The sequence below is a fragment of the Micrasema longulum genome, unplaced genomic scaffold (genome assembly GCF_059751315.1).
Source record: "Micrasema longulum isolate JH-2025_06_02 unplaced genomic scaffold, ASM5975131v1 h1tg000197l, whole genome shotgun sequence".
Taxonomy (NCBI): domain Eukaryota; kingdom Metazoa; phylum Arthropoda; class Insecta; order Trichoptera; family Brachycentridae; genus Micrasema; species Micrasema longulum.
The window spans coordinates 569,763-641,851 of NW_028277402.1; the positions used below are offsets into that span (position 1 = coordinate 569,763).

Below are 72,089 nucleotides of genomic sequence, written 5' to 3' on the forward strand. Positions count from 1 at the left end.
TATACAGTGTTTGACAGTTGCCAGCTTAAAAACACCTAATCAAAAACTAAGAACTGCACTGTGTTTTGAGTGTTGATCACAAATAGGGAAGTAAAATTACATAAATTTACACAAAAGGCGCGGTGAAATACCCGAAGTTTTACAGTAATTTTATTGAGGAACCTAGACAATTTTAATTTGTTTTTTTACTTAGTTTATCTAGCATAAACGCAGATTTTAGCTTTATTCAAACAAATATGTAAGGGGAAGTGTAGAAACTGTTTACTGACATTAAGATGATGTCGATGCTGTAAGGTTTCAAAACGTCATAACATTTCAATTTAAAAAAAATACAAATAGAATGACCTTGACCGCCCTACACTTGTAATAAATATCGACAACCACTTGACGTATCTAAATCTGATTTTCGTTGTCTTATAACGTGTCCTAAAACAAAGCTACTGGTATTAGTTATAGCTTCGAAAAATAAAAATTAGTACGTCATATTCGTTTTTCATTGAAAAATACCATGTTTTACCAAAATCTGGTAAAATTACCAGGGTAATTATACCGCCTTACATCTTTAATCACAAAACATTGTGCGCGTACTACATGTGTTTTTAGCAACCGCAGAGTGCAGGTAATAAAGTTGGCTAAAGGGTTTGAAATATAAAATAATTATATCCTACAGTATAATTAAATTCATGGAAAATAATGTGTTGGTATAACTAACTTACATTGCGCACGCATTTCATACAAAATAATATATGAATGATTTTACTTGAGAAAAATTGGGAGGTTTTTCTTCTTAAGCAAAACCTCCTAATACTGTGCGTTACCCAAACCGTGTGTATGTGTACACAACAGTGCGATACCAATTATGTAGGCGATGTACGCTAAAAATACAATGACTAAACTTTATCCTGCTAATGAAGAGTTTATTCAACGTGCATGTATTACCATTTGAATCAGCAGGTATGTATAAAACTCAAGTTGAAATACAAGATATGCTTGTACATAAACAAAATGCATGGATTAACTGTAGTTTCCATTATTACTCATCACTGGTTAAAATTAATTTTATACACTTATGTCCATATTAGGGTGTCCCTGACTATAAGGGCAATTTTTTTTTACAGATTGAGACACGCATACCCTCTTATTTTGTTCCATTTGACCATAATAACTGAAATAATAAATATTATTGAAATCGGATAGCGATAATCCGTGCCGACTTGATGTCAAACTTTGAATATAAAAGTTTGTATGGAAACCATAGGGGAATATTTTAACTTAATATTTATTTTGTAAATAAAACAATGGTACTTTGATTATTGTATCATATTTATTATGTATTATACATATTAATTATTTAAAGGACATTATTAATTAAATTTTCTTTTTAAGGTTTGTTTTTTACAGTCGGGATATACTTTTCTGTGTTCTTGTACGCAACGTAATAAATATTGTTTTTGTTCCTCGTCCACTGTGATTAAGCCATGAAAGTCTTGCATCAACTTAACAGCTCTTTCAGCCGTATCATTAACTGCTTTCAGTGACTGCACCTTCATTTTAGCGTGTTGAAACGAAGCATTAGCAAGCCACGAAGTAGGACACTCCATGAGAAAACTGTCATCAATATTGAGTCGCCTGAAAAAGGATCTGCTGTTCATGGAAACAAAGTCATCGATGTTTTTTTCGAGGCCCGCTAAGTTCTTCTCTCGATGGAATGTAGCGTTTATTGTGGACCGATGGATTTTCTTTGGCCAAATTAGCAACTATTTTTACCTTACTTTCTTGGCTAATATCATCGTCAAATAGAGACAAGATAGACACTTCGTCTGCTAAATACCACAAATGCTGGCAAAACTTCTGTATAGCCGCTTTTGATATAGTTTTGTCGACCATTTCGTATGCCTTCACAGCCTTCAAAAAGCACAAGTCCTGGTAGGGCGCTTTTACCGCTAAAGTGCATTGCAGCCAAGGCTTGACATAGGATGTCGCGATAAACAGGCAGACGTCTAATAGAGCTGTTTTGTCCTTATTTGACATTTTGAATTGAGAGCTAAACAACGATATTTTTAATGAATAAATAGCTCTCGCCATCCATCTTGCTTGGTGCTTGGCGCCTGGAGGCCGAATTTTAAATTCATGAACTTTATCTCCGCCAAGAAATATTATGCAGAGCTCTATTAACTCTCGATAGTCATCTCTTACAATTTCTTTACTCAATTCAGTTCTGTAATACTCTAAAAGTTTATCAATTTTAGAATCGTTCAGACGTAATAGTTTCTTTGTGGCTTTGTATCTTCTCTACATTGATGTTTTTCCAGTTTGATCGAAAATTTTTGAATAAAGGGATATCGGGACTTGTAGTGACTTGGCTGATTTTGGCCTCGAACACAGCTTTTAGTACCAATTCCTAGATGTGATGGCGGCAAGCAAAAATCAACATTTCTCTGTTCAATTTCTGTTCGAGAAGCACACATGCACCATTAATTCGGTCTGTGTTAGAAGCAGTAGTATCACAACAGAGGATCTGTGCTTTATCTTCAAGATTCCAGTCAACAATATCATTCCAAACTGCTTGTGCCTGTTGGCTTCCCGATGAGTTTTCTAATTTTGGCACAGCAATAAGTTGTTCTTTATTATCGTATGAAATAACGATTGGTAGACGTTCCTCTTTAGATTTTCGTACATTTAAAGCCGGCAACAGTTTTCCATCCCAGTGGACAGTTACAGTATCTGGTACATCGTTTTGAAAATGAAGTTTTATAGCTTCTGCGCGCTGTTTTCGCTTTTCTGTACGAATTCTTTGGATGGAGGACTTGCTTATAGGAAATTCGTCAGTGTTGTGGCCAAGTGCTTCAATAGTTGCTTCAATAATAAAAACAGAATCTCTCATACTTAACTGCCACCTGTCTAATGCCGCCACCAGTTTCGGAGTAACAAAATTTTTCTTCACAGAAGTTTTAATAGTATCGGGCTGTTTCCTCTCAATTGCAATGGACAAATCTTCTTGTAAGTCCGTTACTTCAGAATCAGAATATGAAGTTTCTTGTAATGTCTCATGAGAAGACGTAGAGGGTGTTATGGATGCCAGCCGCTTTTGCTCCTGGATATTTCTAAGACTCGCCTTTTCCTCCTTTTCTGTCAATTTTTTGTCCACTCCAGCTAAATGACCGGGTCTTCCTGGCTCTCTCTGCTTTTGTAAGAAAATCTTATCTTCATTTATCTTTATTAATTGGAGCGCATCGGCATGTGCAATATCAAACCAATTTTTTGTATTTGTAACAAACTCTTGTCGACGCTGCTCAAACTCATCTTGAGTTTTGTTGGCATCTTTTTGCAAATTTCTCCAATCTTCGTATAAGGCTAAGGTTTCTTAACACAGTTAGGTAAAGATTTAGTCGGTATACGTGCCTTTTCCCAATAAATAATGCACTCACGGATAGTAAGATTTGCACTTTCATTGACGCTTAAATTGACTTTGCGAATATTATAAAATAAAACCGCCAGCACTTGTCCATTAGGGGGAAGTTTAGAACCTGTAATTTGATGTTTTATATCCCCAACTAAAAATATTTCCTTTTTAGAACTGCATAACTCCACAGACATGTTGACACAACGAAAACAATGCGTTCACTAATAAAAACAAACACGATATAAAGCACATTAACACTAAGTTCGCGCGCGCCGTACTATGTAAGTTCTGACAAGTTTCGATGCAAGTCGGCACGGGTTTCCGTGATTCAATTTACGTGAAATTTTATTTATAAGTGTTTTGACATCATTCAAACAAAATTAGAGGGTATGCATTGAAAAAATAAAACTTTAATTTTTCTGGGACACCCAGTCCATATGCAAAGATAACTTGTGAGATTGTCAGATTTTTATAGCAGTTGTTACTTTCGTGATGCTTATTGAGGTGTGAGGAAGCCTCAATGGGGGATATCAAAATATTTTATATGCAGAGTACACTCTATGACACCTCATATGCACAGTCTAACCATGATCTATCAAAGTTTTAGGTAACTGGTCTAGGCTCCTCACCTCATGCAATTTGATTACAAATAAAACATTAAATATTTATGAAATCGAACCCGTAACTATGGTTTGTGAAGCCAGTGTCTTAGCAATTCGACTATGAAGGCCACATAAAATTCAAATTTCCCTTTTCAGGATTTTACAGATACATTATTGGCATTATATTATATTGTTACATTGTATCACATCTAAAAAATGTTGGGTACCCTTAGTAAAATTATTCTAGATTAATTCAATTTTGTTGATGAGATAAACACAAAAATGGAGTTTAGTTATTAGACACATTACATAAAAATGAAAGTAAGCAGTTTTGTACACATATCAAAAATAGAAATATGTACATAATATGTATTATGCATACTTGACACACCTTAACAAAATAAAGACAGTGAAAAAAATAGACTTCTCTTTTTGTTAAAATTTCTTCACAAATTTAAAGGCAGTAGCAATTAATTTACATTCTTTTTTGACCAAGAAATGGCCTCACGCTCCGACACAATAGCCATCATTTCATTGATTATTGAATTTTCCCTTTCGTGATTGACATCTAGAAAAAATAAAAGATTTATTAGACAAACAATAATTATAAATTAAATATTCATAAGGGAGACCCTGACTCCTGTTTATTGTAGACTAGTCGTGGGAAAATAAATTTAAAAATCGTTCCAAATTACTAACGCACATATTCACATTTTTTTAAACATTCAGTTTCACTTTCGACCGATATTTATTTACCAGGAATTTTTTTTTATATTTAAAGATCCAGGATTTATCCTGATAATATTATATTTATACATTTTACATTTAATTTCAATGTTTGTTTTTTATCGACTCTTTACAGATAAAAATCAGCAAATTTGTTTACAATTATTAATAAGATATTATTTTTATTACGTAATTCATCTACATATTACATATTTTTAATATGTAGTAATTAAAATGTCCATATTTTAAAAACTAAAATCATTATACCACTTTGTTCACTTGTTTTTTAAAAATTTTAATCATTACTATGTAGTTTTGTGAATATCAGTTGTTGATCAGATCATCAACAGTTGTATCTGAGAAATAAAAAATATGGGATTTTTTACAAAAGGAATCCCATATAACATCTAATTTCTATTGAAAAAATTGGTAGAAAATAGATAAATAGAGATTTTAAAGTTATAATGCATTTGCATGTTTAAAGAGGTACTCAATTACTTGTGGTCACCAATTCCAAGAAAACTTAAACAATTTAGGATATGGCAATCAATACAAATTATTATGGGGTTTTCTAAAACCAATAAATATTTATTGAATATAGTTAAAAATATCTACAGCATAATAATAGAGCAATGGACAATAATAGAACAAAGCACCCAGGTGTGAAAAAATTGTGTTGAATTCGAATATTTCAGCTCAATAAATTGACATTTTGGAGTTTTGTGCTGTAGTTCACTGCTGTAATGAGAAACTTCAGCCCTACGGGAAATTGGATACAAAAAATATTTTTTTACGCGTGGTAAAAATTAGAGCATTAAATTGTACGGTAAAATTTCTAGAAAATGTATGAAAAATTTTTTTTTTAATAAAAATGAACTGCTTTGAATGACGTCACTGGTTCATATGAACCATCCAATGATATGAGAGCTTTGAAGGATATCCGGTTTGGTCACCGTAAACGAACCAATCGGAAGACCTGTCATAGAACAACCTCTGACGTCACACGTGGAGTTATTTCAGAAATACAAAACTTTAAAAAATCATAGCGCTGATCATACGATATATAAAAATAATTTGGCTTAGTTTAATATTCTATTAACAAATAAAAAAAGACACTGAACTTCCTCATTAGCCCCTTTATTTTGTTGCTGAAATAAAATTATTCTAAAAGAAAAATTGAAATTTTTATTTTGAAGAATTTGGCAAAATTTTTCACCTATTTTTACTGGTCCGCAAGTTTAAAAGGGTGGGGAAACGCTGGTTTAGGCGATATAATGAGCCAACAAAGCTTTGTACAAAAAAAACAAGGTTTTGAGATATGGAAGATTTAAGTTAAAAAATAGGGTTATACAATACTTGTACTATCGAATCAAACTTTGATTGTTTTCAGCGATTCTATGATCTTTATGATTTTTTTTTACAGACTAAGAAGAAAAAAAGAAAAGGTTTTGAAACTTAATATAAAGCTTGAATTTTAGTTCCCTTAATAAAAATGTTTTGGTAAAAAAATAATGAGGGTTTCAGAGTGAGTGCTTTGAGCTTATTTTTATTTTATATTTTAAAAAATCGAACAATTAAAATTTTGTTTACCTGTAATATCATTGAGTAAGTCACGCAGTTGTAATCGTAACTCCTCATGGCGTTTTTCCAGAGCTTTCTCACGCGCACTCAAGGAATGGGAAGTACTTTGATTAGCGGAAGATTCCTGATTTTTATTTTGACGCACACAATGCGATTTTTCTTTCTTTAAAGAATCAACGGGGAAATCTTCAACTTGATGTGCAGCATTATCGCAAACTTTCGAATGAATAGAATTTAATGATTTACATCTGCAAATGATTATAGATTTTAGTGTTTATGCAATGGCTGGTATAAATAAGTATATAGCAATTAGAATCACTTTAATTTTAGTTGACACACAAATGTTATGTTAACTAATTTAAGTAAATAAATCAAATAAAAATAAATGGTAATATCAATTTATAAAAAATAATTACCTCTTCTTTGTAAAGATAATTTCATTACTTTTTGGTGCACTTGTAGAGGGAATGGATACATCCGGGTCCCCTAAAATTTTGAATAGAACATAAAACATTTGAGATAGTTGGACTTAACTCAATGAATTACATAGGTGCACAGTTTGATAAATTGATATGGTAAATCAGATGTGAATGGCTAGTTCTTACCAAACGAGTTGGGGGATACAGTGTAATCTTGCGGTAGAGGGGGTATCGGCGGAGCGTTTCCATAATAAGAACTGGATTCATCCAAATTTGGTGCATCCTGAAAATATTTTAACTATTAAAACAAACACACCATCTAAGAACGTAATGCTTATAAACCTCATTTTTCAAAGTTTATTTTTAATCAATTGAAAAAGAGGCTTCTATTTATTTTGAAGGCAGTTTCACACCAAGCTAAAAACACTAAATTGAGATTGAAGCATTTTACAGTAGCAGAAACATTACATCGTTAAGATATTAATATTTTAAGATACAAGTATTCTTTTCCACTAGACTATTTGTAAATTATGTGCCTAAATCGGTCATTAAAAATTGAAGAAACAAACATTTTGTTCTTTTCAGAGGTATTAGAGCATACAACATTAAATTCATATTATAGTGCCTCCAATTGAATGCGAAGTATTTTTCCGCAGCTCAAAAACCCTTCCGCAGCTCAAAAACATTAGTCACTGTACATGGGTTTATACTAACTTGAAAATGTTAAAGACAAGAATTTTCAAATATAAAAACTCTATCATATAAAAAATATATTACAATAGGGAAACATCACGATTTTTTAAAACAATTTTAAGTTAATAAGGGTCTATAGTAAAAAACTTTTTTGTACATAAGTATAAAAAAGTATACCAATAATAGTAGCATAAAAATATTTTTTTAATTGATAATTTTAAATTCCCACAAAAACAGTCCATTGCATTGACCATGCCCCTAATACGTCACGATTCGGTTAAATTTAAATAGGATATCGTCACGAATCTTGACTTCACAATCGTTTATGCCAAAAATGTTGCGTTTTGGTAGACGTATTTTTAGCAATTGGATTTTGAAAGTTTTGTAGGTATCAAAACATTTTTCCACAATATCCATATTAATTTGAAAATACAATTAATTTTTCTAAATCCATTTCACATATTTTTATTGGTATTCGTAATATGTGATATTTCCCTATCGATCTTTATACTCGCATCATTGCTCAAGTTCTAACACGTGAATGCAAGGAAAAAACCATTTTGAACTTTATGTATGATGTGAAAATCAATGAAAAATTCGTAATATTTTAAAAACATTTTTAATATTTTAAAAACATTTTTAATATTTAAAAAAAAAATTTAATACTTTAACTAATTGTAGCTAAAAACTTTTTTATTAAAATAATGTCTAAATGAGTCACGTAATGACATCAAAATTCACTAATTCTCGTGCCTACTTTTTTTGTTTAATATATTCATAATGTTTTTGAAAATTATATTTAAAATGTTTTTATGAAAAAATGATTACTTTATAATAAACTTAATTAAATTGCTATTTTAAATTCCAAACAAGCTTTTCTAATACCTATACCATAATAGTAAAGTCATGCAAGTTGCATAAAAACATTTTAAATTGTAATTATGCAAAAAGTTTGAAATAACTATTTGAATTAAAATGGGAAACTTAATTTCATGCAAAAAAAAAGAAAAATATTACAATATAGAGAATTTTCCCATCTGTATAAGAGTAAAAAGAGTATTTTTCAGTTTAAAATACTTACTCTCATCACAAAACTTTTCTTTAATTACGGAAACTATACATAAAAGAGTTAGGCAATAACATTCAATTTATGGATAATTTTTTGAATGGGTAAAACGAATGTCACCTATTTTTTTTTTAATCTGACGACATTGATAATATTTATCTGATAATCATAAATTATTTATGAATTTGGGAAAATTTTCTAAATATTATTGCTAATAACAATAAATAATTAATAAAACGGATCACAAAGCAACATTCAAAACCATAAAATCTTTAAAGTCTTACTGGCGAATTTGAACGATCCAAATTAAAGCAGGACTGAAAATAAATAAATAAAAATAAAATTATGAAAAAGAACAGAATGCTCAATATCTTTTTAAAGAAAATACGGATTACAGTTCTAGATAAAATTTGCATGGAAATAAATGATGGCAGATTTGTATTTTGAAGGACTACATGCAAATAAATGTTATTATACAATTTCGCACATGCAGTTATGTCGATGTGTTGAGAATGTTTATTTTTCCAAACTATGGTGTTTTTTTTTAAGTACACTGGATTTTGGTAGACTTAAAATTTTAATTTATAAATCACTTTGATTTTCAGTGCCGTTCATTCTGAAAAAAATGCTAACGGAAAGAAAAGCCTAAAATAATTTTGTCAGTATCCACATAAACGGCACTGAAAAAATCTCAGCTGAGATAATTCTTTTAGGCTGTTATTTCCGTTAGCATTTATTTCAGATGATTTGAAGATATACAAGGTGAAGCAAAAGTCATCACCCTATCAGAAGATGCCATGATTTTCGCAAATGAAGGCAAATGTCAGTTCTGCTTTGACATTTGTGAAGTAAACAGATACAAAATACACGTCAACAAGACATGAATCGCTATACTCCTCAAGAACGCGAATTGTTTCGATATTTTTGCTGAAAAATTTGTCAGTGGTGTTGGTGCAAAGTGAATTTAGGTACAGATTTCCCGGTCGCCAGACACCAACTGGGCAAACACTTTTTTTTGGGCGTTTAGCTCGCCTAGAAGAGTAAGGAACATCACGAGATGCTGCCAGGTCTGGCCGGCCCCGGAGCAGCCGTTCTGCTGAGAATATTGCGGTTGTGGCTGAAGATGACCCAGAGGACCCCAGAGTATCGACCAGACGACGTGCCACGCAATTGGGCATCAATCGACGGTCTTTACAGAGAATTTTAGTGAAAGACTTGAAAATGTTCCTTTAAAAATTACAGCCAAGGAATATCGGGTGACAACTTTTGCGCCACCTTGTACATAAGTGTTAATTTATTATAGATGTTAATATTGAATTTAATTATAAAGAAACAATATAAGAACTTGGTCCTAAATTATAGTAATCTGCAGATTTTTAATTGGTGTTACACAATATACAGCTGACTTGTCATGGGATCAACTTATGACAGCTCAAGAGTTTACTTGTTTATTACCAACTCAACTAATGTACATGGTAATTATAACTGTGATTACATACATACTAACTCAAGTAGAATAAGGATGCTTACATGCTTATTATAATACTATTTAGGACATCATATGCATGTATTTACACTATTGTGAATTTATGGTTGCTAGTGCAAATTAAAATATTGATAATAAAAATGCGCTTATGGAGTTTATAAAAAAATATTAACAAGAATATGAACAAAACTTTAAGCAATGATGAAGTTTGTTAAAAAACTAAGCCAAAATTAAAAAAAAAAAATGTATTGTTTATCAGGGCTATGATTTTTTGGAGTTTTGAAATTATTTCGCCGTGACATCACAAGTTGTCGTCGGTGAGTTGTGCTGATATTTAAAAATAGAACCCCGTAGCATCAAAATACACTAAATGTTGAAAAAACAGATACCCGGAAATAGGAAATCTACCACAACACATAACAGCGCTGAACTTGTTGATTCACAAGACGCTGCAATTGTTGATTCGCAATAACCTGCGACAGTTTAAAGTAGTTTAAATAAACTTTGCCAAACAATTAAATGTTGCAAATTTTACCGCGTGTAAGAAAATATTTTATATATCCAATTTCCTGTAGCACTGAACTTCTTCTCCGAAATAAAATACTTATATATACAAAATTCACATTCTACGATAAATATTAACCAATTTCAAATCGATAAATTCTGATGAGCGAGTTTTATTTGTCAATAATGAAAATTTAGAAAAAAAGTAGCAGCCAATTTCGCATTACTTTGGGATCAGAGAAGTCTTAAAAAATATTTTTGATATAAATAATACGCCAAATAATATTATTTCACATTCCAGATAAATTACATATGTATTTTAATGACTTTAAAGCGAATATATAATAAATATACACTTTCACATTTTTTATGATGCATTTTAGAAATAAAAGATACTTACATTAGATTTGTTCCGTACTTTCTGAGTGAGTTGGAATTTAGTCTTCTTATCTTGGGTAGGGGATATATCACTAGTTCGTGCTAATGGATCTCGTCTCCTGCTAAAGAAGTCCGAAACTGTCTTTATAATGCTTTTCCTCCTATCACTGTCTCTTCCTTTATGTTTTTTTCCATTATCAACAGTGAAAAAGTTGGGATCCGATGTGCAGAAATTGTTGAAAGAGCTAGCCTGCTGACAAGATTCTTTAGAGTTTCTTAGAGATTCTACATGCTGGACAAGCTTTCCCGAGAAGTCACTCAAGGACAGCTGCCTGAAGCCGGGAACTATGCCAGTAGGCTGGTTACAGTTGGATAACTCCAGAGCATCGGGCTCCGATAACATTCGCTGCCGAACAGTGAAGGCGTTTCTAGACGGTCGTTGCTCTTTTTCTTGGAGTACCGATTGATGTATATCCGGTAAAGAAAAGGTTTCATTACTTAAATACTTAATATTATAACATTGCGATTCGTTAGGATTTGTTTTCAAAGGCGCCAAAAGTTTAGAACTACTATTATTAGTATCTTGAGAAGCAACATTTAACAGTACAGGAATATTATCCGGGATCACAATACTATTGCTATTGTTTTCACTACACCTAGAACTTCGAGACTTCCTGTCTCGCCTGTCGGTACGTTTTGATATTTTGTCCATGACAAGTTGGTGAATGAGATCTTTCTGCTTTTCTTTTTCCTTAATTATTTCCTCTAGCTTTCTAGATGTGGCCGGTGAATTGCACATTTTTTTGTTATAGTCTTTAGAGCTAGATATATTATCATCGACATTTATCATATTGTTAAATGCATCTTCAAAACTATTCCCAGATTCACCAAAACTACTTTTATTTTCCTTAAAGCTATTTTCGTTCTCCTTAAAATTGTTATCAACTTCTTTTGAATTATTTATAATTTCTCTAAAATTAGTTTGAGTTTCTACAAAATCTGACATGGCATCTTTCTTATAAGAATTAACATTACTGTCTGGCTCTGCAGAGGTCAATATAACATTATCATTTTTTTCTTCAATAGAATTCAGTGATTCTTTCATGTCTGAAGACATCAGTATACCAGCCCCCTGTTCAATGTAATCTAATGATCTATCATAATTTATTTGAGGGACACAGTGTTTATTGACTGCTTCTGTATATTTGATTTTGGTTGTCTCGGTATTGTATTGATCCATATCAACATCCACAAATTCAATAAATCCCGTGTTTACTACTTCCGTAGTGTGGGGTGTGAGAGAATCTTCATTTTCAACTGCACTTTCTTCTGACCCTGTGTCCATAAAATCAATATCCGAATGATCACGATCAAGAACACTAGCTGCCTTATATTTGACTTGAACATTTTTACCACAAATATGTTCATTTCTGTTATAGTCATCTAATGTATAGTGTGGATTTCGTTTTGATTTTTTTAGCTTGAGAGTATCCGAAGAACCCTCTACAGCCCAATCAAGCGGTTCATTGTCCGCAAAGAAAGCTGTTATGTCATTAGCAGAGTCAGAACTTGACAAATCCTGCCCAGTGCTGAGTTTACTATCTGATGGCTGTGGAGTAGGCAAAGGATCAGGTGGGTCCTTATGAACAGCAGTTAGAGGAATATCTTCATCAGAATCCTGTGGCCCAATGTACTGACCATCTACAATCATCAGACTGTCTAGCTGCATAACTTCTCCGCATGGCTTCATGATTTCTACTCGAGGTACAGATATACTGTTTCTAGTATTATGATTTTCTGACACATCGCCACTAGAAGACCCAAGGCTAAGTGAATCAGAATCAACATCTGTTTCTGACGGTTCTTCATTTTTTGTTATATTTTTCCATGGAATTTTGGGAACTTCTATTTTAAACACCGGGCTTGTGGGCACTTTAACAGAGTTATGTTTAGGACTCTGATCAGCATTTACAATATTATTAGAATTTAAGGAAGTTTGCACAATGTCAGGCATAGATTGACTAGGATGTGGTGAAAGCTCTACATTGTTATTATGCTTTGGATCACCATCAATAGATTGGTTAGAGTTGATTGGTGAAACGGAAGTAGGATTGCTAGGTGAAAGAAGTCCACTGGCATTGCGTCGCATAGAATAATTCTGCGCAACTTTATCTAAAAAGGCTTGCATAGATGGACTGATTTCAGGTGCTGGATTGAGTAACTTTTGGCATTCAGAAATATTACTATGAAATTCTCGAAATTTGGAATTCAATTCAGACGCTGAATCAGATTTTTGAAGAGCTGTATTGACTTGCGGGCCCAGGAGATACTTTTTCTTTAATTCTAAGGCTCGTTTTGTGGCTATGCCAGTTGTACTTTGAGTTCTACTGAGATAATAATCACCAGGACGAGGAACCATAATTGGAAGATTAATGGAAGGTAAAATTGGTTTAATTTCTACGGTTTTTTTCTCAGCTTCAAAAAGTTGTCTAACGGGTATCTTCTTTACGACATCCAAATTCTTTCTTTCGTTTAATTGTTTCTTTTTATTATCCTGGTATTGAACTCTCGGTTTACTATTTCTCTTTTTGAAATCAGAAAATGAGATAGTTGGCACTTCAATAGTAGGTGTGACATCCATAGGTCCAAATTCACTGTCCGTCGAAACTTCAGTTGCGGAATTAGCAGCTCCGGAATTTTTAGAATTTGATTCGGAAACAACCTGAAAATATAAAAAAAATGTTTTATTAAATTTATCTTGTATCTTGAAAAAAATAGTTTATTATTTAGTTTCTGGCTGACGTTAAAAATTTGATTACCGCTACAATCACCAAAGAATATTTGCTAAATTACAAATGTAGCAGTTAATCTTTTTACATACTTTTTAAAAAAATGTAACAATCTCATCAGGAACCAAACCCTTAACTTTCGAGAAGTAAATGTTGTGGCCAATGGAGTACCATTTAATATTTTAGATAACAAGTTTAATTAAGAGAAAACGTCAACTATTCAGGAGAGTCAACTAAAGACGTGTAAATTTGTATAATTGTAAATACATGTTTACAATTGAAGATTATACTTACTAAGCTTCATGACATATGAAAGTTATGTAAACACTTTTGAATAGGTGTAATGAATCTCATCCACATCAATAAAGATTTCAGTTGTTTTATTTTACAAAAGCCAACAGATGGAAGGAAGAATTGAGGAAATACAGATGTTTAACATAGTCAGAATAGCATATGTTACAGTGTGTAAAGTGTACAACCAATAGCGGATCATAAGCCGCCCTGTAAACGCCTAGACTTCCATATTCCTTCTCAAAAATATTTTCCCGCTCTAAATAAATTTCTCTGTTGCAATAAATTTCTACTTTTAAATGTCTTAAATTGACTGTCCTAAAAAGTTGACAATTATGTAAGTGATGTTATAAGTGATGTTATAATATAAAATTCTATCTTGGGAAGAAACTCGGAAGATTTATCAATATTTTTTTAGAATATAATGATATTTAATGATTCCTCATGAAAATTTTATGGAAATTAACAATGTCATAACATGTTATTATGTGTTACGAATGATATGTCTGGAGTCCATCTTGAGAGAAACGATAACTTTTTTCCGTGTTTTGTGGTTTTGTCTATTCCTGGGTCTGTGGTTAACTCTATGGTTGCTTTGTCCGTTTCCGTCGCGTTGTTCATCCTCCCAGTCACCAGAGAGAGATTTTTGTCATTTTTCCATGTAGTAACATCGTTAGAACGATCGTGCGCGGATTTTGATTATATTCCTGGGCAAAAAAGCGGATTTTAATGGCATTTTGTTTCCATGGAAAAAAGACCACAAAACATGGAAAAAAGTCATTGTTTCTCTCAATATGGACTCCAGACATCTATAGAAACGTAAGATTTTTTAGGTAAAACTCCACTTAATCCTGTTAAGAAAACACAGAAAAACAAAGCCAGTAAGTTGAAGTTCACTTCCAGTAAAGCAATCATTATACAATTTTAAGCTAATCATAGAGCACCTTTAAGATTAAATTTGGCTTACAAAAAATATCAGACATACTGGTTATGTCAAGAACAAAACTTCTACAGAAATACTATGGAATTCATCAAAGACAGTGGATCTACAAGTTGAAACCAAAGATGTTGTAACATTTAAATTGTTTATTTTCTCATTTTTCTTTTTTTTTTATTGACAAAACATTTAAGGCGTTAATTTATTATAACAGATCAGGCCAGGGCTGGTATTATGAACGCAATTTTAGCACATTATAGGGTGTATTTGGTACATAAATACGTGCTATAGGAACCATTGAACAATGGTCTAATATTATAAAGGCATAATACTCTCTAATAGCAAAAGTATTTTGTCGCTTAGCTAACAACACCGCATGAGTCATTTTTGTTATTTTTACCGGACAGCAAAAAATTGGTTTTACAGGACAAAAAAACGATATTTTATTGAATTGAGGAATAATAGTTCTGCTTTTTTTAATAGGCGACAGTTTACAGATAAGCATTTCATTTTAATGCAATTAGAGGCATACTTTAGGTTGGGCTTTCAATAAAATAAGCAGTTGTTAGCTAAATGATGATTTTCCTCTTGAACATAGTTTCACCGATGTGAAAGATGTCAATCTCCAAAGTGAACAAAGTCCGAAATAACTTACATATATGTATTATAATCAGCTGAAATTCATATTTTTTACTGAGGCTGGGTTAATACACCATTTACTATGTGGAAATAAAGACCACACGTATATAACACAAATGTACTCACCTACTTCATGTAGAGTCAACTTTTAACACAGAAAACGATTTAACTAAAAAACACATAAAAAACTGAGCAAGTCTAGCCAGTAAACAGGGTATAGGGTATAAATAAAATAGGTTGCCCACCACATACTGCACACCGCATCTGAGGATTAAATCTCCTCGTTGGTGCCCACTTACAAGAAAAAAGTGCTCATCGTCTGTAATTTGGTAGCATTGGCATATTTGTGCTAAAATAAGATAATCCAGAAGTACATAATATGTAGTTCATCGGAACGAGGAAAGTGAATTCTTTACCTGGGATTAAATTGATTGGACATGATCAATTTGCCAAGATGATTACAAAACTTTTTAAAAGCCTTGAAATTATTTTTGGGAGTCTCCAGATCTGTAAATCCGACAGGACGGATAAAAGGGCAACAGATAGTAACGAGAAGTTCCACTCAGTATCCATACAGAGGGGGAAAGCGATAACACTACAGGATGTGTTCAGAAGACTGATTAGGATATCTGCAGCAGCACGAAGGGAAATAAACAATATTAAAAACAAATGATTATCATTAAATTTACATTTCAGGTAATGACAATGATAGTGAAAGGACTACAAGAAAACTAGTATCTAGAGAAAACTAAATAGCAGGATTTTTATGAATTCCTTAACACCAGATTGTGGAAACAAGGATTTCGCCTTGTTATAATGAACCTATAGAGGTCAATAGTAACCACTCTATAGGCAAAGACACCTAGGCATTTTTTAGTAAAATTCCTATGATTTCTAATAAATTTTCACAATATTCATGTGGCAATGTAATCAAAACGATATACAGAATTTGCACAGTCAAAATAGTGTAAATGCAAAAACCACTAAAAGTTAAACCACATTAAGGAGTATTGTAATCCCTCAAAGGATCAATATTGGATCGAATTTCGAATATTTTCTGCAACAACAAAAAAGACTACTGAAGATAAAAAAAAACCAGCTGAGAGACTAAAATTATTATGGTAAGATATCTCAACAGTCAATTTTTTTGATAAGGGAAAAATCTAATCCTTCAAGGGTTTTGTAATTCAAAATTTAGACTGGAGGATAGGCGGTGTCTGGGAATTTCGATGAATAGGTATTTGAACATTTCTTTTCTGTCACTCTCGCACATATGGTTCCCCGATACTGTGCAAAAAAGATACTAGTTTTCTTGTAGTCCTTTCACTATCATTTTCATTACCTGAAATGTAAATTTAATGAATAAGTATCGGAACCTTTTTTGTTTTTAAAAATGATTCATCATAGTTGTATACCATACATCCGAAGACGGTAGATAAACCTAAGAACTTTTTTGGGATTTTGGGTGGCAAAATGATACACGCCAATTGTAAATATCTATAGTGTGCAAAAGAAATACTGTTTTAGTACCATGATCCATGAAGAAAATACAAGAATATGTTTGTATGAAAAAAAGTGAGACTATGTCTCCTCTTAAGGGTGTTTGGTTTATTAAGAAGGAAACACTGCATCATTGGGTATATTACACGCAACTGGAAGATAGGAAAAGACAAATAAGAGTACCATTTCCCGGACAAGAATCGGGGATCTTTATCAGCAGAGATAATGGCTGCATTCAATTCAGCAAAATCGATAACACACAATATGGTTCAGTCCATAAAAACTCAAACAGATGTTAGTCATAGCATCTGGTCTTTTATTATTGCGAAAACTTGGGATGGTTGGAAAAAAAATCACAACATGCAACACAGCGAAGTAAAGGATGTGTTAACAATGGAACGTGTCAGTTATGCACACTCTGCAATCCGTTACAGCGGATGATATTACCTGTAGGCTGGAAAAGAATAGTAGAATTAACTTAGAGTAAAAGTTTGGCAGTGTAGTCTAGGCAGTGGTGACGGGTCGCACCTCTGTATCGGTGGGCGAAGCACTGTGAGGGGCTCTCAAAGCCACTTCCCTCCGACGCTGTTCTAGGGCGCCTCCCTCGGACCCCCATGTCACCTCCCCTGCCTCCTCCCCGGCCGTAGAGTACTCGTAGCTGCTATGCTCCGAACTGCCACTCGCACTGTCACTCTCTGTATCGCTGTCACTGTCTTCGTAGTCGGTACTGTTGTCATCGGAATCGCCTGCAGCACAATACACGTATTAAAAATACTGACATACAATTATTACATCCGAAAAATCGCACCCCCGCACCCCCTTGTCAAGGGTGCCATAGGTTTAAAAAAACTGTGTTTTGAGTTAAGTATGACATTTAATAGAATTTGAAATGCAGTACACTGTACCAAACTCTCATAACTAATAAGTTCATTATAACCGCACCGCATACGGAGTGCATAATGGCACACTTACATGATATTTTTGTATAATCTTTTATAATTTGTCAAGACTGCTATAATACAAAATGTGGTAGTCATAACATATTTATCAAGTGTCAAAATTAACAATTAAATATATTTTTAATTAATTATAATTGTTATTGAATGTATATTACAGTATAATAATTATATCGAGTGAATTGTTTTAAATCTGTGGTCGAAAATTGTGAGCGTCAAAATCTTCAATGTTGTTTTTCTCAGTTTGACGCATTTAGGCTTGTGGCACCCTGGACGGGAGAGGGGGGTAATTTACTACTTGCTTGTTGAAAACTAAGAAACCAAGATAAAGTTGTGGTTACAAAACAAAAAATATGGAAGTTAGTAGGTAGCCAATTTATTTTTTTTTACTCCTGGTAGCATTAAGTTTAAAACATATCTACAGGACACATTCATGAAAATTATGCGTAAAAAATCTATGTGCTTAAATAAAATAAACTGATATAAATCACTATTCGCAATAAAACAGTACATAGATCCTTCCACGCATCCATGTTTAAAAAGCATCAAACATAAAGCGTGATATTTAGAAAAAAAATCTAGCCACTACTCCAAATTATAAAATAAAATACTACAAACACATGATTTTATTTGGCATTTATCATAATATAACACGCCACCACACATGTAGATAATGCTTAATCCTCTTGCAGTAGAAGAGTTGAGTAACAATCACCATCTTCAGGCACAAGATGTGATTAGGATGTAATAATTCATTTCTGAGATGAAACATAATCTTACCTGATGTAAAATCATCGGACGATACACTACCATCATAACTGCCACTGAAAAAAAAAACAATTAAATTTTCATTAATATATTTATTTTCAAAAATTAGCATTTTTTAAGATTTACATAAATCTTAACTTTCACTTGCTCCTAAATTAAGTATCATACAAATTACCTACCTAATTTAATTGATTTTATTTATTTTTATTTGAAATTTTGAAATACTAGGTGGATCAAAAAGTTTTTTTTTGTCTAAATTGGGTTTAATTCTTGAATATATTATTTGATAAAGATCTGTCAGAAATCTATGCAATGTGTTGATCAAACCAATTGGCTTTTCTTATTGATCATAGAATATTAAACACAATGGAAAATCATACAAACCTCTTGTCTTTGTCGACAATCGAGGCACTGCCAAAGTTCCTATCGGTCCATTCGTCTTCATCCATTTCATACTCATGGTCTTCAACATCACTGCGACTTATAATTTCTATCCTTTCCGGAGTATCACCTTAAGTGGAAAAGTTATAGATTAATAATGTATGGTTAAAATTAAACATGTCTTTGAAATTATAAATAGCAAATTCTCACCTTTGGGAACCATTTGCCTATCTGGTTCACTGATCTCTGGGAAGATATGGCTCGATCCCGGCACCACCACAGGGCGATTTTGGGTGGCTCTAAGAGACGCATACATTTTATCCATGATACCAAAGTGGTTAGGACAAAATACAGCATGCCCGTATTTACCATCGCGATCAAACATGTACGAACTGAAAAATAAATAGAATAACAATGCCATTATTAAAAATTAACAAAAGGAATGTGATAAGGAACGTTTTTATTTTGTCACTATCTGAGTTAATACATACAATTTTACTCGGTAAAACATTCAACTAATGTATGTAAATATTAGTATACAATATACTTTGAAAATATCATCAGTTGACAGGTAAAACTCATTAAGTACATATTGATGGCAGAATGACTTTATGTCACTAAGTGGTATATTTTTCAACAATATCTTGCAAAACTAGTTGGTGATATGAGGGAGTTCAGTGAGACAGGAAATTGAATACAAAAAATGTTTTCTTCCATGCGGCAAATATTAATCATTTAATGTATGTACAAAACATTTATTATTTTATACTTGAAAAAATTTTTTTTTCAATAAACAAAAAAAATTGTACAGTGAAGTTTTTCAAAAATGTAATTTTTTTTTATTAATATGAACTACTTTGAATGACGTCATGAGTTCTTGTAAATCAACCAATGATAGTGTTGTGATACATCTCCGGTTTGTGGGAACGATCTGTTAAAAAAACTTTTTTTTAAATAACTGAACTTCCTCATCATACAATCCTAAACAGTTTTGGAGATCGCTTAGTGGTGATTTTTCCATGCAAGAGACTGTTGAAAAATATAGAAATTAGTGACATAGTCACTCTACCATGCATCTGTACTTAATGAGTTTTACCTGTCAACTGACAATATAACCAAATAATAAATATAAAAAGCTCACTTTTTTAACTTAAAACCAGATGCTTTTCAGCCTTCTAGCCATTATATCAATTCTCCAACAATCACGGAATATTAATGGATTATGATTAGTGCATATTTAGAACAGAGGGTTGTCGCATTCCTTAACACGTAAAACCCGATGGTCCAAAAAATAAAACACGAGTGGCGATGTGGGGACTTACAGACCCAGTTTAAAAAGTCGCTTTTTGGGCCTGTTTGTGAAATTTCTCACGTTTTTTCTAATTATAATTTAAAATATCGAAGCGACGCAAATATCCTTTAAATACGTGCTATGAGCAGAGTTTTTCATGTCGGACTACCGCGTACGGCGTGTACTGCTCGCCGCGCGCCTGTCCCGCACCACCCCGCTTGTTGGACTGTAAGTATGTATTAGATACTGCGTTATCTCCTGTCCAGTCGATTGATACCAGTGATTATAAGCATTTTTTATTGAATGATGTGAATAATTTGTATTCTTATTGTTTTAACATTCTCTAAATAGATCATAAATCGGGATTATGACATGATACATGAAACCGATACATTGGAAAAGAGTGGTCTTTATTAAGAGTTTATGTTTTTGTTGATAAAAGTATTTCTATAAACGGATTATTACTTAATCCAAAAGAAGATTCAAAACCAGAATCTTTATGTGTATACACGACGCAAAAATCTTTGCCATTTCGTCACGGAAGCCATCAAAGGGATGTTCTATTACGAGTTTTGCTTGTGTGGAAGTTTTAAATACCCAAAAAAATCTGACTAGTAAGCAGTGGCTTAAGGTTTATATTTATGCAATTTTGTTCATATTAATGTAAGTTATTTCTACACTGTTACATGAAAATGATATATGTTTTATTGGGTATAGTAGAATTGACTCTGCACTATTAAGCTATTTTAGAGGCACCATTTTACAATACTGTCCATTATTATTATTGTTATATTGTTGTTTATTCTTCGTATATTGATAAATTGTGAATAATTATTGTTATATTGTCCTTTAAACTCAGCACTAGAACTAGAACATGCCAAAGGTTGACAATATCTACTAATCCTTATCGTGTTTTATCTTTGTCCGCGGTGGTGACGGTCAATGCGATAAAGATAAGAAATACGACTGACGCGCGTTATAAAATTTGCGGGGACAATCGAACGAATAATTTATTTTTTCAATTTTTTCGTGTTTTCTCTCCGGTGCTCTGCTTTGAAAATTTTCATTTATGTCTCGAATTGAAGCTAATTTTTTTTTGAAAAATTAGGTTAAATGAAAATTACGTATTAAATTTATTTATCGCGTAATTGATAATTTTCGAATTCATAGGGTCTGAGAATCCCATCTCCGGTGGGTATGAGTTCAGTTGTGCATTTCATAAAATATTTTCATATATCCAATGTATACTGTTAGTAGTGACAGTGTATTTTAGTAATTACAAGTTAATGTAGCGAGTGTCCTAATGAAGATACATGTATAGCGCCCTTGAGGTGATTTTTACAAAAATGGCACAAAATAAATAAACTATATATCATCTCAAAACCAGTACTCATAAAGAAGTCGATAAATGGTTGTATACTTCAATTTTCTAACATTGTTAGAATTTTTATTTATAGTTGAAAATATAAATTTAATCTTGCATTTTATAATTAAGACTGGGAAATATTTGATTATTGGGTGGGATATTAAACTTTTCGTTTAAAGATTTACAACTAAATATTATAAGACGAATCGATATAATTTAATTGGAGCTTCAAGGAGAAAATTATATTATTAATAACATAATTATACTTCATGCTTATATGTCAATAAATTGTAGGGTTTTTTTCCTAAACTGACTTTTCCAAATTTGAACTTTTTTATTATAGACTTGTTTGAAGTAAAAAAATGTATTAAATGTAGATACAGTTAAGAAGGCATGGTAGGTATTTTTAATTCCTGACAAAATATTTATTTTTTGTTTTGAATTTTTCTCAAAACTGACTAATTCCAGTAAATCATTATCATCATCATTCCCTTTTCGCACCTAATGATGCATAGCGCACTGTATTGGTACACCAATCGCAGCATATCTCAATCAATTTTGTTACATGAAGGTAAGGTGATCAGTCTTACGCTTCAGGTACCAGTCTAGGGACTATGAAATATTCTAGTGTGAAAACATCCTTTTTAAATAAATATTTCATATCAACCATGTCGGGAATCGAACCCAAGACCTCTTGCATGGTAGGCGAATGCACTGACCATTACACCAAGAGGTCGACAGTAAATAGTCAGGTTATTTTAGAAAATTAAAAATACAGTAAAACCCTCTTTTTATGTTTTCCAAGGGAGTAAGAAAAACAAGTGTACAACTACGGAAAACAGTAAAGTGAGGAAATGAAAAATGTATGGAAAAAATGGGAATTCTATAAGAAATTAAATTAATTTGCTAATCTGTGTAAATATACTTCCAGAAATGTTGTAAAAATGGTTATAATTGGGGATTGTGAATATTTTTTTACCTATTTTCAATGATTTCAGTAAAAATATTTTTGTATTTTTTTAAACAATATTCTGTCATCTGTTTTTTTATTTGATTCAAAAACAGCATGTAAAATTCTTTTATGTGTAAATAAAAAATTACGAAAATATAATTTTGAATTTGCATAAAATAATGTACAATATTTTTTCCCTTAAATGTTGGGAAATTTTATTTATACGGTATCACTTTTTTTCTATGGCATCACTAAAAACAACTGTCATATAGATAGATAGGTGCAAAATTGTTTCACACTTTTATGACAACTGTTTAAAACCATATTTTTCATAACTTTAAATATTTCTATTGTTACATTTTAAATATGGCAATTTATTGACATTAAAACTTTATTGTTCCTACACGTTTGTCAACTGCATAACACGTTTTTGTTTAAATGAAAACTAAAACGAACCCTAAAGGAAGACACTTTAGGCTAGGACAATAATTTATCGTTTATTAATTGTTTACCTGTTTTTATTCTTCATTCGTTTGGCACACACGGTGGCGCACGAACCGCGGCACCATTATTACGACGTAATTTTGGATTTTTTGACGCATCAAATGAATTCCGAAAAATTTTAAACGTAAAACGGGGGTGATGAAAAATGTAAAAAACGTTAATTGGGGGAATATTTTTATGAGAATGTATGAAGAAAAATGTGTCCTGAACATTTCGGTGTAAAAATCGGGAAAACGTAAAATTGAGGAATGTAAAAATGAGGTTTTACTGTATATATCCATATCAGAAACCGTTTGTTCTTCTTCTTCCCCCTTTGATAGATCCAAAGGATTTGTTTGTGCCGCTGCACCTAGTGGCGGTTCTGTGAGGAAATAGGTTATTTTGAAAAATAAATGATTTTTAATATACAAATTCAACCAAAATTAGTGCAGTTTGGCAAAAATGAAATATATCAACATGTTTTGAGTTGTGACATAAAAAACGCCATTTCCTATATTTTGAAAATAGTCAGCTTTGAAAAAGAACCATACAATTATTTTTATATAAGACGCCAAACATTTATGACTTTTGTTAATTTTTGTATAAAATTATTAAGACTACGGTGAATATTACCATTTTTTCTTAACATAAATGAAAAGGAAATAAATTATGTAAACTGACAGTTCAAACAAATCTGGCAGTTATGCTTGTCTGGCATATTTTTTCTTGTAAAATCTTAATTTAACCTCTCAGCGCCTCATATATTTGATACTTTTGGACAATAAATACCTTATCTTCAATGGGCTGGAACAATGCGCGCACTTGAAACACTTTTTATGGAGGATAAGTCCATCCTCAGGACTAATTTTCTCCATATGATAAACTGTTTCACTGCAGCTGACACAAATTTCCACTTTATTATGATGGTGGAAAGGTTTAACGGCATGCTGAAAAAAAAACTACCTTTTGAGACTGGTATATGGTTGAAATCAACGGATCTATCGATGGGAGAATTGATTCTTGAAGACAATGCTCATCTCCATACAAGAAAAATTGGGGTAACTCTGGTGGAAATCACTGGAACACCCTCCCTATAGCCCTGACATCTTTGCCTCTTTCAAAGAAGTTCTAGGGGGCCAAAGGTTTAACCAGGAGTGAAAGCATATGTACGCAATTCGCCGCAGACCCGACCAACTTCATTTTACGAAGGCGCCACCACCTATTTACCCATTTGTCGGGAAAAACGTGTTTCAAAAGCAGGGGATAATGTGGAAAAATCACCTGTAATTGATTTTAGTAAAACAAAAAAATCTCATTTATGTTTGATTCACTCCCGTATTTGTATTCTTATAATTTATCCTAATATTTTTTAATTATCAACTACATATCGGGGGTTAAGGGTCATAAGGGCGAAACTACAAAAACACAGTTTTGAGATAAATGATAAAACAGTTTTCAAAAAATAATACTGTCTTTTAAGGGTAACAAATAAAGAAAATAAAAAATACAGTTAATAGAGCATAAAATGTTTTAGAGACAAAAATATGAAACTACGCTTCCGTCTATATGACCCTAACTTGCGCTTACATTAGTAAATTAACAAAATGATGTAAAAGGTGTTTTATTCTTCTGACTTTAAACAAAACGCTTCATTTGTAGTTTCACACAAACTTATCTAGGTAACTACTTATCGGATGAGTTTAATCTTTTTGTCACTAACAGGATATTTTGTAGTTTCGCCCTTATGACCCTAAGCCCCCGATATTATATGTAGGTATAAATAACTCGATTCTATAAAATGGGAATTAATCTGTGCTAGAGCGGAGTTTGAAAAACCTCTAATCCACGAGTCGCGACATTACCACGGGTCCACAACCATGAGTGAAAATCTAAATGTATTTTACCTTGTGACTCTCTTCCACTTTACCATTACCAGATCCATCTTTTGTATGTGAATCGTGCTGCTCCTAAAATAAAACAGTAAGTACATAACTAAGCAGATTGTATCTAAAACAAATATTTACAGTATGGGTAGTTTCATATTGTGACATTGAATATTTTCTTTTCAATTAAAATTCTTGAAATAATCGTCTATATTTTCAGACAATCTTGCCCAGTTTATTTGGGTCATGTGTCAGACCTGCTATCATAAATGATTTATTCATTGATATATTTTTTAATGAACTTAAGTTTTTTAATAAAAACATAAAAATAAAGTACTATGACGTTTTTTTTTTTTTTAAATATCAGTTATGCATGTTTAACATTGATCAATCTATCAAAAATCGTAAGGATAGTATAATTAAACCACAATTAATTTAATTCTTTTGATTAAAAGATATTACAACAGAGAAGGAGAATACAGACACCTAGGAAATTACAGGGCTCATGAACAGATCTAAGAATATGGATGATTAAACTTGAAACATGAAGCAAAACGATGAATGTTACACGGGGTGTAAAATGATCTCTTAAATCAGCCAATGAGAGGCCAGTGGTCGCAAACTGCGGCTCTGGAGCCACATGTGGCTTTTCGGTTTCTTGAGCGAGGCTTTTGACAAATAACTGCTGACTTTATTTTTTTTCAATTAAATTTTAATATAATTTTCTATCAGTCAGTGTGGTACAGTAAAATACAAATTATTTTTTTTACTTTGAAATTTATAAAATGCTTTGGTATTCTTGGGGGATGATTACAATCAGAAGATACAGAAGCCCTACCTTCACTATGACGGTATAGTTGAAAATAAATTCTCTCAACCGATTGCAAAGATACACAATTGACTCTGTACCTTAAAGTTTTGTTAGTACATCGATACTGATTGAGGGTACCCATACCCCACGTGGTACACATAAACCATTTTCAAGAGTGCACTTTTTGCGGTAAATTTACATTTTAAAAACAACATATGAACCCAATATCTAAACATTCCGAGGAAATCCAAAGCCATTGTTTACATGGTGTGTTTTAATTTTATAATAAAAAAGCGATTTTTATCAATAAATAAAAAATTAAATAATAATAACATTTGGCTGATTTATAAAGCGCCATTTTTGTAAAAAATCACCTCAAGGGCGCTTTACAATTGTATATCTAAACTTACATTCTAACTAAACTTAAGTTATACATTATATTTCCAGATTTAAAATTGAGGGTATGATAGTCTAAAGAAGTGGGATTTTAGTTGGGATCTGAACTGACTGGGACTGTCGATGATTCGTAAGTTTGAAGGCAATTGGTTCCAGGCAGAGGGGCCGGCGGCGGCAAAAGCACGATCTCCAAATCTAGTGTTTGGGGAGCGCCGAATTTCAACAAGTTTTCCTCTTCCTGAATCAAATGCTGACCTAAGAGTAGATTTTCTTTGACATGTATTTTCCCTAATACAAAGGTCCGATAGGTATTTTGGAGCCATTTCATGAAGGGATTTGAATACTGTCCAGCACAGCTTGTATTTTTATAGTGTTCTTGTAAAGAAATATTAATTGTTGTACTGCTCTCAGTTTGCTGACCACTGTCCTAGGTGGTAAAATTCAGTACTTATCTACAAACATTTGGACACACAAAATTATGCTGATTAAATAATCATGGTTTTTACCTGGTTACTATTAGTCAAATCATCATCGGATACAGTTTTCTTATTGAATTGACCAGCTAAAGCAGAAACTTTATTTTTTCCCCTTTCTCCAGTTTCCAAAGCTGATCCTTCTTTCAATTTCTTCTCGAGTTGTTTGAGAGATGAATCAATCAGTTGATACTTCTCATCAGTTTTATCTACATTATCCGTTATCTTTGATTGCCTATCCAAAAACTGAAAAATAAATCAAATGAGATACCGCTTCAAGCTAGTTGGAACATACTATGTATGTAAGATGTAGAAAATGAACAAATTAAGAAAAAGTCAACTTGATGGTTCTTCTACGTGAAAGAATGGTGAAACAGATTTATATGACTACTAAATGGTAATGAACAACGAGAACGGCAAGAAGGTGGCATAATTAAAGGGCGTTTAAGACAAAATGTAGAAAACTGAAAACACCTAGGTATTCTAGTAGATCTAGATTGATGCACGTGACATTCGATTCTCTCTATCTACCGTGTAATTATTAATCTTATATTTGACAATTATAATTATTAAATTCTAAATAAATAAAGAAAAAAAACAGATTTCAGTAATACTCTGTTTTCACGTTAATGAAAATGCACGAGCAACAAAAGTGTAAAACTGAGGAAAACGCAAAAGTGAGGAAATGAAAAATGAATGGAAAAACATTGAATAATTACATAAAAATAAAATTAACATTCTACTTCTTCTACTACCATCACGCCATTTCTCCGTAGGGGTAGGCAGAGAGAATAGACCGCTACACACGTCTATCCTGGTATATATTCCTAGCTTCTTCCACATTCATACATGCCTTTCGGTTCTATCTGCTTTTGACATGACCAGACTTAAGATTTTGGTTTATCTGATCATGCCACGTCTTCCTTGGTCGTCCTCGTCTCACGTTATCGTTCATTTGCACCATATATACTTGTTTTACCATTCTTTCGTCGTCCATTTGTTCTATGTGACCAAACCGTCTCAGAGACCCTTTTTTAATCTTATCAATTATACTTGACTCAGATTTACACTCTCGCCTGATTTCATCATTTGTAACCCTGTCATACATTTATTTCCCACATTCGTCTAAGAGATCACATTTCAACCGCGTTTACTCGGCTTCCATCCTTTCTCTGCCAGTTCCATGTTTCACTTCCATACATAAGTGTTGGGACTAAAACTCCATTGTGCACAGCCAGTTTAGCTTCAATTGACATATTTTTATTAGGAATTAATGTGCTTAGTGCTCCGTTCATTTGGTTGCCCGCATTCACTCTCCTTTCAACATCTTTTTCTACTTTTCCATCTCTTGAAAACATGCTTCCTAAGATACACAAATTCTTCTACTTGTTCGAGACATTCGTTGTTTACATTTATTATGCAGTCAGTAACCTCACTTCTCCTTTCAAATAAGTGCTAAACTAAGTTAATGTCTAGTAGTTTTTGACCCATCATCCAGATGGATGGGTCATAATATTTTACAAGACAAGACCTTATTAATTGTTTACCTGCATTACTCTTCAGACTTCAAATTTTAGGCACACACAGTGCCGTATGGTACTGTTTTTATGGCGGAAAAATTTTGGCTTTTATGACACATCAAATGTATTTCAAAAAAAATTAAATGTAAAAAACCAAGGTGATGAAAAATGTAAAAAAAATAGAATTGGGAAGAATATTTTTAATCGGGTTGTGGTCCTGTGGCTAGTGTCTCGGACTCACGGACCGAGGGTCCGCGGTTCGAATCCCACTCTACCCCAACTCGATTCCATTTTCTAATAGTGAGTTATTTACAACTCGTTGAAAATGGCCCTCTAAATTAAATATTTGGGTAAATCATAAGAACGCAAATATTTCTTTTATTTAAAAAAAAAAAAAAAAATATGTGCATGAATGAAGAAAAATGGGAAAAAAGCGGGAAAACGTAACATTGATGAACGTAAAATCGAGGTTTTACTGAATTAAAAAAAATATGTCACCTGTGTTTTATCCCATTTCGGAACTCTTTCTTTATCAGAGACCATTGGAGCACCAAATTTAGTATCTCGGATCTTTTTCTCGAGCTGTTTAAGCTGCCAATCAGATTCATTAATTTGGCCGATTGCTCTCATTAAATCTTTGGGCTTTTTATTTGCAACTTTAGCATTTATTTTGTCATCCAACATTTCTTGATTTTGAACATTCTTGCGGTCCTAAACAAAATTGTTTAAACAAAATATTATTTTTTTTAAATACGGAGGGTTAAATAAAATTGTTTTCCAAACACCATGTATAAAAATAAAAAATCATTAAAATAGCAATCGAAGCAAGGTTAGATTTGTAATTAAAAAAATAATAATCTTAAAAACCTGGCCCCATATTGCTTTCATATTCATAAAACATTAGTATGAAAACTAAATTTGGAAACTGATTTATATATTTAAAAAAAATAATGTTTTGGGAAATCAAGAAGACGATTAATTACATGTTCTGTGCGCAGTTAATAACATCAACCTTCAATTAAGTTAGTGATATTTACAATTGAGTAACTTTAATATCAAAAGGTACCTAAAGTTAGTGATATTTACAATTGAGTAACTTTAATATCAAAAGGTACCTAACAAGAATTAATTTTTTTTTTGTAGATTTTGATACAAATATGTTTTCCAAGATCATTGTTATGATTTAAAACGTTATTTTTTTTTCATATTATACTTAAATATGTAGTTATTTCTTTTCAAAAACCGTAATGTATTTTATTTAGATAGTTGTGCAAAATATAAATGTTAACAACCAGTTATACCTAAACGAATAAATACTATAAACAAAAATATTTAAAAAACTTTTTTATTAAATTCAGTCGCTTTCTGATAACTCTCTAGCTCTTTATGGATGTTTGGTTTTAATAAAAAACAATCGCCAGCATCCCTAATCTCTTTCGGCAACGCATTAAACCTTTATGGGAAACCTAAAATAAAGTGGATCATAAATATATCACCAAAATCTAATATTTCCTATTAATAATAAGTCTTTTGTCACAAGAGTATAGTAAAAATGTACACTGGTAGATCAGACTTCCACTCAGCAATTTCAAATACAATTAGGTTTGCAAGATATAAATCAACACAAAATATGTATAAAGTCTTTTATGGCACAGATTGTTCTGAGTTTCCTTGATAATTCTTTTTGGAAGTCAAAAACATTCACCACCCCTGATAGTATAGCAATGAATTTAATTATTATGCAGAACATGTATTCGGGCAATAGTTTACATTTTGATTTTAATTCCCATTGGTTTTGAAACATACATAAAATCTAAAATTGTTTTGTTTCAAAATAATTATCTATTTATTATGCGGCACAAGTGTCTTTTACAATATAAAATATAAGAATATAATGAGTTCAGTTAGATATACAAACATAAAAAACAACACTAAAACATGGATAAAAAAATAACAAGAAAAATATATATACATGTATGTATGTCAGCATACAAAAGATATAAAAAAGTCGGTATATTATGAACATAAAATGAGTTAACAGCAGATTATTAGCATAAGTAGCTTTTGCAAATTAATCGTTAATAGTTACCATAGAACACCATAAAATATTTATAAAGAGATGACTTGAATTCACAGACTCGAGTTAAAAATGTCGATATGAGAGGTACATTCATTTCCTATTCTGTGTACACGCGGTACAGGTGAGTGACAAAGATAGTTGGTTTGAGAAGGGTGACAATAATATTTAGTATTTTGTCTAGTTCTACGTGTTGGTATATTAATATTTATTAAATCCAGGAATCCAAATAAATCTAAATCCAAGTTTCAAAAAGTAAAATACGTTGTTTATTTTTAAAACCTATTCCATTATTAAATGTGAAATAACTCATCATTTGTGAAAGTCTCATTTTAACACGCTTTTAGAACCTTAGAATATTACTTACTACACAGATTCATATTTATTTTGTATTATAATCACAACTAACCTGTAAGAGTTTTTTTGAATTTAGCATTAATTTTTTTGGATTTGATACTTTTTGATTTTATGGTACTGAATTTATGCATCAACTGACATTATTTTTTTTTCTTAATAATTGTATTTAAATAAGTACATGTATAATTGCAATGATTAGTTTTCATGTCCCAACTTTATAGAAAGTTCTGTGTTGTCGGGACTCTTATATAAATGATAATATAACAAATAAATAAAAAAAAAAAAAAGAGAAATCATAATAGATGTTTCTATTACATTCTATATTGATTTTAAAATTAAAAAAGTAATAAGAAAATACCTTATAATAAAGAATAAGCATAATTTCTAATACATAAAGAAGTTGGTAGACAATAATAATTTAAAAATATACATAAATTATTTTATTGACGAAAACATTAATGATCTCTTTATTTTACAATGAATAAGTAAGAAATAAAATATTTAACTATAATATTGAGAATTTGATATAATATTGAGAAAGAGGAAGAATTGAAGGAATATAGATGTTTAAGTATAGGCAGAATGGTGAATGTTACTCAGTGTGTTAAGTGGCAACTTAAACCAGCCAATGACAGATCATAAGCCCTGTAGATGCCTAGACTTCTATATTCCTTTTTCTAAAATGTTCTCCATCTCTGTTGTAATATGTTTATAATATTAGTTTATCAAACAATAAATTGCAAACATTAGCTTACATAAATGTTACACACACCATAAAATCCTATTCAAAGCGTTATGTTATAGTGGGAAGGTGAGTAGGTATACATGTGTCACTATAATACATAAAATGTTATTGCATATTCAATAAAAACATTACAAAACACATTGTTATTAACCCTTAAATCACCCTGCAAATCAAGGATTACACTTATGTTCTTTAGGTAAGCAATAGTCTCACACGTGCCAGAATCTCTATTCTTTATATATTTAAAAATACAACTATCGTCTATTAGCCCTGAACATAAAGTAATATATCCCTTACTGTCAATGCTGTCCGATACTGTGCTCTGGGTGAATACAGAAGTGGAATCAATTCTGGACGCCTTTAGAAATTCTTTAAAATTTCACATTTATTCACCATTCTAACATTATGTTCGTTTATATTTTATAATCTAATCAAAGTCGTTTGTAATAATAACTTCCATATAATTCTGAGGATCACTTATCAAAAAATCATTAAAAATTAATTTTTAAAGCAAACTTTCAATATATGAAAAACAAAATACACTGAAGGAAGTACAAAAAAATTAGTATTTGGTTGGATATCCTTTGTTTATTATAACTGCTTGAAGTTGTCAAGGCATCAAGCGCACCAGGCATCGCAAATCTTTAGGTGTAAACACGGAATCGGGCCGGGATGATGTCGATCGGCTCTTTCTTGTTGCTTGGATTTTTTCAAGATACCATCACTATTAGTACAAACTTCACCTCATCACAGCCGCAAATGCTAATTTTGGTCTCATCACTCCAAATAACATTGCACAAATCTTCTTACATTCACTCCATGTGTGTCAGAGGCTAATCGATGCGTTTCTACACCCGTTTCTGGTTCTGATACAGCTTTTTTTCTTGGGTTTTTGATCGCAAATCATTTGAGTTTTTTTAGAATAGACCTGTAACAGACTTGTAAACCAGGCGTTCTGATGATGTTGTTGATATATTTTGTAGATCTCTGATAGTACTGCATGGCCTAGCGACAAATTCTGCACACATCTTGTTCTGTTCCTTAGACTTTCTTCCAGCTCTAGCAGCTGATTTCATCGATCCAGTGTTTGTAACCCGTACGCCGAGTTTCCTTACAGCTGACCTAGATGCTCCACCGCTCAAAATCTTTGCAATTTCTTCATAGATGTACCCTTCTTCATAATGGGCAATGGTTTTTCTCCTCTGCCCAGGTGGCTAATCCGATGTTAATGTTCCGAGTTATTTGGAGCCATTTTAGTTGTTTCACAATTTTATTCACTTTCCTCACAAGTCCTCACTTGTTAAAACATAATACCGGACTAAAACAATGATGAAACTGATTGTAAAGATCGCCCATGTCTTCCTGATTGATTATTAGAATAAACCCACAGGTCTTTTGAATGACTGATTTAAATCACACGACTTTGCATGTTGGTAGGAACAAAAATTTCAACCCGAAAATTGGTTTGTTATTTTTTAAATATACATTTTATAACCTTTACAAAACAAATCATGTGAAAATATTATGTACAGACATTGTAGGTAACAATAGAAATATTTTTGTATGAATTTGGCCAGAAGAATATACATTTTCTGGACAAATATCAAATTTTTACTAAGTGTCCAGAATTAATTCCACTACTGTACAAATATCATGCCTCTACTAATGCTTTTTAAAATACTAAGAGGACATTTTTTTACGTCAAAATATAAAGAAAGAAAAAAATTCAGGACAAATATCACACCAAATGTATATTATTAAAAAGCTTAAAGATAAGGGACGAAATTAACTTAATATTATAAATGCCACACTGTCACTCAACTAAAATACAAATGTACTGTGACCGGCTTCAGTTTTTCTCTAAAAATTTTATGATAAAACAAATTGTGGAAAGAAACATATTAAGGTTATATTTTTTGTGTGGCAATGAGACAACAATCGGGAGCACGAGGCTAGGGCTTTTAATAGTACCTTTGATATGCAGGGTGTGGTAGTAAAAAAGGTGGGATTTTGTTATGTAATAACGGTAAGATATCACAAAATCAGAAACAACATGAAACATGACAAGACTCGTCACCGATAAACTCTGACCACTTACTGTTAAAAGTGACTCTAAATTGTCAATACGTCCTCGCAGAATGTTTGTAGGCTTTGGTACCTTTTCTAATATTATTGGTTGCAGATAATTGTCTCTTGCGAATAGCATATTTTGCAGATCAATCATAGATTTTTTCGGTTTGATCTTTTTAACTGTTTCGTTTTCAACCAGGTCAAATGAATGTGCTTTAGACATTTGCTTTTTTGTTTCGAATAATCGTTTTAAATCAGCCTAGATTGAATATTGACATTAAATAAATGTATTAATGTGCCATAAATTCTTATGTGTAGAAAAAAAGGTTTGTAATAAATTATATAAAGCTACAGCCGAACTTGGTTATGACGATCGAGGAATAGCGTGATCTCGGATGAAATGGGGAAACATTCATCGGCATTTTAGTTAATGGTTTTCTCCATACATTTATTCACTTTTATAACGAGCTACTTATCGGACAAACCGAACGAAAATATTGTCAACAGTTGAGCAAAAACTCTTAAATTGTTTAAAAACATAATTTTAAAATTAAAAACCTGAGTAATAAAATCTAAACGGGCGGCTGACTTAGGATTGATGCTGCTGGGCATCGGGATGGAATGACGTAAGTGTCTAAGTACTTAATTGGTGTTTTTGCCGGCAACATTGAAAAATATCTCACATGGTTGAAATAGTATGTAAAAAATCCAAGCTTTGTGGTAAGTACCGGTTCGGCACCACATTACAATTTACAACTTTTTTTGTAGTTCATGAATGACATCCTTATTTCGGGGGTTTTCACGCTTTTCAGTTTTTTTTTCATGTTCTATGGGTCAATGCATAATAAACATTATGAGTGGGTGATTTTTAGATGAGTTATAAACTAACCATTGAATTATTAACATGTCTACTAACGAAAGGAAGTGTCTTTCAATTTGTGAAAAAGTGGCAATTATTTGTGAAATAGAATGTGGCGTGAAAAATCTTGTGTGTAAAAAATCTTCTTATCCTGTGTAAATATTGTGGAAAAATACGAATGTTTATTTATCTGCATTCTAAATTTCAAAAGTAGTATGTTTGTAAGCATTTATTATTTATAATTTACCTTAATAGTTTCATTGTTTTAATGGTATTAACAAGTAATGCTTACAACGCGCAAATTCAATCGGTCCCACCTTCCTCATAATAACCAAGTTTGACTGTATTTTATAATTTTTATCACTTTTAAGAAAATAGAATGCATGAACTATTTAGTTGTAGTGGTAAGAGTTGGGCCCGTACAACACGGTAAGAGATTTACGGATATAGTCAAATGAAATTTTCCATGTTACGAAAAATGAAATATTTGCATGAAATTTCATTGGTGATATGTTTGGCAACATGTTACTGATGAAGTTAGGTAAAATAAAATTCAGTATAAAATTCCAATGTTTATGTGGAAAATTTGAGTTTACTGTATTGATAAAGTTTATAAATCTCTTACTATCTCTTCGTAATAAGGGCCCTGGATTAATCTTATAATCTTTCTTCTTACCCTTTCTGCATCTAATTGTGAATATGCCACAGCAATCGGAAAATCAATTTCTCCGTTGTTGATTGTAAATAACATGTAATGTACCCGACTCGATCCCATTAGGAATCGAACCTAATATGGTTGGTACCTAATAACAACTGCGTGAGATGGGAAATATGACCAATCGTAACATTATATAAGTCTTTATAAACCCGTTCATGGAAGGTTTTATTCTCCCCAAAATAAAATTATTGCAAAATTAAACAATGACATACAATACATTCACTTTTTTATTGTGAAAAGATTTTCTGTGAATTTGGGCTATACATAGACGCAATAGATAAACCATGTAAGTTAAATCATTTCCTCTGGAAGAACCATAACCAAAAGGTTAGTAAAAATAATACAGAGCCATCACCATACGTATAATTTAAAAACTATATATATATTTTTTACATTTTTTATTATGTTGACTGCATAAAATAAGACTATCTAGGCAATCCAAAATTCCTTTGTGAAAGCAAAATTCAACTCTTCTTATATTTGAATAAGATTATATTTTAACAGATTGAAAAATCATCATGATAATGTAATTCATTACAGGAAAAAAATAATATCCATGTCATTAAAGTGACCCAAGTTGAAAAAAATAATATTTGTACCTATAAAAACTTTGTCTGCCTCGTGGTGTAATGGTCAGCACATTTGCCTACTATGCAAGAGGTCTCTGGTTTGATTCCCGACATGGTTGATATGAAATATTTATTTAAAAGGGTGTTTTCAGACCAGAATATTTCATATTCCCTGGACTGGTACCAGAAACGTAAGACTGATCATTTTATCTTCATGTAACAAAAAATAACCAAGATACGCAGCGATTGGTGTACCAATGCAGTGCCCGGAAAGGGAATGATGGTAATAAAAAGTTTACAAAAAATCTAAGGTTTGTGTAGAAAAAATTGACAAGATCAGTATCAATAAAACCTCTTTGAAATCGAGATCTAGGAGCAAAAATATATTTTTTATGGTATGTAATGTGATTGATTCAACTAATAAAGCGATTTAACTTTATTTACTAAATTTTCATATGCATAAAACTTAGTAATCGTAATAGTATTTAATTTACAATCTTTGATACGTAAATCCCAATTCCGTGGGACAAAGGTGCTGCGTTATTGTGTTGTTATATTATGTGATAACAACTGTAATATCTCAAACAAAAATTTAAATATTAACACTTACAATGCTTGCACACTTCATATGGGTAATATTTCTTCGTTTGGGAGCATGAGCATGTTTGTCAAAGGACCTGTTTCTTTCATGAATAACTCTTGCATGATCATCATCTGAAAAGTGAAACAATGTAAAAAATATTTCTATTGTATCAACCTCACTACGAACAGGGTTTGTTTACTTACGCTTATGAAGAACATTAGTTTTATCCACTATTGGCATAATTTCTTGGCGAGGCACTTTGGGTGATGGCATCTAAAAGTAAAATAAAATATGCAAGATAAATAGAAAATAAATATTTATGTATAACTATCTGATCTTCCAGCTTTTCGAAGATCTCTTTGCCACTAAAACAGTGTGGGATGAAGATGGATTGGCATGGTTTAGCTAGAAGTCAAATGAGTACCTCAATATATTATCATCCTCTAGCTGTATTGATCACGTCTTGGCCAAAACAAATAACAATCTCTATAGTTTTATATATCAATGTGGTCTAACTGATCATTACGCAATTACAGCAGCTATATCACTTTAAAAAAACAGAATATGCTGACAAGATTACCATTATGTTGAACATAATGTTATAACATCAGCCCAGATGATGGACGCTTCAATGCTGTCTGAAACTTCCGCAAGAAGTGCTACTGACACACGACATAGGAAAAAATGTTACCAGTTTTATTAAGACTGAAAATCTCAAAGTTCAGTACATTATTATACATAAACAATAATTATTAAAGACATGCAAACTAGCGGCACTGTTACGTGCTAGAAAATTCTACGGGCCTAAGTTGATCGGCCTTTTGGGTCTCGATTGATTAGGTTTTCAGGTACCTAGAATTATCGCCCCTTTGTGCTTCACAATATTTTTTTTGTTATTCGAAGCAATCAAAATGTATTAAAGAAATTATTATTATTTGGTAGAAATATTATTATTATTATATGGTGGAAAATTAAGATATTGCACAACTAATGATTAATTTAAAACGCGCATTGATCGAAAGACAACCGGAGTGGGCCAGAAGACATGGCGAAGTGATTTTGTTACACGACAATGCGCCGTCTCACACAGCAAAACCAGTGAGACACCATGAAATCCCTTGGATGGGACATCCGCACCCGCCATAATCCCCCGACCTGTCGCCATCTGACCATCACTTCTTTGCATCCATGGGGCACGCGCTCGCAGAGCAGCACTTCAGCAATTTTGAGGAAGTAGGAAAATGGCTCAGTGAATGGTTTGCCACATAAGAAAGTTTTTCTGGCGTGGTATTCATAACTTACCGAAAAATGGGCGAAGTGTGTAGAAGCCGATGGCCAATATTTTGAATAAACAAAAAATAAATTTCCCTTGAAAATACCATGTCTTCTTTACTACAAAAACCGGCAAAAACTTATGCATACACCCGGCATATATATATTAATACTATTTATAACATTGTATATATTTTCATACCTGTATTTCATCCTTGAAAAGATTATAAACTTTGGATAAGTATTCTATCATATTATGGTGGTGATAATCTGTCAGCAATGACATTTCAATAGCTTTAACAAATGGAGGAACACCTGTAAATACAAGACACATTTTGTCAAAATTTAAATTAATAAATTCACAAAATGACGAGTTTTTTAATAGAAGATAAAATAAGATCATTACATTTGGCTATTTCTAGACATAAAAAATTAGGAAATAAGCATAACGAGCTAGACATTTTTATGGTAAAATTCCCCTCGTATAAAAGACTTGCATTTAAAATTTAAAAATGGGTTAGGATAAAAGGATTTCTTTTATACCTACCTCGAAAGGTGTTTTAGTTTATTTATTTAAGTTCTATTTTCTGGTTATTTATTATTTTCTTAACTTTTAATTATTACTACATTAATTATTTGTATTGCAGTGTCCTTATTTACTATGGGTATTAATTACCCCCTCATCTCTGGGTGGTGTATATTTATAATAAATAAGTCGTATCTATATTGTCAGGTTTCTTGCAGAAGCTGGTAACCACATTTTATTAGTTGTGAGATATGGCACTTTTAAAGTTAAATGTTCATCCCAATTCAAATAACACTGCAAGCAGAATATTAGAAAATATTTTTTTGTATTCATAAAATATGAAATATTCTTATTTACTTTTTGAATAAAGATTATTTTATGTCATTTATGAAGATATTTAATTTTTCAAAACATTGTTACTAACTTATGCCAGAAACCCGGTGATATTACATGCGCCGTCGGCCCATAAATTAATAGAACTAATGCTTACCAATTTGACTAACTGAACCTCATTGTAAAATACTCTATGACATGTTGTTTTTCATTTATTTTTTTTCATAAGAGTTGAATGTGAAAGGCAAACTTTAATACATATCCCTTGCACCAGTATGGTTTTCAGCCCTTCATTTTAAATGAATTTTTGAGGTTACATTCATAATTTAGAATAAAATCTATTCATTTAGTGTCAAAGCAGAAGTTAAGATTAATCAGTAGAGGTATTTTTGTACTGTTTAATAAATAAATATTCTGCATGGCAAATAAATATGCTATCACATTGTAAGTTCAAAATAAACATAATTATGTAGTTTTAAGAAGAAAGGAATAAAGCTGTTTTACCTAATTTCTCAAGAATTTCTGAAGCCATATGGTTATTCTTTATTGCATCATTAGACAAGTTTGAACCTAATAGTTCTGGTGTATACTTGTTTACAATTCTACACAGTATGGTTCCATCTCTGAAAGATTTGGTGACATCTTCTACTGGATGCGGATACACCTCTTTTCTCAACCATTGTAGAAGGAAATCAAGAGGAAGACCGATACCTAAAAAAAAAAAAATATTGCCAATAATAAATGGAGTTTTTGTAATAACATTTCTTGGTGGAACGGCATATTAATTATAATAATAAAAATACATATAAACTTTAATTCCACTTTCATTTACAATATTTACCAGTGACTGGGCTTCGTCGTAATTGCCACTGTCAGACTGGTGGGAGACTAAACAAATTCTTATGTTATATACAAGTGAACGCAGACTCATCAGTCTGACGAAACTCGGTCACTGGTAAAATTATAAATAAAAGCAGAATAAAACGGAATTTTCATGATTATAATTAAAGTCTTATAGTTATACTAACACATTGTCGTCGGGACACGGCATTTGCCGTTTTTCGCGGACTGTCGGTCAACCGCGGGACACGGCAAATGCCGTTTTTGTCGACTGTCGGTTGTTGGCGGAAACGGCATTAAACGGGTTTGTTATCAGCGTGAAATAAAACGCCTTGAAGGGTGATTTGCTACCTGGGGTGCTAGGCGACAGTCTGTCGACGTTATTTGAGATGCCTTGTCCGGATTGGCTAGTGTGCCACTTGTAAAGGCGTCGCCAGAAATCTAGAGTTTTATGCGATCTCAATCTCCAGTTTAGTTTGAGTCATTTCACGTATTGGACTATTTTTCATACCGCTCGCACTGTTTTGTTTACTGTTTGGTATTTTCTTATTTGAATATATTAGCATTGTATAGGACGTTACCCCTACAAAAATGTCTTTACAAGCCAATGATAGTGACGATGAAGTGTATGCCGACAATTTATCTAATTGTTCATGGAATGATGACATTGAAGAGTTGTCAGACAAAGAACCGAGTGATGATGAACAAATACCAAGACCTAGAACGTTTCACCGTCGCACTATTGAAAGTGATTCTGATTCGGAGACGAGCTCAGATGAGGATGTGGACGAGTGGTCATCGTTTGATAATCCTCCAGTTCTGGAATCGTTTTTAGGCCGCTGCGGTTTGAATTCAAATGTCCATTGTCCTCAAACTGTAAGTGATGCGATAGAGTTATTTATCGGTGATGATTTGTTTGAATATTTTATAAACGAATCTAATAGATATTACCACCAAAACTCACATAATTACAAATTATATAAAAAATCGGGAAAGTGGAAAAATATTACTTTGAAAGAAATGAAAAAGTTTTTGGGGCTGATTATTTTGATGGGACAAGTTCGAAAGGATATAAGGGACGAGTACTGGTCTACTGAACCAACAACCGAAACTCCTTATTTTGCTAAAACGATGTCCAGAGACCGGTTTCGGCAGATATGGAAAGCGTGGCATTTTTCTAACAATGAAGAAATCATAGATAGTTCCGACCGATTATGCAAAGTAAAACCAATTATTGACCACTTTTTACCTAAATTTATTTATTTTTGATGATCAAATGTCAAATATGATTTCTTTGAAAATTTCGATCGAAAATATTATTTGGTTTAGAAATTGTGTCAATTTTAAGAAAGCGATATATTTTTGCGCTAATCGCGAAAAACACCCGCTATAGGCTAGAGTCTATTGTTCGAAGCGCCCGACTACAATGTGCTAATAGTCTTATATAAAAGTATTTAAAAAGACATCAAAAATATTACACTGTACTTTTCTGCTTTACCTTTTTCTAGTTGTAATTTAAAAAATGAAAATGTTTCTATTAAATCACGTACATTCTTAAAGACATATAAAAAAGAAATAAATCATTATAAGTTCCATTCCCCATTTAATAAATAAAGAATTGTTCTCGTTTTGTTCCTAACTATGTCACCAGAAGTCCAAATTTACTATTCATAAAATCTTGCAAGAGCAACTACGGTTTTAGGCCTCAATGTCTAGAATGTGTCATCACCATCATCAAACTCTTATCCATACCCAATGATGCATAGGGCACTGCATTGTTAAATCAAATCATTACAGGAATAGAAGGTAATCAGTTTTACACTTCAGGTGCCAATCCAGGGACAAATAAATACTGTAGTGTAAAATCACCTTTAAAAAGAAATATTCCATGTCAACTCTCTAAGAAATCGAACCCGGGACCTCAAGCATGGTAGGCAAAAATGTCAACCACTACATTATGAGGTAGACGTTTCTCCGCTCGATTTTGAACGGAGAGCAGCCATCAAGTCAAAAATACTTGTCCAGGATTCTGGTTCTATTTCACATACAGAACTGTCTTCATCTTCAACCCCATTTGCCCAGACACGGACAAATTTGTAGACCAATAAATTTTTCGCACTAGTTCTTCGGGATAGATCTTCGTAGATTTTCTTGCCATGAATGCAGTGACTTATTCTCTAAATAAACTAAACTATAGATTATATACCCCTATATTATTCTTTGTTTTGTTACTGCTAAATAATAAATTTGTTCTGTTTGTAAAGTTTCCATTTTAAGCATTTTAATTTCGCAATTGTTATAATTGATGTTACGGACGTTAACACTGGAAAGCGGCCTTTCTAAGGATCGCTACCTTACTAGATTATGTTATTAGTATTAGGGACCTCAGTATGTGTTCGAAATGTGCTCCCCTTCAATAAAGACTAGTATTGTTACTTACAGGGGTGGCCTTTTCCGTGCCGAGGCGTTTAAAATAGGTATTCAGTTTTTAAAAAAATAGTTTAAGGATTTTTTAATATGCACTGTTTCGTAATGCGGTGTCGTCGCTAGACTTACGTGGGAGCTCGAGGGAAATGTCTATATACGTGGAGGGAGGGAGACGGATGGAGCGGGTAGGTGGCTTCCTCTACGTCTTTTTTTTTGGTGCGGTATACGACGGCCTGGGCTCGCGCGGCGGGAGTGAATGGAGGGGCAAGCAAAACTGACGGTATAAAAGATATACTTTCAAAATAAACAATCACTTCTATGACGTTTGGCTTTTACTCATCTTTGATCTCTACCCGACTCGGCGTTCTACTCGACTTCACTTCACCTCGCTCGAGACCTTCGCTTCACCTTGGATTTTGGACTTCTCTCCCTACTGCTTCCTGACCACGGTGAATCGGATATTTCAACTGGAAGTAAGAGGCCCTTCTGAGGACATCTCCGGCCTTGACAAGACGCAATTGGATCGCCTAGCCTCTACTGTCTTACAACCAATGGAAGGGGCCATGCGCTCTTGTGACTACAACGGAGCCACAACACAATGTCAGTAGCGGGTTAGCTACAATTGGCTTAGGCGTAAATATTTCAAACAAATCACGTTTACATAACGTAGCCACATGTGCGACCTCTGATAAAGTTTTATTACAGAACTTTTAATAATTATTAATTTTAGTCTGAATTTTGATTACTTAGTATATGTTTGTTTCCCAGTTTCTACATTATTAATTTCTTATTAATTTCTTATTAATTTATTTATTTAACTTTTTGTACATAATGTTATTTGTACATTGGCGGGCCTATTGCCAAATGGCAATTTATTCCAACCAACCAATAAAATAATATAAATATTTTTATAGTTCAAGTTACAGAACATATTCAATAGAAAATAAAGATTAAAAAGCTAAAGATATATAAAAATAGAAATAAACGTATTTATAAATTACCTTAAATCAAAACTATTACTCAATGGGAAAAGGAAAAAAGAGGAAAAAGGAAAGGAGGAGAGATTAAGGAAGAGAAAGGAGATGTTTCTTCAGACGTGATTTAAAAAGAGATAATGTAGTAGCATCTTTGATGGTGTATGGGAGATGATTCCACAGTCGAGCCGCATGGACACTATATGAGTTAGAGAAGAAAGAGGAATTGTGGATGGGTATTAAGAGAGTGCCTTGAGTATTAGAACGAATAGGTAAACCATTCACTGATAAGCGTTTAAATTTTTCACGCATTATCTTATCAGTTTAATCTATCTTCAGTTTAAATAAGAAGAATAAAATAAATACGCTTACTTTTTCTTTTGTCTTCTCTCTCGGTCAAAAGATCTTGGGGATTTTTGCTTGGCTCTGGAGATTCCTGAAAAGAAAATTTATATGCATAAGAAATGAAGACAGTTTTATTTTTTTATCTTAGAAACTGCTTAGAGAACCAACAAAGAAGTCTTAAAAAGACACTGATTGGAATTTTGAAAATATGCTCCTTAACTCTCACAATGAGTATAATAGCTCCGAAGAATAAAAGTTAATCATAAATAAAACCTTACCACACTGTCTCTTTTAGACCGCTTCTTTTTCTTGGATGAAGATATTTTCTTTCGGCTATCACTCTCACCTAAAACAGTAAAACAATTTAAAACCAGTCAAACTAAAGAACTGCAATAATTGATAAAATTAATATGGTGGCTAAACAATATGAATTATGTAAAAAGGTAGGTTATATGTACTTACGAGACTCAGCAACTGCACCTCGTGACGCATCCAATAGTTCCAAAGAATCCTAAAATAAAAAAATATTACAATTAATAATTGCCTAGCTTGGAACGGGGTATGTATCCTTGTTAGCTGGGAAAAGTGAACGTAAAATTGTGTTTTTGATAAAAAGTTTAAATAAATTAATTTTTTAAAATTGAAATAAAGTGATAAAGGTTTTAGATCTGAATTTGTTGCAATAGAGGGGCAAAAAATTGAGAAGGGAATATGGAAGATTAGACAGTTACAGGGCTTATGACCTGTCATTGGCTGGTTTAAGTGGCCACTTTACACACTGTGTAACATTCACCATTCGGCCCATGTTTAAACATCCACATTTCCGTATGTTGACTTTTGTGATCCTTTCACAAAAATGTTTTAAAAAAGTGATGCAAGATAATAATATAATGAGAAGTTTATTGATATTTTTACATTACCCGCTTTTTGTAGAATGTGTATGGTATTTCTCCTTTGAATAGATAATATACTTTGGACATGTATTCTATCATGCTCACAATCTGGTTGTCATTAATCTCGGACATCTCAGCAGCACTTACAAATGAAGGCACACCTGAAATATAATATGTTTTTTAAATGAATCACAAAAACTATATCATTATAAGTAGTATATAATTTTAAAAACAAACCTAGTTTTTCTAAAACCTCCATTGCAAACTGGTTATTTTCGATGGACAAACTTGGATCTAAATCTTCCATATCGATAAGCTCGGGTCTATAGTTGTGGATGATCCTGATTAAAATAGTTCCATCACGGAAGGAGTAGATTAAATCATTCACGGGATCAGGAGCAACCTCACTACGAACCCATTCCAGAATGGTGTTAACTGGGACAAGAGTGCCTGAAAATACCATAGTATTAAAATGTTAAATTTACATGAGAAATTGAAAAAAAATGCACTTGGAACCAAATGACTTTCTAACAAAAAAAAAATTAGAGTATGTCTAAATGTATGAAGCGCAACTGATTGTCCAGAGTGGCGAAGCATTTGTGTAAGGAGTGCGGACGCAGGACGCGGCGCAGGCCTGGTGTCCGCAGTAAAAGCGATTTGTTTGTTATGGGTGCATTAAACCATTTTTATTAAGAATTATAATTTTTATTTTTATAATTTGCACATTTAACCATCCACGACACAGGCCGTGCCTCCGTTATTGAACTTATCAGCTTAAACTATTGAAACCACTCACGACATCTTCTCTCACTTAAGAAAGTTTCGCCATATGCTTCTACAAGCAATTGATGAGCCTCAGTTGCAGATTTATTTAAATTGAAGAAGTATATCAAAAGTTCCCGCAAATGACTCTTATTCCATCAATGTGTTTAAAAAAAAATACAACTTCCTAATTTGTCATTTTATATGTATGTTTAATATTGTGATACGAGTAATGAGTGAATTTTATTTAGTGAACAACAATTAATCTTTTGTACATTACTTACAAGGTTTTTGCCACTTTCTCACAGATATATTTGAGATGTGCTGAGCAGCTGGAATTTCTAATATGTTCACAGGACGATCCGTATCAAATAAATGTATTACTTGATGTAAGCCAACCATGCTCTTATTCAGGGCGACATATCTAGTTGTCGGATCAACACTATAGTGAATTATGTCTGAATTCAAATTCGAAGGTGTCGTTTGAGCTGAAATCAATCAGATAATGCATTCTAAATAATTGGCAGTACAAATTTTATTGAATCAAACTTGTAGGCAGACATCACCAGGTTCATGTGATAGTTGCAAATCTGTCATTTTTTCAAAAAAACAGTTTTCATATGAACAATGGCCGGCTATTATATATTAAAACAAGTCCATGCACATTGCGGCAAATTCTCGGATCTGTATCTCCAATGATCACACAGGTATGTACTTAAAGTTTCTTTATAATTGATTCAAACCGTATAACGACACTTATTTTAATTATGCAGTCAAGTATTAGTATAGAAATTGACAGTTTAAGACCATTTAAAAAAAGGGTTCTCTTATAAAGTAGATTTTTTGCAGATTTACAACTTCTGTATGGACCTGATGATATATTGAACATAATATAAATGCTTAGGGTGTTTATGTAATGACTTACCCAGTAAACGGTATATGGACTCTCGCTCAGCAACAACATGAAGTGGGTGTACACCGGTAGCCCAGAGGCGGAGAGCCCAACAAGCATCTAAGGAGGACAGGAAACCGCGAGCACATCCTGACCCTGTAGGCCAAAAGGGCTCCAGAAGACTGTCTCCAACAAGACATGTCAGCAGAAGATAACCAGATCTCTCCAAGACTTTACTGGCATTCTCTGCCGCAAACATTGAGGTGAAATCAAACACAGAGACATCCGGGTGACCATAATGGTTCACAGCAAACTCCAAGTCATCTAGCTGATAATTCGTAGCATATTTGGCTGCGTCCAGAGCGTAAGCTTCCAAAGCAGCATTATTTATATTTTCCCTCGAGAGTAATTTCCCAGTTTCGCTATAGTCCTGGCAAACATAATAATATTGAAGAGTAGCAATTTTTGTAATCAAACATAATCGCTCATTTTAAAAAATTCAGCAAATACAATATAATGTGTACAATAAAATATTCAATTAAAATCATTTTCTGAACCCCAGCAATTAGAGACTTAAAATACTGTAAGATAACGATTTTACTATTGCAATTCAATGCAAATGTTTAAGACTTATAAAACCCTAATTAAACAAAGAGTAGTCACATACACACAATAATTTGGTTATAACAAACGCGATAATTCTGTCACATTTATAGTGAACATAATTCCCAGATATGGTGCACATTTTTTTATACAATATAATCTTAAGTTGCTTTGGTGCTTAAAAATATCAGTTTCTTAGAATACAGCATGACAAACACACTTTTATGATAAAACAGTATAATGTAATATATCCAAAATATTCAACAAACACCATGCCTGTCAAATTCGCTTTAATAATCTATACATCGCATAACACATGTAATATTAAAATACATACATTTATAGTTTACACGCAATCGCTGCAATTATGAAGTGAATAGCATTATATTATTTATTACCTTTAAAAGAACTTGTCTCTCAAGCAAACTTTGTTTTTTGGCCGTCATTACAAAATAATGGGTGTCATCCTTATAATAAACTATATTTTCTAAAGATATTTTACATTTTTCTTTTAGTTCATTGAAAAATGCCTGGTTAAAAATAAATGACGTTCCACTAATTTCTGGTACCTGTGAACAAAAATTAAAAGAATATCAAAGAGGCTAAACCATAAACTGTGTTAAGCAGAATGTAGTGAAAGAATGATAATATGGTGATCAATAATGCTACAATCAACATAACGAGTACATACATGAAGGTATGTTAACATCTAATGTTTAACCAACTTTGTAATTTAAAAAAATCACTTTATAATAAATGGCATTAGTTGTAAAAAATAATTAATTAAATGTACATATGACTGACATAAATAATTTTTTAAATGTCAGTAACAGAAAATTCATTTATAAATATCACGTGAAAAATTAATACTTACACTAGCTTCCTGTTTGGTATGTCTATTTATAAAATTTACTGTGATGGCAATTGCTAATTTTCCACGGAATTCATTTCGTTTGAAACCGGGAAGTGTATTTCGTTTACCATCAGCACCGATAAGAACATCAAACTCAAATTTTGAAACGGGATGGTTAACCGGAGACAGAAGTGCCCTCCAACCATGATCTGCAACAAAATTATCAATAAGCCACTTACTTGTACACAATGCATTCATTCTTAGTCAGATATTCCAGACATAAATTTGGACATAAACTATCAATCATTTAAAAGGTTGTAAAGCGCTATGACAGTAAGCCATATACATTCAACCCCATCCCACGACTCTTAATTAAAAATTCTTATAATAATGGAATTATTAATCCTTATTGGATTTAATAAATGTGGTACCTATTTAAATTTGGTTTTAGATCGATACATTATATTTTCTGATAAACTTTGGCAAGAAATAGGATTCAATAATGAAGTAAGGGTAAGAGATATAATTATTTATTTTAGTGCAGAGTTGTATATTTTGTAAATATTTTTTTCTCTAAATAACATTTAATCTACGCAAGAAAATAAATGTGTTTATTGATGAAACTCATTTGAAGGTATTTTATTTATATACTAGGTCACAAGCTCTGTAAATGCCTAGACATAGCATGGTTCAAATGGTGAATATTACATAGTGTGTTAATGTTTCCTTCAATAAAATGTATATTTTCAAATTTGGTAGCTTTTTAAATTACTAATAATTACAAATGAATAAGTTATTTAACAATATTTTGAGTTTGTTCAAATGGTGAATATTACATAGTGTGTTAAGTGGCTACTTAAACCAGCCAATTATACGTCACAAGCCCTGTAAATGCCTAGACTTCTATATTTCCTTCTATAAAATATTCTTCATCTCTGTTGTAATACATTAATTAAGTTATTGATTACTGAATTTAAAACTAGAAATAATGAATTAAAACATGTCGGCCTCATGGTGTAGTGGTCAGCGCGTTTGCCTACCGCGCAAGAGGTCTCGGGTTTTATTCCCGACATGATTGACATGAAATATTTATTTAAAAAGGTGTGCCTACACTAGAATATTTCATAGTTCCTGGACTGGCACCTAAAGGGTAAGACTGATTATCTCACCTTCATATAAACAAAAATGAGCAAGTTACGCTGCAATTGGTGAACCAAAGTATTTCCCTATGCACCATTAGGTGTGGAACGAAAATGATAATAATGATTAATTTAAAAAAAATATTTGTATTCTACAAGAAAAAGACACCAGATTACACCAGTGCGTCAATTTATTAAATTAAGCATATAACAACATGGGCGAGGCAAATGTGTACAAAAGTAGTGGATGGAAAACAGTAAGTTTAAAATATGTAATGCAGCAAATATGTAAGCGATGGCGCGATATGCTGAGACCACCATAAGTGCTGCAAATACAAAATTTTATTTTATGTTTATATTTATGTTTATTGTTATAGTTTTGTTTAAATTTATAATTATGTTCATGTTTATATGGTAGAATTGGCTCTGCACTATATAGCCATTTTACTGGAATAAAATAATAATTATACTGTCGAAATTATATTTTGGGGTTTTCTGTCAGGACTTCAAATAATCTGCATCTGTTTAAAACTGGTATAATCACACAGTTTTGTTATTAAAAATATATATATTGAAAAAAAACTTTGATACAATAATTCACTATTGAAGTAAAAACTGTTTTTAATCTCCCCTGGACAAAAGCAAGTTGGTGACTTACAAGTTTTAAAAGTAAGGACAAGAATAAAATAGCGTATATTAATAATTTACTTTAATTAGTGATTGAATTGGCTTTCACCATGATATTTTTTGATGAAAAAAAAAACAATGGCAAAGATTTAACTAATTAATTTTACAAGGAAAATTTCAAAGTTAATTCTTTAAACATTAATTTTAAAAAAAACATTGTTTTCAATGTTACTAACATTTATTCTATTTAAAGAACACACCAATAGTTCGGGAGTTTTTTGACATCTGTCAATGGGAGGAGTGCTCTCCCAAAAGTTGAGTACTTTCAATATAATAAACACTGAAAACATAGTTTTATCATTTCATAATAATTCATTTACTTTCTAATTATAATTTTCTAATATAATAAGAGTAAGTAATACTTTATCTGGAACTAAATTATTGCAGAGTTGAAACATAAACAATATTATCAGTTCAAAAATCCTTTATTTTAGGCGAGCTCTACTCAAAAACTCCTCGTATGTAATGAAATAAAAATAATCTAAAGCTAATAGGGTACTATTATTTACAGTATAGATCATGATTTTACATATTTATGCATACATTTAAATTGTTATCTTGTGATTTGTAATATGTATGGATAAAGTATATAATTCAATAGATTAACTGTATCTGAATAAATTAATCAAAGTTATCAGTATTTCCAATGAATAATTAAATAATGATTGAGAAATATATTTTTTATCAAGTAATTTGAAAACATTGTGCAAAAAATAATTTCACTTTTCTTTGAATACCTGATAGGACAAAGATTATTTTTATTTTACATTAAAAAAAACTACTCTTGGCATTTAGGTGGCTACACATACTCAAAATTTTACACCCCCTGTCAAGGGAGCCGTAAGAAAAAAAAAAGCGTTTTGAGTTAAGTATGACATTAATAGAATTTGGAATGTAGTACACTGTGCCAAACGGCCATAACTACAAAGTTCATTGTAATCGCATACGGAGTGCATAGCGACATTTTAACATGAAATTGATCTATAATGATTTAAAATTCACCAAGGCTGCCATAATACGAAATGTGGCAGTCATTTATCAAGTGTCAAAATTAACAAGTACAGGTATTTTTTAATAAATAATTGTTTTGAATGTACATTACATAATGAATGTTTTATAATTATCTATGGTCAAAAAGTGCAAATCGGGAGGAGGGGGGTGCGATTTAATGATCTTCAAGCTATGGACAAATGTCAATTTTTGATAAAAATGCTGTATAAATTAGCTCAGTTTTTAACAATCGTCAAATGTTGCCAAATGTTTACTGTTAAATGCTTAAGAGTAATAATGCATAAACCTATAGAGAAGCCTTATCACTATGTTTCATAGAACGCAAGCGATGTTGGTTTGATGGTTAGCAACAGATTGGTGGCCATTTTGTTTTGTTTGACAACACACACATAACGGTTCTGTCGGATGCTTTTGTCGGTGTGCTTGGTTTTTTTTGTAAATAACTTGGATATTTACGTTATAATAAATAAAAATCGACTATGGTGAATTGCAGTATTTTTGGTTGCAGCAGTAGGAGGGTCAAAGGTGCTAAAGGAGTCAGTTTTCACAGGTAATTGATTCTGAATATTTTCCCATGATTTACATTGATTTTTGGCATTTATTGTTCCGACACGTGTATTATGTTGCTTAAAAACTTTCCTTATATCAACATATTTACTTCAAATACTATTTTTTCTTAATTTAGGAGATACATTTGTGAATTAAAGTATGTTTACTGTTGGTAATGACAGTTGATTAAAGGCAATATGTCAGGGCCGCACTACGCATCCATATAAAGTTAGAGTTTTAATCGAGTAGAGGTTGATTAAAATTTTACTCAAAAATAGCAACGTAAACCTTGAACTAGCATCTAAAATGACGTATCTAAATTTTAGGCCGCTACGACTCGCCGTTTCGGAGATGTGATGGACAAACAAACAAACTCAACACAGGACTTTGATTCCACAGAGTTGGGATTTATGTCTCAATGAATGTAACATAAGAGATTGTGAATGAATAAATAAATAAATAAACACACACATGTATTTTCAGTTTTATAAAATAAATATAGGTGAATTAAAGAAAAATTAATTTGAATAACCCTGCAATAATAAATACACAGGTACATATTTAAAAGTATTTACAATGCAAATTAATATCCATTTGGCAATTCTCGACCTGAGTATGGCCCATTGTTTTGCTGCGAACTGTAGCTTACTTAATACCCAGTAGTCATAGAATGGTTTTCCTATGTTTGGGCTCCTCTATAGCTTGGCGCATTATTACTCTGAGGTTAAATGTAATTAGTTGATACCAGATATGCTAGATTTTTGACCGTCAAATGTCGTGAGTTGCTACCATGCTCGATTTTTGACAGTCGTTATTTTTTGAAAACACAAGGCCACATATCGGCAACAAATATCGAATATGTTTGTAGGCACCTTTGGATAGTCAGTTAATTATTCAGTGTCCTAGGGAAAGCCAGCTGCACAGCTTTATTTATAGTAGCTGTATGCAATTTTTATATGCTCACAAGGTATATCCGGTATTATTTACAAGTGTTATAGGTGGTAAGTTTGAGTACTTTTTTCATAATATTGCATCTTCAATGAAATTTTAAACATTGTAAGGGAAAGTGTAAATTGTTTAAGAGAGGGAAAAGAGTGTTGAAAATAAATCATATTTATTTATTTTTTGTTAATTCAAAATAAAATAACAAATATTAAAATACATTTTGCATAATAATTAACTTTTTAAAACCTTTCCTTATGTGAAATATTTCCATATATTTACTGTTAACCCTTTATCTGTATGTAAGATTTAAACTCCTATATCTTTATTAAAGTCACAATTAAAATTGATTAGGTGATTTGTGAATTCGGAAAAAGAAATTTATATATATTAACTGTTATTATATGTTCTTTAACATGAATACATAAACAAAAAAACAATTAACTTAAATGTAATTGCCTAGCTTGGAACGGGGTATGTACCCTTGTTAGCTGGGCAAAGTGAATATGGAATTGTATTTTGATAGAGAGTGTGAATAAATAAATAAATAAATTATACCGTTATACAAAAGTGATAAACTTAAGACCCCACCGTAAAAGTTAACAGCCTTATACATAAATACATGAAATAACTGAATTGCCCAAGCGGCCAATTTTTACATTATTACCTGAATGAAGACCAAATACGTGCGCTATTGCATTGCGTCTAAATATTTAAATTTTACCTATGTTAGGTCTTATTTTTCTAAATATGGATTTTTGACAATACAAAAAACATACCTGCTTTAGGATCAGGTTCAATCAGACTTTCAAATGCCACGTTGTCATGAACTTCGACACCTAAGATCAATGAAACTTTGAGTAGAATAAGCTGCAGTTGGCGAATGCTAATATGATCAATAGCACCAGCACAGAATTTTCCAAAAAACTTCTTAGCCCCGATATTCTTTAAATCCTCTATTACAAATGGCCACAGATGGAGAATATTATTTCGGGTCATTCGATCTCTTTTTTCGATAACAACCTAAAATAAGAAATAAAATTAATATTTACCTAAAATAAAGACAGATCTAGATATCTAATTTTTGGAAGTTATGTAATTTGTATGCATTTTCTACACCGGTACTTAAACACATATCAACTCTTGAATTTAAAACTATATGCATTTTTGACAGCTAAGAATAAAACGGATAAAAAATCTTGATAATTGATTAAGAATGTTTGACAAAATTAATACCTAACCTAAATTTGCCATAATTCTTTGCATTTGACTATGAACCAACCCACACATAAAAAAAAAACTTAAAATTCAAAGAGACATGAGATTGAGCGAATTCAATTGGAAAATTAGGTTTAATAAAATTTGTAAGTTTTTTAAATTTGTTAAACTAAGAGATTTTCATTAATTATTTATTTATAACTAGTTAAGAAGATAACTTACCACTTTTGCACCAAGAAGTTGTGCATCTATAGCAGACCTCAATCCACAGGGACCAGCACCGATTATTAAGACTTTGGTATGAGGACAAACTTTCCCCTGGTTGTACACCTTAGAATTATACTTTAAATCTAATTTTTTAAAGATAGCATGAGCCTTCCACGATCGAACCGAGGACTGCAATTTAATGGGAAAGATTAATAAATTACAAAACCTATTAACACAAGCGTATTCTTAACCTGCGATCATAAACATAATTGGGGAGCAACAAAGTAACAATTCTTATTATTGTAGATAGGAGGTGCTGCGACCCGTGTAGATATATTGTGACGGGCATAATACCAATACTATTGGTTTATTTTATAGTTAATATTGTTCAAATGGTGTCACCTCCTTTGCATGTTTAGTATCTGCAATTTATGGGTCAACTAGGTTCAAATGAAACTCACCTTTAATCTGGGATAAAACTCTTGTATATTGCTTGGTTTTAATTTTAAGATGCTACAAAGCTCTCGGAAAAGGCTCAGTACTTGTTTCATTGTAGGAGCGGATATCAATTTCTCTAGGGTATCCGCTGCAAGGGCAGCTTCATATTGTGTTAAGCCTGCCATCTTGCCGGAATCTACAAATCGAATATAATATAAATTATATAATAAAAGTCATTATAATACAAATACATTCATTTCAACATATGCTAATTTTTTTTTTAAGACAATTCACCTTAAATGTAGTACATTTCAATAAATGTGACTGTTAGCGTTGCAAAATTAGTAAGTTGCATGTGATTATTGATTTTAATCACCGATGGTTTCACTAAAATATTTTCAAAATTGTGTCCTGCACTAGGTCCAAAGTAAAATAGAATTAGTATATGAAGGCAGTAAATAATACACAAACAGCTCCAAGTCCTTGAAACTTGGAACAAATCCTTTGAACTGGATTCATGTATATCAACTGCCTTGAATTATACATTTATGAATGTAGAAAGGTTGTGTAGCAATACAATTCTAAATCCGTCCAGCTAAAGATAAATGCTTTTTCTCTGGGCGTGTGAAAGTACTAAATAATACATTCATTGCAGCGATAAATACTTGTTGGATTATTCCAAATTGTGCTGCAACATTTCAATTTAATTAAATATAGATATAAATTTATCAATTCATTCTGAACTCTAATGTTGATTAGGACGGTAAGTTATGTAATATATATAACTCACAATTAATTAAAAAAATTAAAATGATTTATTTTATATTTGAATTTAAAAGGATAAGTGATTTTAACCAAAGATATTCAGGACGATTATAGAATAATGTTTTCTTCTTTTCCATATTCTTTACTAAGTGGAGCATGTGAACATCACCAGATGCCTCCAGGAGACTCTTCAATTCACTGTCTCTAAGTGCAACTGAATACAACTGAAAGATTGCCATAGAAAATTAGCATATTTCAAGTTGTAGTTGTTTTGAGGATGCAGATATTCCAATAAAAATCAAATTTAAATATGCATGTTTATATTAGGTGTACAACTTTGTTTCTGATGTTTTCCTGCAGATGACTTTAGCGGTAAATAGTAGTCGAAATAAACAGATCATACATGTCATGCAATAAACTTGGGCATCTGTCAACATTACCTCATAGAAACATTATTCGATTTGTGTCTGCATCATAAAGTTATTCTCAATTGAACATGTCAGTTTACGAGTCGAATTCTCATCATTTGCTGGTTTTAATTTTCTACCCATCGAATGCTCTCAAATACTTATGATGAGGCTGCTATTAGTGAGTGGTTTCAATGCTTCAAGAATTATGATTTATCCGTAGCGGTGGAAGAGAGAAAACTTTGTAAGATGCAGAATTAGAGGCATTACTTGATGAAGACTGGTGTCAAAGTCAAGAAGAATTGGTATGACCATCGGGAGTGACTCAACAAGTAATTTCAAAACACTTCAAAACCATAGGAATGATTCAGAAGCAAGGAAATTGGGTGCCGTACACGCTGAAACCGAGAGATGTCGAACAGCGTTTATTTGCTTGTTACAGTTGCTTGAATGGTAGAGACTGAAGGAATTTCTGCATCACATTGTTACTGGGGTCAAAAAATGGGTTCATTATAAAAACCCCAAGCGCAGAAAATCATGGGGATTTTCCGGCCATGCTTCCACGTCAACGGGGAAACCAAATATTCACTGCTCTAAGATCATGCTATGTATTTGGTGGGACCAGCTCGGTGTAGTGTATTATGAGCTGTTAAAATCAAGTGAAACAGTCACAGGTGATCGTTATCGAACGCAATTAGTGCATTTGAGCCGAACATTGAAAGATAAACGGCCACAACACAAGAGTGTAAGTGCGCAACATAAAGTGATTTTGCATCATGACAATGCTCGATCGAAGAGGTCAAGACATCCTTAGAAACTTTGAAATGAGAAGTCCTACCCCACCCACCGCATTCTCCAGACGTTATTCTATTATTTTTTGTGAAAAATAAATGTTTGCATTCTTATGATTTACCCAAATATTTCATTTTGAGGGCCATTTTTGACTAGTTGAAAATAATTTACTATTAGAAAATGGGAATCAAGTTAGGGTAGAGTGGGATTCGAACCACGGACTTTCGATTCATGGGTCCGAGGCCCTAGCCACAGGACCAAAACCCGCTTCAATAACTATCTTAGACATAGATCTCTTGTTGTTGTCTACTTACTCATATAGTTTTTTCAATAGATGGGAGTGGTCAGCGACGGACAATACTATGAATTATCTAAGTAGAACCAGTTTTTTTACAATAAGGTCTCAAATTTCAGAAAAGAAACGGTGGAAGGAAAGCTGTACACCTAATGTATTATAACTACTATCTTCCACAAACATTCATTTTATCATACACACCCCCGTCGAGTGTGTCTACTTTTCACATGATCAGACTTAAGATTTTGGTTTCTCTTTGTTGGTCATCCTCATCCTATGTTACCATTCATTCTCGCCACATACATATATCTGTGTAACCATCCTTTTATCATCCATTTTTTATATTATATAATAGACGACTCATATATATATATATATATATATATATAAATATGGAATCCGTATAAAATTATCATCTAGGTAGTAGATTACACGTTTCTAGCAAACGTCGCTGTCAACATAAAAAACAGGCACAATGCACTTACCTTTCGTATTTATTTATATCTCAAAAGCACCCTTATCAAAAAAATAATTAATACAAGTGAATTATTAGCTGAATGCATAACTATTTTAACTGCACTCGACTAAATTTTCCAGATCATTTTAAAGTTGAAAACTAGAAACTTAAATATCTTTTTCACTTAAAATATTTCTGCAGAAATAAGAATTATCAATAAAATATTCTGAGTACACTTGGAAGAAGCATTAAAAAATACAAATTTATTTATAATATGAGAGCATACTACTCGGAGAGAGTGTTTCACTTTCACTGAAACATTTCCATAAAAATGTTAAAGAAACAGCAAAATATTTCTGCTTCGTTTGGTAAGTATGAATGTGTGTAATGTTATGCAAAACCAATTTGACAGTTACTTCTAGAGCTCTTTCACACCCCTTTCACATTTCTAAACAAGCTACCCTGCACTTTACGGGAGAATTAAAGATTCGATGCAGCACATAATAACACGGAATACTAAGCGATTTTCTATTTTTAACAATGTACTCATTAATAACACGGATATATATTCACTCTAGTCCGAATATTGCGCAAAATAAATATCCAAATGAACGCGAGATATACAGAATAATTTAACATTACGTAATCCGAGATGCGTAAATATTTTTTTGGACATTATTAGTAATTAGTTTATTTATATTTTGGGACACGACCCACTAACGGATGTTCTATACAAAGTGTTAAGCCATTAGACTGAAGAAAGTGCATAGCAGACACACGATAAACACTCATTAAGTATAGCGGTCAACTTGTACCGCGTATTTACTTTATTTCACGATTATTCGTGTATTAGAATACTGAGGATGCTCTCATCAATCATCACTGTAGGTAGATAATATATTATGTCGAGAAGATGACAGTACCCCGCACTCTTAATAAGGCAACATAAAATTCCAGCCCAGACACATAATCAAATCAAAATGAAAAACAGCAATACTCACAACCAGTTCACGAACAATAAAATTACGTACAGATGATTAAATAAAATAAATAAATCAGTGAAATACTAACTAATATTAATTAATGACCACAGCCCGACCACACACGGCCGGTGCTAAAATGGAAATCACAGATTAAAAGTTAAGTACAGATGCGCCACATCAAACATTCGAACCATAATACGATTTTGACATTAGACCATAAAGTATCTATGCAATTCTGACTCCAACATATTCAAATAATTCATGAAACGAACGTACGGCGCTTTAGACGCTTTCTTCACAATCGGCGGCAGATTCAACCAAGTATTAAAAACGTAATAAAAATAATATTTTCTCAATACGAAAACCATTCAAAGATCACAGGTATTTTCTTAGTTCAACGCCTTTCGTTCGCCTTTTCAAAAATGTTATTGCTACAGAAGTATTTTCAATTATTATTTAACTTTTCTCTTGTAAATTTACGGGTAAATAATAATATTTTTTACTTTAATTTGTAGTTGTATCAATTTTTGTTGACGTAACCGATAATTTGGTAGGAATAAGAAACATAAAACCAAATATCATCATCATTCCATGTTTCATGTCCGCTCCCTAGTTCGAGCATATGGTGTCCATGAAGATCCTCCTGACATCTCTGTCGGCTGCCAGCTCCTGTGCATCCTCCTAAGCCAGGTTCGCGTCCCGTAGTTCTGACATGAACACTTGTACTATTAATCTGTGACATGAACTGCCGACGAACAGTCAGCCAGTGGCTTTATATTTGGAAAACCAAATTTAAAGCGCGTATAATATTGTACATAGGTGTAATGTACTTATAATAATGTTTTGTTCTGTTTAAAATAAAAGATAATATTCACTGTGAGTAACTCGAAAATGAAACAAATTTTCAATGATGTGAAATTCTTTCTGAGCAAGCGACTGCAGCGCCAAATACGCCACATGAAAAACACAACTATGTAATACTTACAACAGATGGAAACCAAAGACAAATTAATATATTATAGATATATGAGTTGATATGCCAGCGAAAGAAATTCTTGCCGATGGTGTTGCAATATAAATAAAAATACCCGACTTTTAGGAAATTAAAATACACAACTGGAACAAAAATTAGAATTGAACAGTTTTATAGTTTTTTGGACATAGTGTAAAAATGTCTAAATGTATAACTACCTTAACCAGCTATACTTGCACACCGATAAATGTTTCGTTATTTCGTTCACTAGAAATACAAATTCAATTATTTTCAACTATGAAATTAACGGTAATTGTCTTGTCCTGAAGACGAGGTGAAGAAATTTAGATGTAAATAAGGCTTACAGAAACCTTTTCTTTATTATATGCACTACTTAACCATTCAAAACGACCGTATCCTTCAAAATTTCATATAATGCATATGTTTGCAGCCATCTTGAGTTTTTTTTTTTTTTAAATTTATTCACACTCTTTATCAAAATACAGTTCCATATTCACTTTGCCCAGCTAACAAGGGTACATACCCCGTTCCAAGCTAGGCAATTACATTTTAATATATTATAATACTTAACAAATTAATATAGAACACAGACAAACAAAATTAAACTTATTCGGATACATATTTTGATTCATATACATACAGACATACACATATATACACGCATGTATATGTAAATATACACATATATACACATGTACATACACACACACGTACATACGCCCATGCGCATACACGTACATACATTTATAAAAACATAGACAATTTATGTATGTATAAATATATATTTTTTAAATTATTTCTTATTTTTTTTTATTTTATTTTTGACATCCAGTAAGGTTCTCCAATCCGTGGCATGCATCAACAAGTTTGCTTCTGTTGTTTGGAATCCTCGACATGCAATTTATATATTACAACTATACAGGATGTATCCTTCTGTAGAAGAGATTCTTTAAATGTCTGTATCGTAAATCTCACTCTTATTTTGACTCGTACGAAGACTCTTCTTCCTTTCATAGTTTAACTTCTTTTTCTAAACGTAGAAGCATTTCTGATCTGTTTTTTCACTTCAAAAATTTTATCAATAGTCCTTGTCTTTTAGAGAGTATTTCAATAAACGGTCCCGTAAAATCGACACGACTAGTAAAAAAATATATAATTCATTGCCCAAAAAAATATGTTTCAAACTCGTTTATGTATCGTAGCTGCTCCAAATTTAACTTACTTTGTACCCATTAATATATTTTTTTAATACAAAGTTTTGTTACTCAAAAAAAAACTTTTTGCAACACTCTAAAATTAAACATATCTCAGTGTGTACTAAGTTTATGTAAGTACCTTTAATTATTTTCAAAAAAAAATTATCGTATCAAAATTTGAATCGGTAGACTATATTATAAAAATCCCTCTACTCCACTTTATTTCCTTGTCCCTTAACCTTTTTGCTTTTTTTTTCTTTTGCCTTTTGTACTATATATATTTTTTTTTAACATATGTTCTCTCAATATGCTTGTGAAAAACTTTTTCACTATTTTTATAAAACAACTGTTGTTTTTCTTTAAAAAAAATAAACAAAATAAAATACCTAATCACAAGTTATTTAAAGTGAAACTAAAATTGTGAATTCCAATTTTGAGTGGCTGGCAACTAATTTGCTGTTGGAGCTCCGATCTGTTTTAGAACGATATACTAAATTATCAAATAATTGGTTTCTCATTTGTTTTCCCGCTCTCGAAAGATTATTTACTGATTAGATTATTCTTCTAATATATAATATAATCGTTTTTATAATTACTGAATTTATTAAACAGGGACAATGGCAAAATATATTCGAGTGGGTGTGAAAATCGTCTCTGAAATATATAAATTTTGTAATATTTATGACGTTTATTCAAAATTAAGCCTTTATGAAAAAGTACACTTTTAATGTATTTTAGTTGCGCTGTTTCAGTTTATTTACATCACTACCTTTTTAAAATGAATTCATCGTACGAACATAAACAAAAATCTATTTTTGGAATATGAGAACGTCCACTTGGTCTAGCGCGTAGTGTATTTCGATTTTTTATTATAAAATCAGTATCAGTAAATCAGTCAGTAAAACTATATAATTTGTATCTCTCATAAAAAAAATAGACTGTTATTGTGAAAAAATATTAGTCAGGGTATAAAATGAACCTATACCAAAAACAAAAGTTTGAAGGTGAGTGGGCAAAATTTAAAATTGGTCAGGATATTATGTGAAGGTGTTTCATAAAAATACAGCTAGGTACAGCAGTTTTTATAGCAGTCTGGAAAAACCGTGATTACGTTATTTAGATACAGTTTCACAAAAACAGTTCAATTTGTGAAATGGTAACTGTTACTGCTACTTTTTATAAATAACCGATACGCCCATCTCTGGTTCACATATAATTATTCGATGAACAATATCTAAACGTAACAAATTGTGATTATTTTACCTATCAATGTCGTACCTATATATGTATTGTTTCAGAACCATAATAAATAAAATAAATACATGGGACATTTGTACCGTGGGCGTGGTGAGAGTAATCTATATATTAAATGCTTGTAAAATATATGGATAATATTATTATATGCATACATACTATATATATATATATATATACTATGCATACGTAATACAAAAAAATCATACATAGTAGAGGTTCATTATTAAATAATAATATTCCGGCTGTATGTATGCATGGTTGAAACTTTAAACATATACGTTATGAGAGATAAGGAGAGTTAAGGTATAAGTTACCATTATTTAAATCATTACAGTTGGTCTTTATGCGAAATAAATGATCGCCTAGCGATAAAATAATAACTCTGAACCTCATTCATTATTTCAGTGATTTCGGGAATTACTTCGTTATTTTCTCCAACAACGATTGCGCTTGAGAACCTGTCATCCTCTAAATCCGTAAACACAAAATTCTTCCGTTTCGAGTTCGAGGGCACTCCTTTCCTCTGGATATGCCGTCATCGCCGCGTACTAGGCGCTACGTCAGGTTGTTTTTTTTTCGAGACTGCTTTTGAAATTTGTGCCGTGAGTTGATCTTTTTTTGAAAACGGGACATTTCGGCGTCCCGAAGCTGTGTTTGAAGACAACGAGACAAGCTACCAACCTAAAATGAGACGGTCCCGTTCAAAACGGGGCGTGTGATCACGTTACTTATAACCTGCCAATGATTATTGGCTAGTTACTTTATTTGATCAACATACGTTTTTTCAGTTATTCCATTTGTTGATTTTTATGAAGCAAAAGAGCAATTAGCCAATGTAATGTAATCCAACACCCACTAGAGATCCTTCAGTCGGTGTTGCATTATCCCAGTAAATGCCCAGGCACATCTAGACGTTCCCTTCTCAAAGAGGGTATTTTAAATTCGATAAAAACAGCTATCAATCTTGGTAAAATCTCTAGCGGAATCCGATATTTACAAAAATATATATTCAGAAAGAAATATAAACTCATAACATTATAACTAAATATTAGCGTTTCCCATTGTCCACAAAGATTCGAACATGCGCAAAATATATCACACTAGCGGACCTGACAGACGTTGTCCTGTCCGAACTTTGGCTTGCCTGCTATTAGCTGGTTAAAAAAAACATTTTTTTCGTAATTAATTTCACACGTTATTTATTTTGGACTTTTTTGAGCTATTTATATATTCGAAATAAGGGTTTGTACTTCGTTTTATCTCCAAATGTGATTGACTAAGAGGCTTCATTGTGCTCAAATTAAAATCTTGCAAAAATCACTACTCTAGTGCCAGAATCTAAGGAGAAAATACGTGAAAGCGTGTTAATGAAGAAAAGTTAGACCGCAATTACCGTGAGCCTTTCAAAATTATGACACTCAACTTTTGCCAAACGCGATTTTATTCACAGTGAAGTATTTTGTGTAAGAATCCGTTTTTCGAAAATGTATCAAAAGTCAGTTTAAATTATTAAGGCATTAGTAAAAATCTATTAAAAATAACTTAATTTGTTTGAAATTAAGAAATTGAAAGGAAATCATTCAATTAAGTATCTTATTAAAATAATTATTGTTTGTAAACGTTAAATACAATCTCTTTTAATAAACAAAAAAACAACATCCTCCGAATTTTTCAATTTATGCATTTTAGACTAATGCAACCCTGGAAAATCGATGAAAACACACACATGCTTCTAATTTTTTTCTGCTCAATATATTGAAAATGTTATTTTTTGTAAACCTTGATTACGTAACTCAGAAAATTTTCAAAAAACTGCACATAAAATGGCCATTTTCGAGTTTTCGCGAGACAAAACACGACGATTCATTATTATATCCAGGGTGTTCTTTAAACCCTGTCACATCCGAAACCACGATGATTAATATAGGCAAGAAGACATATTAGCATATTTAAAAAAAATTAGAACGAAGAAAAGTTAAAAAAAAAAAATATTTAAAAAAACAAATCGTAGCTTACTTCTGCAGGGGAGAAGCTAGGGGGGCGCGGCCATGTGGTTCAGACTCCCCCTCCTCCCTCCTCGTTTCTCCCCTGCAGAAGTAAGCAATTGTGATCGCGAATACGATAAACAACCATGGTGAAAAATCGTGAACACGTCGCTTATTGGCACGTCGATAGTCATTTGTTATTGAGTTACTGGGGGTTGTGTGGATCCGCCGGCGAAAGGATTTTAAAGTCTGAGTAAACGAAATACCTTTTTCTTTTATTTTTTTATTATTTTATTGTTACTGTAATATTTGATTATGTTTTTCATGTGGAATGATGCGGAGTGGCTTTTTAAAGGTTTTTAAAGGTAGAAAACTATAGTTGGCCCATAATTTTTGGTTTATTTGTAAATATTGTATTTTTTTGTTACGATGGCTGTTGTTTTCTTTTAATAAATTAAAAGCAAATAATATTGTTAAAAATCAAAGTAATTTGAAAAATATTATTTGCTTTAAATGAAAAAAAGAAAACCTTTAGGTATTTGAGTTTGCCCCAGGGTAGGTACGTAAGTAGCAGGTACCGACGTTGTAGCCTGCGGTTCATAAAATAATAAATTACTATTCCTTCGAATATGTTACGCGCAGGTTAAAAAAGAAGAAAACAATTCTATTGAGATAATTTTCACCTAGGGGCATATAAAAATGATTTTGGCATACCATGTTTATATGTACATACAAAGGTACATAGAATGCATAAACTAGCACATGGTATTTTATGGGTACACTCAACCCACTTGCTTCAATCAGTTACTATGCCATCTATGATCTGTTTTTAAATTAAACAAACTAGTCTAAAAGTTAAACAAGAAATATTTCAAAGCGCTTAGCAAACCAATAAATAGGTGGCGTTGGTATCATAAATGTATTTTCCCTTCATTAGGGTCTACTACAAAAACATGACAACATCGGCCAAAAACAAGTTGGATTACATGGATTTACAAATTATAATAAAAACAAAAACAGAAAGGAACAAACCGACGCAAACAATAAACAAAAATATACGCACAATAATAACATAAAATGATGATTGTAATAATAAACATATGTAACTAAACTAACACAATGCCAACATGAATTTAAATAGGTAGTAACAGAAAAAAATCCACCAAGTACTACAGAATAAACGAGAATTTATTGTAACTAGGTAGGTACTCGATTTTAAAAAAAATGAACTTGAACAACAAACTGAGTATCTTTAGCGTAAAAAAATATTTAAAATATTGAAACAAACAAAAATTATAAAACTTTTATTGAGAAGCTAATTCTTAAATCTATGCTAAAAAATCCAGAAAATAGAATGTGTACCAAAGTCAAATTACTTAACTATTTTATGAAGTTACAAATTAAAAAAAATGATTACCGAAAATTCTGATAAATATAATTTAAAAAACTCAAAACATTATTCTAATTCGATACCCAATAGATATTTTCCACATATGTTTTTTTATTAAATTAAAAAGTAGTTAATGATTCGGTACTCCTCAGTTAAAGTTCTAGGTTCAATTCCTGATAAGGTGGACGTGTAATATTGATTTCAAAGGTGGTTCCTCCATTGAAATATTTTATTGCTGCTAAACTGCCACATAACGCGTAAACCCAGGCCTGATGTAACGTAAACTAACAGAAGAGTAAAAATGTTTTTTATTCTTAAGCCAGCATACAGCATCATCATTTTCTTATACGCACCTACTGGTGAATACAGTACTGAATTTTTACTCTAATCACGACAAAAAGCCATAATTTTATTATATATTTTCATGTAGGAATTACGAAATATTGCAGTGAAAATCAGCCTGTTCAATAAATATTTCAAGTCGCCGACTTTGCCGAGAATCGAATCGGGATCTCAGGCATCGCAGGTAAATATACTAATAAGTCGACCACGAGGCGGACAAATCTCCAGTCGATTTCCCTTTACTAGGATTTTTATCTGAGAATAGTCATTAACTCTTAAAATACTGTGGTAATTAATTCCTTTGCACGCGGTGATGTAAAATCGTGTTACCATGAGCAAAAGACAGAATATTTAAAATTCAGAAATTTGAAAAAAAAAACATGGAGACATACTATTTAATGGTTTTTTATTCCACAATTTATGAAAACAAACATATAATTAAGCCCTGTTGAATTTAAAATCATAAATAGGCCGGTCATCTTACGTGCGTGCACCGTCATTCACTGCCAATAATCGACTGAATCTCTTTCACAGAATAGCGCAGCGTCTCTGTCTTCCTTGTATGAGTTCTATTTTCGTGCTCTCACTTATACAGATTTTTTGCCGTATTGTGCCATTGGCGGACATTAATTCTTTGCGTAGCAAGGATAAATAATTTTTATATGAAAATTCAGCTCATTTGTACAAATGTTACTTTCCTAATCCGCTGTGAAAGTGGCCATTTGAAGATTACGAAAAATACAACTTCACCATAAAAAAAGAGATGTATCAATTCTCGTAATCTATGTAGACTAGTGTCACATCACAGCCACACAAGAGTTAAGTCGAAAATATTTGTGCAGGGTTCTTCCTATTTCACACACAGAATTGAATTCGTCATTCCTCCTGGACACGGGAAAGAATGCACCTGTATACACTGAAACCCACTGAGGTATAATTAAATAGAGATGACGTTTCATAGAGCGATAGTTTAAAATTATGTTCTGAAAAAAAGCGTTATCGCGTCAACATTGCCGTGCAAAACGCGTAGTAGAGTAAAGAAGACTAAAGCTAGGGTTTCCTAGGACAGCGGTGCCCGTATTTTAACGGCCGTAGTGAACGGTGATGCGGTAGACAGCCGTCGTAACGTCGACTAGAGAGTGGTTTCCTAGTGAAACGGTGTTAAATGGTGTTGATAACACCGTTTTCCTAGGAAACCACACTCTAGTCCCCGTTACGACGGTTATCCACCGCATCACCGTTCACTACGGCCGTTAAAATACAGGCACCGCTGTCCTAGGAAACCCTAGCTTAACAGTCTATGCCGGTTTACTGTGAATTCAAAGCTGCGCGTCCGCGCCTTTTTACGCTGCTTCACATTTAGTGACTTCAAGTTGAGTTCCGGAATTTAAGTTGGATAGAACACAAAACGGATGCTTAGTGCTAAATCTAGTGTATACATATATGTACATATATATTTATTATATTAAACAAATAAAAAAATATATATATATGACAACCTCACTGAATACATTGGAACCTCCTTTTACACGGGGATACGTTCCACACAGTACTGTGTAAAAAAGCATAATAAAAACTGAATAAAGCTGGGTAGGTTTTCTTGTATAAAAATAAATTCGTAATTTAAAAACAAAAGTTTACTATTTATTATGTCCCGATTGAAAAAAGACGTGACATCAAAATACTCGAAAAATTATAGCATTTGTAGATCATTCACTATCGTAATATGTACCTATTTATTTCGATGGCTTACACCTTTGACAAAGTATAAAATAATATTTAAAAACAATTATAATGAAACGAAACACCTGTACACAAGTATATAAAATAAAATTAGCAGAAAATAAAGAAATAATAAACGAAAATTAAATAAAGAAAGGGAAAACATTTTTGAGAAAGGAATATGGAAGTCTAGGCATTTACAGGGCTTATGATTTGTCATTGGCTGGTTTAAGTGGCCACTTTACACACTGTGTAACATTCACCATTCTGCCCATGTTTGTACATCCACATTTCCTCAACTCTTCCATCTGTTGATTTTTGTGAAGTAAAAGAGCTGAAACCTTTATCACAAATGGAAGAGTTGAGGAAATGTGGATGTACAAACATGGGCAGAATGGTGAATGTTACACAGAGTGTAAAGTGGCCACTTAAACCAGCCAATGACAGGTCATAAGCCCTGTAAATGCCTAGACTTCCATATTCCTTTCTCGAAAATGTTTTCCGTTTCTGTTGAAATAAATTTAAATATGAACAACTCCCTAGGGAGGAAATCCAGCCAGTCTGCAAGCATTTAGACATAATCAAACATTGATAAATAAAGAGTTTAATTATAAAAAGCATTGAAGTAACAAAAGCGATGTATCATGGCATAAATAGTAAAAAAAGTATAACACTTAGTACATTTTTATAATTTAAAAAATAAGTGATTAAAAGTAATGATTTTAATGTGTATAAAGATAAATGAGTAAGTCAGTAATAAGTGTCGATGTTTGTTTGCTAACATGTGAAGCCGTATAATAGGTGAATATTTGGCAAAAAATATTTGAATATGTTGAATTATACTCCAAGCAAGTAAAAGAGCGATGGATGCATTGTTCAATTAATATTTAAATAAAAATCTGAATGTTTTTTGCACAATGTTATTTCGAAAACGTAAAAAAAACGTGCAATAAGATGTTGGTCTGTATACATATTTTTCAATAATCCAAATATATGATCTTTTACAATAATCTAAATAGATAATTTTGGATTAATTTGAAAGGTTTTATAAACAGATTCATTTTATAAAATACAAATAATGCACGTAAGGCGAAGAGCAAATGAAAAAAAAAACGAAACGAAATACCACACCAACGTTTATGTAGTATTGAATTATGCCATGTTGGCTCAAAGATTACAACGTTCTTTGACAAATTCAAGGTAGCGTACTAATTTATTATCCACTTACGCTATATCTCAACAATTCCTCGATGCAATTCCATTATTCCGTATACTATAAAAGAGACGGCGTTTCGTTAAAAAACCGACCATTCCTTCCTTTGAATGAATTTAGTAATCATTCAAATTAGTTTATTTCACCAAAATAACATTACAAATTAGAAAGTATTTAAGGACTTATATTGGGACAACGTATCAAACTTGGAGAAATGGGTCGACATTATTAAGGCATAATACTCTCCAATAGCAAAAGTATTTGCATTTTAAACATAGTTCCACTGATGTGAAAAATGTAGTGATAATATTCAGCTGCCTGACTGCTCTTCCGATCAGCATAACCAGAGGCAGGTTGGTTCTGGAAGCCGGGAGGTAAAACAGTATGTGCTGACGCTGTCGGAGATTACCACCAGGAACATCAAAATTGATACCTTCTGAAATGGCTGAGTTCTGGATAAAACCTTCTATCAGATTAAAAGTAATTGATATTTGTGAACCCACCCCTTCTAAGTTGCTAACTGTTGGTTCCTAGCATGCCCAAGAGGATGCAGTGGGATAGAGCCACGGATAATTTTAATACTCCCTCATTCAAAGATATCTCTATCTAGAGAGATAATCTCTAATTTAGCACTTTGTGGTGAAACATTTTATTGAATTTTTGAAAATAATTACAGGTACATAACCATATAAAACCAATTACCGACTTTTTTATGTCTACCGATTTCGAGACATGCCCGCCTCTTCTTCAGACCACTAATTACACCGCCATGCAAGTAGTATACTAACGTCATGAGTTCTGCCAGCACGTTGGTTTTATATTTTTATGCACCTAGGGGTATTGCATTTTTATGTAATTAGTGCTCTGACGAAGAGACAGGTACGTCTGGAAACCGGTAGACATTAAAAAGGCTGTAAATTATTATTTATTTTATTTTTTTTAAAGAGAAATACTAGAGTTTATAAAATTAGCTAAAATATTTGAACCTGGAACCTTTGGTCTGTCAGTCCACAATACTACTACGGGACCACAACCCGGTTATATACAAGTATTTACAAACATTAATAGATATCATTTCACATAGTTACAACATGAAAATAACATACGTTCCTTTTTAAAAATAGGAATAATGAAGAATTAGTAGAGTTAATTTATATGGTACTGAATTATGCTATATTGGCTCAAAGCTTGTAACGTTCTTTGATAAATTCAAGGTAATGTACTTATTTATTATCCACTTAAGTTGTTTCTAAACAATTCCACCATTCAATTCCGTTATTTAATTATTCAAAGTATAGTGTATTTACCTCGGGCCAAAACCTCACAAATTACTAAAATTATTGGGACAATGAAAAATTCGAGAACTACGGGTATAGACAATATAAGAATGTATGATATTAAAAAATATGTTTCAATTTTGAGCCCTGTGATTACGCATCTTATCAACCTTATTTTGAGTACTGGTTTAATTCCAGAAGTGTTCAAGCACAGTATAGTGAGACCTATTTACAAAGGGGGAGATCATTCTAATGTAAATAATTATAGACCGATATCTTTATTGCCTGCGATCGAAAAAATATTAGAAAAATATGTGTGTATTAATTTGGATCAATATTTGGAGAAGTTCAATATTATTGATCGTTGTCAATTCGGATTTCAGAAAAAAAAAAGTTGCGACGATCTATTACAGAAATTCGCAGATTACATAAATAATGAATTGAATGGCTTACAGCACATCTTGGTTTTATTTATAGATTTTTCAAAAGCATTCGACACTTTATGTCACTCAAAATTATTAGAAATATTAGAGTCAATTGGGATAAGGGGAACACTGCATTCTTTTTTTCAAAATTATTTATCGGGGAGAAAAATGAGCGTCAAAATTAAAAACATTTTAAGTTCAGACAAGGAATATTTATCCGGAGTACCTCAGGGATCGATTTTAGGCCCAAAATTATACATAATTTATGTGTCATTTATAAAAAAATTGTTTCGGAATGTTAAAAAATTTATCTTTGCAGACGATACGGCACTTGTGATTTCGGGGAAAAATCCACTAGAAATGCAAGAAAAAATGCAAAACGATTTTAATAAACTTTTGAATTGGGCACATGATTTTGGTCTCATTATTAATACAAAAAAAACAAAATGTTTGTATATCAAATCACCTCATGCTAAAAAATACATACTTCAAAATTTCATTGCCCATAATGTTGACTGTCTACATAATAAAATTCCACTACACTGTAACTGCGATATTATTCAATTTGAAAGTCAATATAAATATTTAGGAATATATATAGATGTAAATTTTAAATGGAATTGTCAAATATCTAACCTTTGTGATCGATTGCGGACTCTAGTTAGTACTTTTTATAAGTTATCGTTTATTCTGCCTAAAAGTACACTCAGAATTATTTATTTTTCCTTGGTGGAGGCTATTCTAAGATATGGTATCAAAGCATGGGGTCACTCAACAATCACAAACATAAAAATGATACAGAGTTTACAGTGTTCCATCGTTAAAAAAATAGTCTCTAATGATATTTACAAAATAAGGAGTAACAAATGTGTATTATATAAATCTATTAAGGCGCTGCCGGTTCGAGGAATTCTGTGGCTCTGTATCATTTTGGAACAAAGAAAAAGTGATGAATTCAAAAATTTATTGGAACATGGTTATAACACAAGATTTACACAAAATGATGGTTTAGTGATTCCAAAGACAAGAAACAAATATGGGACAAGAACTTTAAAATATGTGGTTCCAGTTATGTTTAATTTGTTACCAAACAATCTGAGAAATGGCACTACCAAAAGTGACAAGGGCAAAATAATAGACTGGCTATTCGATCAGGAGTTTATATATTAAAAAAATTAAATATTTGTAAATATAGATATACATAAAATAGAATTTATAACTAAGTAATATTTTCATGGATGTTTGTGTGTGTATATGTATGTTCACATGTATGTATGTATGTATGTGTATATATGTGTATATATGTATGTATGGATATGTATGTGTGCATGTACGGGTATAAATATGTATGGATATGGATGAGGATGATATATAGATATAGACTTACATATAGATATAGATATAGATATGGATATGTTAATAAATAATGTTTTTAATAAAATGCTTTGTGCCCATTAAATATGTAAACACTTATGTTTAAAATTTTGGTACTCCGGTTCTGTAATTATTTATTTTTTATCTTAAAATTGCGTGATCATTCACTTATTTTTTTGCTTTTTTTTTACATCTTCTAAATATTTTTTTTTTTTTTGAAAGCATCAATTACATGTACTTTTTTTTCGCTCCCTATATCTAAGTTAGTAGTAATTATTATTATAAAACCATGTAGGACTATCATATGATTAATTGTAAAGGATCTTTACCGACAAGCCATATTCATTGGCTTGGTGAGTCCTGTAAAAAAAAAAAAAAAATGTCAAAAATGTCTTAAAATAACTAAAATGTAATATTGTATGTACATAATAAATAAAATAAAATAAAAAAAAAATAAAAAAATAAATTAAAAAGATATAAACATTAATGTGACAAAAAAATAAATAAGAATTTAAAATGAAAAAAAAAAAAAAAAAAAGTAAGGCCCATTTTGTATGTATCGACCAAATCCACACGGCACAGTAAAATTAGTATGGATTGACTTTTGATACTTTCATTTAACTTCTCATTGTAAAATATTATTCCGAATCTTTCAAATACATTTTTCTGCAGGTACTTAACTAGGTTTATCCATCTTCAAACTAACCGACATTGTGTGGTGTCTCCCCTTTATACACCCTCTCCTAAATTCGCAATTGATTAGACAAATTTTAAATTATGTTAAGTAAATTTTTTAAACGAGGGCGTTGATGTTATTTTTAGGTACTTTCTTGTTTATTATATAAATAAAACCATTCGGAGTACGCATCTCAGATATGGAATCCCCAGTATGCCATATATATAACAAGAATAGCAAACATTTAGAACAAATTTATAAAGTACTTAAAATACAAAACCGGTCTTTTTTATGTATCAACTCTTGCTGCCTCCACTTACCATGGAATCTCTTCTCTACAATTACTTAGTTTAATAACAATACATGTTCCAGCCAGGATTTGTAGACTAGACGTGACCACCTGTTTTATGTACCAATATGTAAAACAAAATGATTTTTTTCGTAGGACTTTTCCAGTGTACAATACAAAATTTAAAGACATAGACTATACAAACATCACTCAGATTTGAAATTGACACTAAAAATGCATTATGTAACTTAATAGACACTATAATAATAAATATGTACATCTCCCTTCCTCTCCTTATCCTCTCTTCATGCATCCTTGTCTAATCCCCCACAATTAACAATAACTGTTCTTTTAAAAAAAAAGTATTTTCTTTGATTATTAAAAATATATACATGAAAATAAAATTTTCTATATGTATAAACTTATGTGGATTTATATAGTTTGTATTATATTTTCTCTACTAACTTTGTACACTTTGTGGAAATCTGTTATTGGTTCTGAGTTTATACACTACATATTGTAACGTTGTAAAAAACAAGTCCAACGTACCCCGTTCTGAAAGCATTTTAGTGCTGGATTATAATTCTAAGTTGCCTGATTTAGCGCCATCTGACGGCCGCGGTAGTAACTCATCCATTCGATATCCGTGCATTAGAAGTAGATTTCTTTCCATTTGAAAACTCGGGACGAACAGTCCAACTGTCGCGTAAGGACTCAAAAAGAGGCGACCGCACATTTCAAAAATGTAGTCCTTCAAGAAAGGGAACGTTCAACGTAACGTAAGCCTATTTGTTTTAAATTTATTACCGAAATTCTTGTAGAGAGAGATATCATATTCTAATGAGATTGTATTTTATACAGGTTCCCCCTTTCTCTACCCTTTTCTCTACCTTTTTTACCTTTTTCTACCTTTTTTATCTTTTTCCATTTTTTCACCTTATTCTTTTTTTTTACTCCACCTTTAATCTACTGTGTCTGATGATAAAGATTTTACAATGTAGTATATTTACTCCATGATTCAAATGGATCACTAATTATCACGAAGTTTATTCGTAAATACCTGAAAA

The 72,089-nt window shown here is 32.0% G+C and overlaps 1 protein-coding gene across 4 annotated transcripts; it reads right to left on the reverse strand.

Moving 5' to 3' along the window:
* Positions 1 to 1,373: 1,373 nt before the first annotated feature.
* On the reverse strand, positions 1,374 to 57,027 carry Mical (Molecule interacting with CasL). Of its 4 annotated transcripts, XM_088243241.1 has the most exons (32): positions 56,901 to 57,027; positions 53,207 to 53,379; positions 52,761 to 52,934; positions 52,100 to 52,343; positions 47,014 to 47,201; positions 46,538 to 46,708; positions 45,570 to 45,966; positions 44,929 to 45,132; positions 44,120 to 44,332; positions 43,910 to 44,043; positions 43,452 to 43,500; positions 43,268 to 43,335; positions 43,017 to 43,080; positions 38,908 to 39,114; positions 37,747 to 37,859; positions 36,476 to 36,545; positions 36,300 to 36,403; positions 33,572 to 33,802; positions 28,793 to 29,005; positions 26,808 to 27,020; positions 25,116 to 25,178; positions 24,001 to 24,158; positions 19,330 to 19,511; positions 19,123 to 19,249; positions 18,751 to 18,794; positions 17,543 to 17,760; positions 10,881 to 13,580; positions 8,775 to 8,807; positions 6,918 to 7,014; positions 6,729 to 6,798; positions 6,322 to 6,560; positions 1,374 to 4,573 (listed from the first exon to the last, which is right to left on the reverse strand). In XM_088243241.1, exons 2-32 carry the CDS (start codon positions 53,366 to 53,368, stop codon positions 4,476 to 4,478), a joined length of 7,248 nt encoding a protein of 2,415 aa, XP_088099367.1. In that variant the 5' UTR covers positions 53,369 to 53,379; positions 56,901 to 57,027; the 3' UTR covers positions 1,374 to 4,475. The 4 variants fall into 4 exon arrangements, 3 of the variants coding, with proteins under 3 accessions (XP_088099367.1, XP_088099369.1, XP_088099368.1); XM_088243243.1 differs by lacking the exon at positions 33,572 to 33,802; XM_088243242.1 differs by lacking the exon at positions 8,775 to 8,807.
* Positions 57,028 to 72,089: the final 15,062 nt, after the last annotated feature.

Coding starts and splice junctions, on each gene's coding strand:
- Mical (XM_088243241.1), bottom strand. CDS start 53,368: ATGGCAGGCTTAACACAATATGAAGCTGCCCTTGCAGCGGATACCCTA. Junction 39,115..43,016: donor GAGAGAAGACAAAAGAAAAA/GTAAGCGTATTT, acceptor TTTTTTTTTTAG/GTATCGGTCTTCCTCTTGAT. Junction 17,761..18,750: donor GTCCGATGATTTTACATCAG/GTAAGATTATGT, acceptor ATTGTGCTGCAG/GCGATTCCGATGACAACAGT.